General features: G+C 40.5%; 1 protein-coding gene, 1 long non-coding RNA gene and 1 other non-coding gene across 3 annotated transcripts; 1 reads left to right on the forward strand and 2 right to left on the reverse strand.

The window, feature by feature from the left end:
- The first annotated feature begins 25914 nt into the window (after positions 1-25914).
- Positions 25915-25986, forward strand: TRNAD-GUC. Its single transcript has one exon. It is a non-coding gene; the product is annotated as a tRNA-Asp (tRNA).
- A 21507-nt stretch (positions 25987-47493) lies between these two features.
- Positions 47494-47883, reverse strand: LOC110726845. The gene has a single exon (XM_021906370.1). It carries the CDS (start codon positions 47881-47883, stop codon positions 47494-47496), a length of 390 nt encoding a protein of 129 aa, XP_021762062.1.
- Positions 47884-53391: 5508 nt separating this feature from the next.
- Positions 53392-58852, reverse strand: LOC110726853. The gene is made up of 4 exons (XR_002512408.1): positions 58786-58852; positions 58643-58700; positions 58446-58544; positions 53392-53415 (listed from the first exon to the last, which is right to left on the reverse strand). It is a non-coding gene; the product is annotated as an uncharacterized LOC110726853 (long non-coding RNA).
- Positions 58853-68519: the final 9667 nt, after the last annotated feature.

A 68519-nucleotide genomic window follows, 5' to 3' on the forward strand; every position in this document is an offset into this window, starting at 1 on the left:
TCCATTATTGTTGTATTACCTTATTGAGTCTAGGTCTTTGCGAATATTTTCTTTTCTTTTTGTTTATTTTTTGTTTAAAAAAAAGGAAAAAAAAAGGGGAAATTCCAAAAATATTTGAGCTTTCTTATTTGGTTGCTATTTGTTTTGCCTCATTGAGTCATGGATCAATTTGTCCAAAATGAAATGTCATGTCCTTCTTTGCCTCAATTTGAATATGAGCCCTTTTGGGTATACTTTAATAGGTTTGAAGACTTCTCTAATTACCTTGGTTGTACTTTAAGGGAGTCTTGTGAGATAATTTATTGGGGTTTGAATGAGTACACTAGGGGGGTGGTTGAAAACAAATTTAATGGTGAATTTCGAGCCACATCTTCGGATGAGGCTTGGGATTTCTATTTGTGGTTTTCTCGGGATAGCAATGAGCAAGATAATTATGATAATTGTCGTGATTTTTCTAACTCTTGCATAAACTCTAATGATGATTCTTATGTTCCCCATGATGATCCCTTGATGCATGATGGCAACCCTTCCCTTTTGTATGCTAATTGTAATGAGATGCATCCCAATGTTGATAATGTTCATGATATTTTTCAATGTTCATCAATTATGTGCATGAATTCCAATGATGCTTCACACACCCAAAATTCTCAAATGCATAATTCTTCATCTTCCTTTCCTTTTTCATACACGATTCCTAATGAGTTCCCCTATGTGTCTAATGAGCCTTTTTGTGAGGGTAATTCAGTGGGGAGATCGAAGGAAGAAGAGTGTATGGAGATGCTTAAGGAGTTTATGAGAAAACAAGATGAAGAGAGGAATGAAAGGGAAGCTTGGATTAAAATGATGGAAAGTAAAATTTCCCAACTAGCCTCATCCCAAGAGGATGCCTTTCCTTCTTCTCCCTCCTCCCATTTGAGTGAGCCTAAGGGTAATCAAGAGAGTGAGACAACTCATTTGGAATTTGAGAATGTGATTGAGGATGATGATTTTGAAAGTGATGGAGGGAGTATGGATGGTGAGATTTTTCATGACTTCGTGAATACCAACCCCTCCACCCAATTTGAGCCTCAAAACTCTTCGCAACCCATTGACGATACAAAATTGATGCAATTAAACATTGATTTGAGGTTGCTTAGAGAAAATTTTGGTTTAGGTGATGATGAGATACCGATGTTCATTCATGGTGACTTGGGGAATGTTAACAATGATGATCATGCTCTTGTTGAGAGTGAAATATCCCAATTGGTGATTGAGAATACATCGAAAATCTTTGAGGGTATTGAAGATGAGTTGGAAGAGAAAGCTTGTGATTCAATTCTAGGTGGTGTAATTGAGGTGGTGAGTGCGATCCCAATTCAAACCCCTTCAACTTACATCCCTTTTTCAAGGAAGTTTAGCAATATTCCTTCTTTTCCCATCTCACTACCATATTTTCTCAAAAATAAACCAATTGAGGAGCCCCTTGCCTCTCTATACCACCATGGCCTTACTTTTGATTTCAATGATGAGCTTTCACATTCCAAAATGCAACTAAATGAGTTTGTTCCCTCTTTTTCTTTTTCTTATTTTAATTTTTCTTTTGATTTTTCTTTTGATTCTTTTTATTTTTCTTTTCCCCCTCCCCTCAAGCATAGAGTTTCTTTCAACTTTGTGCTTGCTTGTCATATGAGCATCACTTATGCTCTTTTTCATGAAATATTTTCCGATGCATATGACAAGCTTTTGCGTTCTTTGTCCGGTTATTTACTAATAAGGTCAATCTTGGACCTTAAACAAGACTTTCTCGGGAAGTAACCCGTGTTTATATTGCTTTTAATTTTCTTTTATATCTTTTAATTTTGTTTTCCTCTTGTTTATCTTTGTATATAGGTACTTGATGTCTATACTTTTGCGCATGACCTTTGACCGAGAACCATAAGAAGTAGAAAACCAAGGAATATTTGTAAATGGAAGTTGAAGCATCAAAGAAGAGCAATTTAATGGAAATGAGGAAAATGACTTAATTTGCGGGTTTCTACACCCACCTAACATTTTGGTTCACTCTTTCCATCTCCTCTCTTTTGTTGCTCTACCCTTTTATTTTCATATGGTTTGAAAGATAAATGTTTGTGGTTTTGTTGTTTCCTTCTTCCCTTTCTTGGTCTCTTGATTGCTTGATTTACCCCCCATACATACCAAGGTTTATTTTTGACTTTGGCTATTCTATATTTGGATGGCCATGAGTGCCTTATTGACTTGACTTTTGGTATGCATGGCTTTGTCGTTGATCATGCTCTCTTCTAGCGCAATTTGTATATACATTCTCAAGTTGTTCTCGTTTTGTGAATATTTGTTTGTATAGCGTCTTTTCCTTTGAAAACAAGGCAAGTTTGCATATGTGTTTTTGATCCGTTCTTGTTTTGGTCTTACTACTTTGAACTTGTGTCCTTGAAGGCTTTCCTTCCTAATTGGTAATGGTATGCACGGTTTGAGAGTGTTTTGGGTTGAGTTAAACATATTTTAATGCTAAGGTAGCGGTTTTAAGAACTTTGGGATACTTGTAGCCTTAATCCATGGTTGTGGTAAGACGGTGTCGCTCTCCATAGTGGATATGAACCCCTTAGGTCGGTAATTGCTATACAAATCCCGTGTGAGGTTTATTTGTTCTAGCCTTCATCAACTTTGTTGAGTGGCATATTTGGATCCTTGGTTATGCATTTTTCAATCCAGAGTTTGACTTCTATCTACCCGAGATCGTGACCGAACCCTTTAAGGGAGGAAATAGGCATTTTTCATTTTCTTATCCTTCTTTTTGTTTTGTTACAAAATTGGTTTTCTTTTAAATTTGCCCCTCTTGCTAACCCTTTGAGCCTATTTCCCTTTCTTGATTTTGAGCCACATTACAAACCAAATGACCTTTTGTTCCCCTAAACCTTTTGTTTATGTGAAGCATGTTGGTTTGAGAATTGTTTTGTGTTGATTTTGAACGCAAATGAGAAAGTTGTAGTTCTTTGGTCAAGCAAGTGAGTAAACTGTGATTCTATTCAGTGAAATAAGAGCAAATGCTTATGAAAAGCCGTCCTTACTCAAATAAGGTAAGGACCAAAAAAAAAAAAAAAAAAAAAAAAAAAAAAAACCTTCATATCCCTCGTGTTTGAGCATTGAGGACAATGCTCCGTTCAAGTGTGGGGGAGTCCTGTTTCTTAGTCTTGTTAGTGTGTGTTTATTGAATAAGTGTGGGGGAATACCACCAAATTTTTAAATTTTTCAAAATTTTTCCCACCTTACACCCCAAGCATACCCTTACAACCAATAAAAGACCTTTAGACCCTATAGAGTTTAGTCTTTATCGATGGAGGAAGATAGTTGTCAAGCTTATAGAGAGAGAGTGCATAGCCAAGACGTCGGGATAACCTTCTCATCGTTTTCATTTCTTTATCTTTTTCCGGTTCCTTCGAGGAACCATGAGAAGCCCACCTAATGGTTGACTCGAAGCTAGTGGAGAGAACGCGGCTAGCTAGTTTGGGATGAAAGGTGAATTGTACGGCTCTTAGTTCTCTATGCTTAGCTTAGTCTATGTTTCTTTCAACCCTAAACATCTTGGAACGTGCATACCCTTATTTGTTTAGAAAGTTGTGCATTCATTGGTGCTTGTTTCGTTCCAAAAAGTCCACCAAGAACGTCTTGTTTTTGTGTTTATTTTATTTGTCTATGCATTGCCTTGTTTGTGTTTCTTTATGTGTAGAGTTATGGATTAAACTCTTTGGAAACCCTTACGAGAGCACACTCGTCCTCATAGGCGACTTTGAGGTTTAAATGGCTTGTTGTTTACGCTAAAAACAACCGTGATTCCTACGAAAGTGAGTTAGTGTATATTCTTTTTCACCCCTCTCCTTTTAGTGTTATTAGATCCTTTTTCTTTCTTTTTGTTTCTGCTTCTGTTCTTGCTTGAGGACAAGCAAGAGGCAAGTGTGGGGGAGTTTGATAAGTGGCATTTATGCCACTATTTAGATCCTCTAATCGCCGTATTTTTCTACGTTTGTCCCTTGTTTGTACCCCTTTTGCTCTGTTTCTCTCTTTATTATGTTTTTGTGCTTTTCCTCGTGTTTTGTAGGCTTTTGGAGTTGATTTTGAGAGAATGAAGAGCTTGGAGAATTGGAGTTCATTTGAAGAGCTACAAAGGAAGTTAAGGAGCAAGCAAGCAAGGCCATGCGGACAACGCAGGTCGCGCTTTCAGAATGGCGCGGGCGCGCCAAGCCAAGCGCGGGCGTGCCTAACATTGGGGTTGAAAATATTCAAGGAGGCAGAATGTAGGCGCGATTTGGGCGCGGCTTAGGCGCGGGCGCGCCTAAGATAGGCGCGGGCGCTCCTAAGATGGGCGCGGGCGCTCAAGGGCCTGAACTCCGAAACTAACCTTTGTTCACTCTTTTAGCCATAACTTTTGATCTACAAATTGGATTGAGGTGATTCAAGTTGCATTGGAAACTAGACTTAAAGAGCTTTCCAACGGTAGGTTGCACGCCCATAGAAGACTCCTAGAACAGAAGTTATGGCCGTTTGAAAATGAATGTCGCTGTCAGGCCAATCCCAGTGCGCGGGCGCGCAGGCAAATATCGCGGGCGCGCACGAGCAGCTACGGGTCTTTTAAACGCTTCTTCCTCTCCTCTTTTTATAAGTTTGGATGGTGGGTTTCTTTGGGGTTTTCTCTCTCCTCTTTGAGGGGTTAAACCCTAACATCTCTCCATCAATCTTCACATAAATTAGGCTTAGATTTAGTTTTAATCTTTGTTTTTATACTTTGCAATGTAGATTAAGAGTAATTTAGGGTATTTTAGAGAGAGAAAGTGAAGAGCTTCAATGGTTGATTGAAGAAGATGAAGATGCAAAGTGACATTGTTTTGGATTCCTTTTCAATACTTCAATGAGCATTCTAAACTCTATCTCATTTATTGTTCTTTCTTAATTTCTTGCTTGATTAGAGTAGTTGTTTAGTTTAATTGCTTCTCTTTGTTCTTCTTGTTGGGTTTTGTGTTAGTTGTTCATGATTAGTGAGTAATTCCCTTTACTAAGGGATTGGTGATAGCATGTGGTGAATCTTGAATGTATTAGGCTAGACAAATGTTGGTTATATGTGATTAAATATACCTTGTAACCATGTTTTACTAATTACTCCATGTGAATGGCCAATCATGTGTTGTAATTGGGTGGATTGAACTAAGTTATGACGATAGTGTAACTTAGGGATATCCATTAGGTGATCGATTCTATGCAAAAACCTTAACTTTCACAGCTTATGACGATAGTATGAGCATGTGTTAAGTTGGGAAAGCCTTTGACCCCGATAGGTGGTTAGATGGTATTGTTGGTATTGCCTTATATGAGATATTTGGTTTGCATGTAAACTCATTTCCATTGCCTAACTTTATTGAAGATCATTGTCATGTTTGACCCTCTCCCTTGGTGTTAGTTTAACTTAATATAAATCTCATTTTTGTTTATTGTTCTATCCATCCTATCTCTTTGACCTAGCTTAATTGGTGGTGGTGTTGATAGTGTTTATGTCGTCTCCGTGGTTCGACCCTCTACTTACCACTAAACTTGTTTAGTGTAGGTGTAGGTTTATAAATATTGTTTGGTTGAGGGTAGTTAGTCCAACGACCTAATTATCCGGCACCAAAATGGCGCCGTTGCCGGGGATAATTCCCTTTACTAAGGGATTGGTGATAGCATGTGGTGAATCTTGAATGTATTAGGCTAGACAAATGTTGGTTATATGTGATTAAATATACCTTGTAACCATGTTTTACTAATTACTCCATGTGAATGGCCAATCATGTGTTGTAATTGGGTGGATTGAACTAAGTTATGACGATAGTGTAACTTAGGGATATCCATTAGGTGATCGATTCTATGCAAAAACCTTAACTTTCACAGCTTATGACGATAGTATGAGCATGTGTTAAGTTGGGAAAGCCTTTGACCCCGATAGGTGGTTAGATGGTATTGTTGGTATTGCCTTATATGAGATATTTGGTTTGCATGTAAACTCATTTCCATTGCCTAACTTTATTGAAGATCATTGTCATGTTTGACCCTCTCCCTTGGTGTTAGTTTAACTTAATATAAATCTCATTTTTGTTTATTGTTCTATCCATCCTATCTCTTTGACCTAGCTTAATTGGTGGTGGTGTTGATAGTGTTTATGTCGTCTCCGTGGTTCGACCCTCTACTTACCACTAAACTTGTTTAGTGTAGGTGTAGGTTTATAAATATTGTTTGGTTGAGGGTAGTTAGTCCAACGACCTAATTATCCGGCACCAAAATGGCGCCGTTGCCGGGGATAATTCCCTTTACTAAGGGATTGGTGATAGCATGTGGTGAATCTTGAATGTATTAGGCTAGACAAATGTTGGTTATATGTGATTAAATATACCTTGTAACCATGTTTTACTAATTACTCCATGTGAATGGCCAATCATGTGTTGTAATTGGGTGGATTGAACTAAGTTATGACGATAGTGTAACTTAGGGATATCCATTAGGTGATCGATTCTATGCAAAAACCTTAACTTTCACAGCTTATGACGATAGTATGAGCATGTGTTAAGTTGGGAAAGCCTTTGACCCCGATAGGTGGTTAGATGGTATTGTTGGTATTGCCTTATATGAGATATTTGGTTTGCATGTAAACTCATTTCCATTGCCTAACTTTATTGAAGATCATTGTCATGTTTGACCCTCTCCCTTGGTGTTAGTTTAACTTAATATAAATCTCATTTTTGTTTATTGTTCTATCCATCCTATCTCTTTGACCTAGCTTAATTGGTGGTGGTGTTGATAGTGTTTATGTCGTCTCCGTGGTTCGACCCTCTACTTACCACTAAACTTGTTTAGTGTAGGTGTAGGTTTATAAATATTGTTTGGTTGAGGGTAGTTAGTCCAACGACCTAATTATCCGGCACCACTTGGAGTATGCCATGTGTCATGACATAACAGGTCCAAGGTGGACGAATAAGCGTGTGCCACGTGGCAAGCCCTGACAGTTCCAAATGGGGGACACTTGGCAGGACCTGATTGGCCCACGTGGCGCATTCCGATTGGTGGGAGCAAAATCCCCTAATCAAATGGGATCCTCACACTCTCTTGGTTGCTCAAAATCATCATCATCATCCTCAACACACACATTAAATTGGGATTTTTCACAAACAAGCATCAAGTGTGACAATTGGCTTTCTAACTCTTCTTTTCTTCTCCTTCCCTCCTCAAGACGCTCCTCATTCTTTTTCATTATCTCTAATTGACCTCTCATAGAATTAAGAATCATTTCCTTACTAGGCCCAAGCTCATTATCAAGCTCAATGCACCTAATTTGAGATTCAAAAGTAGAAATAAGGGATTCAAAAGGTGTAGAAGATTAAGGCTCAACAAGAGAAGAAGAAGTACAACCAAGATTGGAAAAATTAACATTAAGATCATGAGCATATACATCAAAATGGGGAGTGGGGCACAATCAAACACATGAGATTCATCATTAAGGGAACGAAGCACATCACAAGAAGGCATGGTAAATAATGAAGAATATTGAAACACACCATTAGCATCAACTTGAGCATGTACCTCATCATCATGAACAAAAGAGGAAGTAAAGTTGAAATTATGTGTTCTAGGTTCACTTAAGGGATCATGTAACAAATCATGGGAATTCATGCTAATATTGGAAGTATCAACACATTGCATATCAATAATAGAATCATAATTACCCTTATTATTAACATCCCGAGAAAACCAAACATAAAAATCCCAAGTATCATCTATTGATAATGCTCTAAATTCACCATTATGCATGCATTCAATTTCATCCCTAGTTTGTTCATTCAAACCAAAATAACAAATCTCACAAGCCTCCCAAAGACTACAACAATTAAAGTCCAAATATCCCTCAAGTTTATTGAAATATTCACAAAAAGGCTCATTGTCATATTGAGGAAACGAGTTACTTGCCAATTTTTTTTTTATACAAAAACAAGCAAAAAAAGAAAAAGAAAAGTATACACAAAGACCTAGACTCAAGCAATAAAAAACAATCAAGCATTGACACCGTTCCCCGGCAACGGCGCCATTTTGAGCGCGGGGAAATTAGGTCGTTGACTAACCTCCTCACGGCCAAACAAAATTTATTATAATCCTAAACTAACCCCTAAACAAGTCTAGTGGTAAGTTCGGAGTCGAACCACAAGGAACGGTAATGTTGGATTGTTCTCGATCTAATGCTTAAGCTACGCCGAAGTCGGTTTATGGATAGTGGACACTACAACTACACTAACACACATATAAAGATCAAGATATTACAAAGTCTACTAGGGGCAAAGATCCACTTTAAACAATTAACAAGTTAATGGGAATCGATTTGATAATCAATCATGCAAAGAAAGAATTAAAATGGGAATTAATTACCATCAAGAGCAATCTCTCAAATTCCTAGCCTAGATCCCTCATTGACTAGGTGCATAGAAGAAATTTACCCAAAATGCAATCAAATATATAAATTCTAATTCACAATCCCTTGTCAAACTAGAACTAACATGCAATTAAGTTTGCTATCTTGGGAGATCAATTCAATCTAAAAACAAACAACATGCCATCATCAATTCAATCAATTTAATCACACAATTATCATCAAATTTATCTCAAATAACTCAATTAACCATAACAAAGCTTCACTCAACACCTAGTAGAAGGAAATCTACTCAAACATGATTAACAAAGCAATTAATAAAGCATAAAGAGAGAAGAGAGTAAGAAATGCTCATTGATATAAAATGGAGATCTTCAAATCATCAAATTCCTCCTTTGATTATCCAAAATCCATGAAAACCATTGTTTCTCTCACTTTCTCTCTCCAAAATTTGAGAGTTTCTCTCTCTAAAAACCTAAAACTACTGAAATTATGAAATCTCCCCTCTAAAATGAGCAAAAAATCTATTTATAGCCCTTACTAAATTGCCTAGGAAGCTCCGCAAAAAGTCGAGCAGCGCGTAGAGGAGCGGGCGTGCACCCCTCAGGAGCGGGCGCTCCAAACTTTCTACCAAACCTTCTGCCTAACTTCAAAATTGCACACCCTGTGAGGAGCGGGCGTGCGGCCTTGAGGAGCGGGCGCTCCTGGCTGAGGACTGGGCAAATTGCTCAGCTTCAAATGAGCATATCTCCCACGTTTTACATCGGAATTGAGCATATGACCTGTCGTTGGAAAGCTCTCAATATAAGCTTTCATCTCCGATTGGAATCGCCCCAAAATGTTTTGTAGATCAAAAGATATAGGCGTTTGAAGTATGATCTTTGCAAATCAAGTGCACATTTCTTCATTACTTGTTCTTTTATGCTTTATATTTCTTCAATCTTGAGTAATGAACTTATCCAAGTGTTCCTAAATATAAGAGTAAACCAATAAAGTTTAATCTAATGTCATAAGCCACCAAAATATGCAAGAAAAGCCAAAATTGAGCAATAACGACATTTCACACATAAACATGACAAATGTAGTAAAACGTTATTAAAACCAAGTAAAAAGATAGAAAAACTATGAAAAACTAACTAGAAAACTCCTAAAATAGCGACATAAATGACACTTATCAAATATAAAATTTGTAGGGCTATAAATACGTTGCATATTAGTTCTTCGGGAAATTTTCTTACATGATATTAAATCAATGTCATCAACGATTTCATTACAACTGTAAGCCTACTAAAATATAAATATCTCTTTGAAAGTTCACATCAATGTTATAAATATGCCATAATATATTTTGGACCAACATTCACACTACATACCATAATAATTATATAGAAATTAGTGCATACAATATGAGATATAGAAATCATGATAAGAAATTAGTGCATGCAATATGAGATATAGAAATCATGATAAGGTGGGCTTAGGTTCGGTTTAGGCTTAGTTTAGTATTTTGGTCATAATTTATTTGTTATAACTCGGATTTAGCCTTATAATATATCTGTGGAAATCTATTTTCAAGACCCATCCAACTGTTGAATCATTGGACTTAGATTTTTGACCAAATTAAATTAGTCTAAAAGTTTTTATAAAAGGACACGAAATGAATGATTTTAAGGGACACAAAATGAATTATTTTTTTGTTTAAAGGCGTGAATAGAGGAAAATAAGTTATGGTTTGGGAAATGGTATAGGAATTTTGTTGATTTAAGCACTCCAAGATTTATAATACATAACCTGACCAATAATGGCGGTAAAAGGTTGTTCATCATCGGGTTTGGTTTTGGGGAAACATTTTTAGTTTTCTACAGCTTCGCTACTTTGCGACTTTCTCGACAATTGGGCCACGAAGGCCGCTTTTTTACCTACTGATCAGGAAGGCCACATGTCATCTGTTGACTGATCCTGTTTGGACCTCTCTTGGGATGACACGTGTAAGTTTCTTTTTGGACCTCATGGCCTAGGTAATTGTACCCAAATCATTGGCCCCACACAGGGATGTGTCGTGGCGTGCCAGGTGGTGAACCATTTCCAACTGTTCACCTTCTAGAGCAATTTACAAGGATGCCCCTGCAGTTTACCCTTCTATAAGTAGTCTTTTACCCCCTCATCCCCCTCATCATTGACCTTCTGAAAAGTTTAGAGAGAGACATAGAAAAAATTTTAGCGAAAAAGACTCTGATAACCGTTTATATTTGGTTGAACGAAAATTGCCGTATGCTACTTCCGTTTAACACAAACAGTTAACGCTTGAGACTTCTTTGTTCCAGATATCATTTAAGGCAACCGTCTCTCCCTTTTCAGTTCTTTGTTCCTTTTTATCGTCTGAGTATATGGTTTTGATTAATTAATACACCCACAACACACATGGCACAGCCTAAGACAATATTCAGCCAATCTATTGGAATGGTTGAGTCTAAGATTGGGGGTTCCATCTCTGAGTGGTTGGATCACCTTTGTTCTTCCTTGAAACCGACCGTCTATGTGTATGTTCAGGACACTATGGGTTGGATAATGTGGACAAAACTTGACCTAGATTATAGGGAAGACGACGCATCTGGTTCACCGGCTGAGGAGGAACATGACCATCCCTTGAATGCACCCAACACTCTGATTGACGGTATCTTAGAAGAATCTGACCATAGAGATGGCAAAGAGGCCTGATTTGGGTATTTATTTACCATGCCACATGGAAATCCGAGTGTGACACGTGTCACCTTAGGGAGAGCCAAAAGTGACCTACAAGGGTTTGACATGGGGCAGGAAGATACCCCAAAGGAACTAGTTGCCTTTAAGGTCCAATTCCATAGAAAGCCATAAAATGGCGCAACCCACTTGTCTTAGGTTGAAGTGACCTAGGTAAAGGGCACAAATCCCAATTAATCTATAAATAGGGAGATTTCCCCTCATTTTCAAGGCACGTTTATTAATTACACCATTTATTAATCTTACAACAGAGAAAACACCTGATCTTGGAATACGAGAATATTTGCTTTTACTTTCCGCACTTTTTATCCCTCCAGGCACTTTTTAACTTGATCATCAAAGGCAGAACCCCAATCACCCAGAGCCTCCGTTGTTTTGCAGGTACTGTCAATCGTGAACCAGACTTAGTGATGTAAGCCTCCCAGGGACATAAAAAACGCCAAAATATTTAGGGCCATCTGTGGGGGAGGGTACCTCTAAGATGGCTTCTCAAGAGTCTGTACCGCCACCTAATAAAAAACAGCCTACGGCTAAGGTCCATTTGTACCATGATGCGGATAAGTGAGTTTGTTCTTGAGGTATATACGGCCGAAGACGGATTCCTCAAGACCAGGCGTCGTCGTTTCAAGGACAATAAGGAACGGGGCGACGACCAGGCAGGTCTAAGTAAGTCCTCCGACCAACCCTAGACGACAGGTCTAAGTAAAGACATCACTCGATACGAGTGCATGAAATTCATGGCATGTTTCAAAGGAGAGATGAAATACCTAATTACAAAGAGCATAACTGGTCCAAGCAAGAGTCAGTCGGTCAAGAAGCCTTCTCATTCTATGAAAAATAAATCGGTCAAGGATCGGGAGCCCACTTTACATCCTAAAACAAAGGAGGGGACTCGACCTTTGATTGATTTGTCAAAGTTTCACTTTCCTAAGCCGGGGAAAAGGAAGGTTGTTTCGGGGTTTTCTGATGTCCTGCGGGAGAGTTACAATTCCGAGACTGGAACCGGACGCCTGTACCTGCAAAATAACGGAGACCCCTGGGAGCTCCGCCTCCAACGGTCAAGTTAGTACTTGATTAAGGAGTAATTAATGAGGAAATTAAATTGATTGGGTCTCTCTAGGTGAGAGTGATTAATGTTGGTAATCTGCTTTGTTAGCGAGATCAGCCGGTTATTACTGTGTGTAATTAATGTGTTTTTTCGTTTTTTTTCCTTCCTTAATGAGGATTAAGGGAGGTATTTATAACCTTGGGAAACGTGCCCATCCTAGGTTTAGGTTAACCTAGGGCCGATTGGGCTTCCCTCGGAAGTTGGGCCTGGGTGGCCGGTTTCTCCATTAGGCATGGAGTATGCCATATGTCATGACATAATAGGTCCAAGGTGGATGAATAAGCGCGTGCCACGTGGCAAGCCCTGACAGTTCCAACTGGGGGACACTTGGCAAGACCTGATTGGCCCACGTGGCGCATTCCGATTGGTGGGAGAAAAATCCCTAATCATTTGCCCCTCACAGGTGGCACGTGATTGGTCACGTGTTACCTGTGACAGGTGTCGCACTGTAACAGGCGGCGAAAAGCCGAGAGATTTTCCCGCCCAAATTTTGAATTCTGAAAGTGACCCTTCGCCTTCTCACTTCGCCTATATAAAGGAGAGTTGTCTTGAGTCATTTTCACACTTTGAGAACTTTTTGAGAACATTCGGACCCCTGAACTTGCTCTGACATTTTGGACCTTTTCTGCCTACCGCCTGTTCTGACAAGCCGACTGCACAGGATTTTCAGAACTTCATCAACCGTCACTCGTTCAGGTAACTCAGTTCTCTTACTCTTAATTTTCTTTTTATTTTTTGAAATGGCACCACGGAAGCACACGACACGACCTAGGTTAGTGATCAGCCGGTCACCGGGGACGGCTGAATCTAGGACTAGGAGTGCCGCCTGCCCTTTTTTGGACCCATCTTTGCCCTTTATACAAAGTCCGACTGTATCTGTGTCTATGCAGAGCAGGATGGCCAGAATGAAAAAGACTGTTAGGATCTCAAATTCAGACGGCTCCTTCCACAGGGTGCCGCTTAGTGAAACATCTGACCAGGCGCCAGATGTGGAAGTGAAACAAGGCGGCCTGAATGCCGGCAATTCTGTGGGGGGAGTCATAGTGACCCCTTCCCATTTAACAGTTAACAATTCTGCTCCTTTTCAAAGAGAGGAGGCGGGCCCCTCCAGGAGAGGGGAGGAGTCGTCCTCTTCGGACTCATCAGAGGGCGATTCCAAGTCAAGCTCTTCTGGCCATGCTTCTTTGGACACAGAAGAGAAAAACAGCCGCCTGCAAGAGGCGAGACTTTCTCACGCAGTTGAGAAGGGGGACAATTGGGCGGAGCCGTCCGCCTCTTACCGAGAGCTAAATACCCCCTACTACTGCACGGTACCTCGGGGCCGGATCACAGCCATGCAAGAGAAAGTTGAAAGCTTTATTGCAAACCACACCATGGGCCCCGATTTTCTAGTGTTTGTGCCGGATCCAGAAGACACAGTCGTCTGGCCGGCTGGTTCCAGTTATGATAGCGCCTGCTTTGGCTGCTACGAGGCGGCAATCAAGGCAGGGCTTCGCTTCCCATTACATCCGGCTGTTCAGCGGATCATGGATGGGTATGAGTTGGGGTTATGGCAGTTAGCCCCAAACTCCTGGGTCAACGTACTCGGCTATGTGGCCGGGTGCGAACTGCACGGGGTGGAGCCGAGCTTCGAGGCTTTCGCCCATATGAACTATCTCAGCCGGACCCCTAAGACAGGCGGTACCGGCTGGTATCAATTGACAAGCCACAGGGGCTACCTCATGACGAGAGGTAAAGCAAACAAGTGGTAGGACTGGCGGAGCACCTTCCTCATCATTGAGAGTTCAGACATTGAGCTGAACAAGCGCTTCAATAGGTGGAACAGGAATCCGCCCCTTCTTGCAGGCGGCCGTAGCATGCCGCTTGTTCCCCCCAAGGCTAGGAAAGAGATCCTTGATAAAGGACTCTTTAAATTAGAGTCGAGGGTCGACTCTACTTCAGGGGTACGAGAGCAAGTACCCCTGCACTGCGTCCCGAGCTTCAAATGGCTCTACGACGAGTACTTTTTGGCCGCCTGTGGCCTCAGCAGTCGGTGCTCAAGAGGTAGTCGGCCTGTCGAATACTCTGTTGTTCCATACATTTCTTGTTATGACTTTTATTAACTTTTGCCGTTTGTTTTTGCAGCTGACGCCATGAGCAAAATCACCGCCTCCAAGACTGCGGCGGCCATGTTGCGGGCCTCCATCATGCAACAAGCTTCAACCGACTCCCCCAAGAAGGGGGCACCCTTGGTGAGCTCCGAACCTTTCACCCTCTTTTTGGAGTTGTGTTGATGCATATACTGACTTTTTTTTCTTCTTTTTTAGACGGGTGCTCCAAGAGCTTCATCTTCCCAACAGCCGGACCCCAAGGCCCGGAAGACGACTGTTGGGAGCTCTTCTGGTTCTGCCAGGAAACATGTGGCGGCTGAGAAACAGCCGGCCACTTCTTCAAAAACTCCAACTGGGCCGCCTAGAAGTAAGAAGTTGTCCTTGAAAAAACATGTCCTTTTTTACTAGGTCTAATCCGTTTCTTTATGCTTGATGCAGCCGGCCCTCAGGAGCCTGACTTGGTAGAGATGGCCAAGTCTGTGATCAGGGCAGTTCCTCCAGCTGAAAGGGAGGCGGTCAGGGGTGTCGACACCCTTGACCTAGACGGGATTGCAGGGGTCCTTGCTGAGGTATACTTAGCATATTTTTGAGTATTTGAATTTCTGGACGCCTGTTTTCTTTTTGTTTGGAAACTGACGCCTGTTCCTTTGTACTTAGGCCCTGCTCCGAGTGAACGGCCTTCGCAAGCCGCTTGATCGGAAGAACAAAGAGGTAAAGGCTGCAAAAGCTATGGCCGCCTCTGACTGTGATAAGGCAATGTTTCAAATTGCCCAAAATGAAGTTCTGACCATTGATATTCTTTATTATCAGGCGCAGGCTACCGCCGCTGTTCGGGCTCAGTTAGAGGCGGCCCAGAAGAGGAATGGCGAGCTGGAGGCGACCATCACTAATCTCAAGGCCGAGCTGAAACCTCTTCGCCTAAAAATGTACTCTTACGAAGCCTTGGAGAAATCCTTGGCCAGCGTAAAGGAACGCCTGGTGATCCAGGAGAAGAGTCTTACCCAAGAGCTCTCGGAAAAGGCCGAGCAAGAGAAGAAAGAGCTGGTCCGGGAGATGATGGAAGAGGCGTTGGGGCCGCCTCTTCCCCAATGCTGACTTTGCCTCTTGGGAAAAAACGTATCGCCAGTGTTCAGATACATATAATCAGGAGATCCTGGCGGCTGCTGAGGAAGAGGCGTTGGAGGAAGCGTTGGAGGAGGAGGAGCCGGTAGTGGCGCTTGTGCCGCTTGGGGTAAGGCATCAAAAAAGGATGCAGTTGAAGCCGAGTCCAGCAAGAAGAGTGCTGACCAGGCGGCAGCTGCTAATATTGAAGATCTGCCCCCTTCTTAAGCTTTATGTATTCTTTCCACGGCCTGCGTGCCGTTTGTTTTGTATTTACCCGGCTAGGGGGCCGGGGCTTTGAATATTTTGCCGGTCTTTGATGACCGGCTTCTTTTTAATGAATTTTTGTTTCGCTTCAAATTTGTCTAAGTATTCCATATCTAATATCCAATTGTTCACTAGACCGACTGTTTTACATGGCCGATAGTTGCAGACAAGTACAGATAGTTAGTCACGCCGCCTATGCCCCTGGACGACTGGTTGTCTGTTTCCAGGATAGACGATCAGTCGGCCATTTATAAATTTAACCAAGTAGGAAAGTGGTCTGACCAAGTAAACATGAGTGTTACCTAGTCGCCAAGGAACTGAGTAGTAGAGATAACAAGCGGCGGGTACCGGTTGATTCCCTTTATTCGCCAATGTTTTTTGGCTTTTAACTCATAATTTGTTAACCTAGCAGGAGTAGTGATTGAGAGCCCATGTTTGCTAAAAATAGGCGGACGACTCATACCTTTTAGGCTCCATACTAAGTTTGAGGGAGTGACTATAAGTTAACATAGGAGTTACTTAGTCTCTGTCACACTCTAGATTGAGTAGTAGAGGTACCAGGCGGCGGAGGCCGGCTGATCCCCTTGATTCGCCAATGTTTGTTGGCTATTAACTCAATAGGTTACCTAGTAGGAATAGGGGTTTGAGTGCCCCTGTTTGCCATAAAACAGGCGGTCTACTCAAACCTTTTAGGTTCCCTACCAAATTTGAGGGAGTGACTATGAGTTAACGTTGGAGTTACTCAGTCGCCGTCACTCTTGCTTGAGAAGTAGAGGTACCAGGCGGCAGAGGCCGGCTAGACCCCTTGATTCGCCAATGTTTGTTGGCTATTAACTCAAGAGGTACCCCCTGCATTTATCCCAAGTAATACAGGCGGTCATCTGACTCAGATGTCAACTGCTACCACTGGTTTGGTTAGTGATAGAGTTATCCTTGTCTCAAAAACGGCTACGTGGTTGCCCTTGGGGACAGTCGTATAGGTGTCGTGTAATTAGTTTATAGAACAATGTTCCACCCAAAAGGGAGCTGCTCTCTGCGACGAATTTCATCCGGAGGGATGCCGCCGGACGCCTGCTATGATGTTGGGACAGGTCGTATTAGTTTTGTAGATTTGATCAGTTGGCTTGGCGCCTGGTCTGATCATTCGGCCTGTGGCCTTGGTAAGTTCTTGGTGAACGTAGGTGCTAAGTAAAAGGAGGGTAGCCGCCTGTTAGGCACAGGGTCGGCCAGGCCCTAATCTTTTTAGCTAAGTATTAGGGGGGTGGCAATGTGTTTGGAACTAGTCGGCCATCTTCTTATGGAGAGTAGCCGACTATATGTCCAGACGACATGCCCCTATTGTGAGTAAAATACTCAATGGAGAGTAGCCGACTGTAAAGGTACAGACGGCATGCCCCACTGAAGATAGAGTGAAAAACTCAATGGAGAGTAGCCGACTATAAAGGTACAAACGGCATGCCCCTCTGAAGAGAGTAAAAATACTCAATGGAGAGTAGCCGACTGTAAAGGTACAGACGGCATGCCCCTCTGAAAATAGAGTAAAATACTCAATGGAGAGTAGCCGACTGTTTGTTAGTAGGCGTGCCCCTCTTAGTACAAAATTAAATAGTAAGTATGCAAACTATTATTAAGTAGCTCTTGACTATTTACATCATTCAAAAGAAATATTTCTTAAGATTATCTACATTCCAAGTTCGAGGCAACGGTTGTCCGTCTGGTGTTTCCAGACGGTAGGTACCGTTCCTGACTTCCTCATAGATTCGGTAGGGTCCTTCCCAGTTGGGAGTTAGTTTGCCAGACTCATTAGCCCTACCAACTGCTTCCATTTTTCTAAGTACAAAGTCCCCTACTTTGAGTGGACGCCTGTGTACTTTTTTGTTGTATGATCTAGTCATTCTCAGGCGATAGATTTCATGGCGCAAGACAGCATTGCCCCTCTTTTCAGGAAGTGAGTCTAATGCCAGGCGCATGGCTTCCCAGTTTGCCTCTTCGTCATATAGCATTACTCGAAGAGTCGGCTAGTAGTGTTCTATTGGAAGAACAGCTTCCGCACCGTAAGTTAGGAGGAATGGAGTTTCTCCAGTCGCCCCTTTTTCAGTCGTCCTAATGGCCCAGAGAACATGTGGTAGTTCATCCGCCCATAGGCCGCCTGCTCGTTCAATCTTTTTCTTGAGACCGTCTGAGATGATTTTATTAAAGGCTTCTACCTGGCCGTTTGCTTGTGGACGGCCGACAGATGCAAAGTAGTTTGCAATTCCTTGGTCACCCAACCAGCTTTTGAGAACAGGCGTCTCAAATTGGGGACCATTATCAAAAACCATAGACATGGGAACCCCGAACCGAGTGATTATATTTTTCCAAATGAATGAAATTACATCTTTCGTCTTGATTCCCTTTACAGCCTCCGCCTCTACCCATTTAGTGAAGTAGTCGACGGCAACAAGTATGTACCTCCTTCCGCCTGTAGCAGGCGTATATGGACCCAGAATGTCGATGCCCCACTTAGCAAACGGTAGTGGGCTATGAATGGTAGTGAGGTCAGTAGCCGGACAGTGAATTAGTTTGTCAAACCTTTGGCACTTGTCACATTTTTTCACCATCTCCATTGCATCTGCTTCCAATGTAGGCCAAAAGTAGCCCTGCCGCCTTGCCCTTTGAGCAAGCGTCCTACCGCCTATATGAGAAGCACAGTAACCAGAGTGAAGATCGTCTATTATCTCTCGTCCCTTTTCTAGAGTAACACACTTTAAGAAGGGTTGAAGGTACCCCTTTTTGTGAAGTTCTCCCTTTATTATTTCAAAACTGGTTGCTCGTTTTTTCAGTGCTGCCGCCTGTTGATGATCATCCGGTAGGGTACCGTTTTTCAGATATGCCCTGATTGGATCCATCCAGGTTGAGCTTATGTCTAGGATTGCAATAGGTCCTTCCTCAATGCTTCTCCTAACCATTACTTCCCAAAAAACAGTTCGAGAAGTATCACAGGAGGCAGATGATGCTAATTTCGAAAGTGCATCCGCCTGGTTGTTTTCTGATCTCGGCACTTGGATCAGATGGAAATCCTCAAGGGAGCCGACTGCTTGTCGGACTGCCTGTAAATACTTGATCATGGCCGGATGGGTTGCTTCGTATTCTCCATTGTACTGACTCACTATCAATTGTGAATCGGAACAGGCGTCTATTTTTCTTGCCCCTGCCGCCTTGCACATGCGGATCCCGGCTAGTAAAGCTTCATATTCTGCTTCATTGTTTGAAGCCTGAAAACTAAAGCGTAGAGCATACTCGTATCTGTCGCCCTCTGGCGACTGACATATGACGCCTGCTCCACAACCTTTTGAAGTAGAGCTTCCGTCCACATATACCTTCCATACTTGGTCTGGAACTTGAGAGGTAGGAGGACGAGTCATCTCTACAATAAAGTCAGCAAAGGCTTGCCCCTTCACTGCTTTTCTAGGCTCGAAAGTAACTTCGAGGCTCTGTATTTCTATGGCCCATTTGATCATTCGGCCTGACGACTCCATGATGGTAAGTGGCCGCTTGATAGGTTGGTCTGTATACACGACGACTGCATGTGCAAAAAAGTAGGGCTTCAATTTTTTAACAGCCATGAAGAGTGCAAGACCAAATTTCTCCACTAGGGGATACCTCAACTCGGCATTTTTCAGTACGTGACTGACAAAGTAGACCGGGAGCTGACAGCCGTCTCTTTCAGCAAGGAGAACACCGCTTAACGCATGATCAGAGACGGCCAGGTACATGTAGAGTACTTCTTTGGGCAAAGGGCTGACCAGCCTCGGCAAGGAATGCAAGTGAACTTTCAATTTCTGGAAGGCGGCCTCAGCATCCGGCCCCCATTCAAACCTTGCCTTTTTCTTAATTGCCTGGAAAAAGTATAGGCATTTGTCGCCTGATCGGCTTAGAAATCTTTCCAAGGCCGCCAGACAACCTGTTAACTTCTGAACCTCTCGGATGGTACGAGGTGACTGCATGTCAATGACCGCCTGCACCTTCTCAGGGTTCGCCTCTATTCCTCTCTGATTGATAAGGAATCCGAGAAATTTCCCAGACTCAACTCCAAATACACATTTCTTGGGATTGAGCATGACATGGTGCCGCCTGAGTGTGGCGAAAGTTTCTCGGAGGTCCGACAGATGATCTTTCTGAATTTTAGTCTTGACAATCATATCATCAATGTATGCCTCGACGTTTCTCCCAATTTGATCAAAGAACACAGTGTTTATCATTCGCTGGAAGGTAGCCGGGGCATTCTTAAGACCAAACGGCATGACCGTGTAACAGTATAACCCCTTATCAGTGACGAAGGTCGTCTTCTCCTGATCTTTCTTCCATAAAGGAATTTGATGGAAACCAGAATAGGCGTCCATAAAGCTCATCAAAGCATGGGCGGCTGTTGAGTCGACCAGGTTATCAATTTTAGGCAGAGGGTAACTGTCTTTGGGGCACGCCTTGTTTAAGTCTGTGTAGTCTACACACATTCGCCAGGTGCCATTCGGCTTTTTAACAAGCACCACATTTGCAACCCAGTCTGGAAAGTAACATTGCCGAATGAACCCTGCATCAAGTAATTTTTTAACTTCGACGGCTGCCGCCTGACTTCTTTCTTCGCCATGGTTCCGCTTCTTTTGCCGTACCGGCTTCTTTTTCGGATCTACGGCCAGTTTATGTACCGCCAGTTCAGGACTAATGCCTGGCATTTCATGGACTTTGAATGCAAAGATGTCCTTGTATTCTTTCAATAGTTTGTGAAAGTCGTCCCAACCTTGATTGTTCTGTCAGGACGCGAGTCATCTAACATCAGGTCTGTATGCTCACCAGCTGGCTGAGGGCGGAATTCATCTGACCGCTCCTCTGCCAATGATTGCTATTTTCTGTCTTTTCTTGCGGCCCCTGTCTGGGATGCCTTTCTCTTCTTGCCGTCTGCTTCTTGAATAGGCGCATTCTCCTTGACATTGTCAAGGTCTGTTTTTTCACCACTCGACCCAGTGGCCATAACAGTGGGCTTGATATCCGAGAGATAGCACTCTCGGGCCATCCTCTGATCTCCCCTTAGGGAGCCGACTGTTCCATTATCCCTCTCAAACTTGAGCAACATAAGAGATGGGATTATAACAGCCTTGGAATTATTCAGGGTTGGTCGACCCAGAATCATGTTGTAGGCCGAGCGTTCTTCTACTACCAGGAACCGGACTACCATGTGTCGTCCTTCCCCTTTTTCGCCCAGGCGGATGGGTAAATCTACTCGTCCCAGTGGGTGGACGACTCCTCCTCCAAACCCTACTAAAGGGTGGGAGGCCGGATGTATGCAATCAGTCTGATATTTTAGTTTCGACAGACATTTGCTACTGATGAGATCTGAGGAGCTTCCGGTATCTATGAGGATTCGGCCAACTCTCTGGTTGGCCACTTTACATTCAATAATGATAGGGTCGTCATGTGGCCCTCTTACCCCTCCTAGATCTTCTTCAGTGATTACAATCTCAGGAAATGAATATTTGGACGGCCGTTCTTGGTGAACGGAATTTACATCTAACCGCCTGAAATTGTCTTTGTTGCCCCTAATAGTGGGGCCGCCTCCTGAGAAGCCGCCTGCAATGGTGTAGACGACTGCATCATCTGTATCGGAGTTGTCAGCCAGTTGATTCTTTTTGGCCGACTGCTTTTTTGAGGAAGTGTTCCCCGTAGATTTCTTGACATAAGTGTCAAGATCACCTTGCTCAGCCAGGCGGTCCAGATACCGCATGAGACTGATGCAATCATTGGTGTGATGACCAACATCATCATGATAAGCACAGAATTTATCTTGGTTCCGGTTGTTTGCAGAACCCTCATGGGGACCGGCTTCTCAATTGAGATCTGTCCCTTGATTTCTTTTAGGATAAACTGGTTATCCATGTTAAACGCATACTTCGGGGAGTATGGTTTGAATTCTTTTTTCTTTTTCTGGGCCGGCTGTTTAGAGGAATCAGCCGCCCAGACCTCTTTTCTCTTCTCATCTTTGTTTGACGACTGTTTCTGTCGTCCTTCTCTTTTGTCGAACCTTTTCCCGTCCGACTGTTTTACCGTACAAAGATCAGTCGCCTGTATATAGGCTTCTGCTTCAATCAAGGCCTCTTGAAGTGTCGCCACCCTCTTTCGAACCAAATCAAATTTGAAGGTAGACCCGTCTTTGAGACCTCTAAAAAAGTCAGTATAGGCTACCTCATCCGGTAACCCTTGAATCTGTATTCTCATCAGGTTAAACCGCCTGATGTAAGAATGAAGCCCCTCCTTCTCGCCCTGCTGAATTGTTCCTAAATCAAGGGTCGTTTTCTTCGCAGGGATGTTCATCGCGAAGTTGGAGGTGAATAAGTAAGCAAGCGTCCTGAAGCTATTTACACAACCAGTCGGCAGGTTGCCGAACCATTGTTGTGCGATTCCTTTGAGAGTCGCTGTGAAACACTTGCACCAAGTGGGATCATCCAACCCTTGAAGGTACATCAGGTTGGTGAATGCCATCAGATGGTCTTCTGGGTTAGTAGTGCCGTCATAGGCGCCTACTAGTACATTTTTCACTTTGGCCGGCTGAGCGGCTTCAGTAATTTCCTTGGAGAAGGCCGACGGCAGTTCACCAAGTCTAAGCAACCGTAGCTGCCAGTCCATAGGTTGGACATTTTTTGCTCCAGGTCCACCAAACGGAGGTGGCTGCAAAAAATACTGTTGTTGCGGCACAAATGTTAAGTTTGGTACCGCCTGGTCGCTATGAAAGCCGGACTGACGGGAGGTGCCGCCTGACTGACTCTCATGATACGACTGAGTATGCCTCATCGAGGCATTTTGCAGACTGTCTTGAAAGTTTGAAGTAGAGGCCGACTCTGACAATCGGTAACTCTTCTTCTGCTCTAGCAGTAGCCGAGCGTCTGTGAATGTTTGCTTCGACCCGTCCGCCTGAATATGACGAACAGGTTTCCTATTTCCTGTAGGAAAACGGAATTTTGTGAAATCAAGGGCAGGTGGCTCCCACTTCCTAGATTTAGGATGAGGAGTCGCCTCTCGCCCTTGAACTGGCTTCCTCTTCAGTGAAGTGGAGGGTTTCTTAGCTGACTGCTCCTTGACTGGAGCAGGCGGCTTCTTGTTGATCAACTCTTGAATCTCCCCCTTGAAGTTCCTCATGAAGGTCATGAGTTCGTTCCTTGTGATAGGAGCAGACCCATCAGTCGGCTGTTGCCGAACAGGCGGTGCGCCTGCTGGCTCACTTCCAGTTTGAAGATGTTCCCGTTCCCTCCTTTCGGTATGACGGGTACGTCGGGCCCTTAGGGTCCCGTCTGAAGCTGTATGAGTTTCAACTTCAAATTCACCCACCGTATCATGGTCCAACTGAACTTGAGGGTCATCTAGGGGACGCCTTTCTTCAGGAGTCGGTACAGACTTGGATGCCATCTCAGAAGTACTCTCCCCACAGACGGCGCCAAATTTTTCGGGGTTTTCTGATGTCCTGCGGGAGAGTTACAATTCCGAGACTGGAACCGGACGCCTGTACCTCCAAAATAACGGAGACCCCTGGGAGCTCCGCCTCCAACGGTCAAGTTAGTACTTGATTAAGGAGTAATTAAAGAGGAAATTAAAGTGATTGGGTCTCTCTAGGTGAGAGTGATTAATGTTGGTAATCTGCTTTGTTAGCGAGATCAGCCGGTTATTACTGTGTGTAATTAATGTGTTTTTTCGTTTTTTTCCTTCCTTAATGAGGATTAAGGGAGGTATTTATAACCATGGGAAACGTGCCCATCCTAGGTTTAGGTTAACCTAGGGCCGATTGGGCTTCCCTCGGAAGTTGGGCCTGGGTGGCCGGTTTCTCCATTAGGCATGGAGTATGCCACATGTCATGACATAATAGGTCCAAGGTGGACGAATAAGCGCGTGCCACGTGGCAAGCCCTGACAGTTCCAACTGGGGGACACTTGGCAGGACCTGATTGGCCCACGTGGCGCATTCCGATTGGTGGGAGCAAAATCCCCTAATCAAAGGCCATTCGGCACACTTTGTCATGGTAGCAAAAAGACTTACTTGATGCTCGATTATTCATTGTGCAAAAGAAGAACCAACATCTTTCTGATTCGGCATCCACATCGAGTTTCCAAGATAGCTTCAAGAATATCTCAATGAGGTATTCGGAATCTGTGCATGATAGCCAGTCATGGGACTCGTCCGTCAATACAGGTCCTCAAGTGATTAGCTCGGCCTACTATGTGCCCCAGCAGCCGCACGGGCCGTATACCCAGCCTTATCAACATCATGCCCTCTTTAGGGTTAGGAAGCATATAACGTCCATCCTTTGGACTGGCTGCTTTACTGGCTATAATCGTATCAACTAATAAAAATTAATTCCTTAAACCACTTACTAAAATAGATAGGGAAGTAGGGTCGAATCCACAGGCAAACAATGTTCTTTTATTCCTAATAGATTATTATAATCTAAATTATTGGAAACAAGTAAAAATTGTGAGAATTATACTAGGACAATAATTACACTAATGGAATTACCAAAAATAAAATGCCTCGGGTCATAGGTTCACAAATAATTAATACTCTGGGATAAAACATAACAATCAAACTACTAATGAGTGGCATATATGCCACCATTCACCCCTTTAACTAATGATTCTCCCTCATTTGTCACTTGTTTGCGCCTTCTCTAGTCGTTTATACCTTTATTTTGATTACTTTAGTTATTTTCATGTTTTTCCTCTTCTTTTATATTTTCTTTTGTTCTCTATCTTTTTTTCGTTGGTTTTGAAGGTTTTTGGCACTTTTGGATGAAGTTAAAAGAGCAAGTTTGGCTACAGAAGAGGAGGAGATGCTCAAGAGAGAAGGAGCGCAACTTTACAAGAATCGCGGGCGCGGGTGTTAAGGCCGCGGGCACAGAGGAGATGCATTGGAGCTCAATCTTTGAACCTGTCAACGGCTGGCTGCACCCCTAGAGAGGGCTCTCCCCAATTTGCCGTGAGCACGACATTTTGAAGGTCTGATCTTCCCTGCTCTTTAGCCACGAGCTCTCCCTAACTTAGAGAACCCTCTCCACCAACAACCGAGGGCGCGGCAAGCCTGGCCACAGGCACGACTTCATGGGCTTTGCATTTCTGTACCTAGATTAGAGAAGGCGTGACCTTTCTCGAGAGGGCTCTCCTTTATTTTCTATTTCCGGAATTTTGATGCACTATAAATAGACTTTATCTTGAATTTATGTGGGATGTTATTTCCAAATTATAATTAGAATTTTGTAGTGAGAGGAACTCTAGTATTTTAGAGAGTGAAAGTTAATTAATCTTCTATTTTCATCATTGTAATCAAGATTTTTTCAAGTTCCTCAATTCAATGCAAACATTTTATGATTTTGTCATTAATCAACCTTCATAGTAGTAATCTATTTACTCTTTTTCTTTTGTTTGGTTTAATTGCTTTTAATAGTGTTTAATTCTATCTATTTCCTAGATTTTACTTGTTTGGTTTATTTTCCCTATAAATTTGAATTATGTTTAGCTTTGTTAAGATTGAATTCATGCTTAGTGTAGTTGTGATGGCTATTTTCTCTTCTCTAGCTTAAATTTTTATCTAGGGAAGGGGGTGAAGATTATAATTGATTGGATTTAGCCTTTAGTGATGATTTTATGCTTAAATTGCTTGGAGTTATTAATGTGCACCTTAAATTCAGTATTTGAGTTCTAAATTAGATGCATGGGAACGATCAAGTTTAGGTTTGATCTATTTCATCAATTTGCATGAGTAATTGCATGAGAATGAATTATTTGAGAAGAATTTGTATTCCTTGGCATGAATACATGTTGAGTATCATTGTTTTCTTAGTTGACCATGACTAGAAACCCCTCTCCCTAGTGTTTTGATAATATTTCTCTCAAATCTTGTTTTTCATCCTTATTTTAGTATTTCTAGTTCAAAATTTCTTAATTTGCTTGCTTGAATCTTGTTAGTAGTTAATTTGATCATTGAAATTTACAAAAACAATCAAAATACTCCTTGTTACTTGCGATAGATTCTTAATTCCACTTTGATTGATCAATATTTTGTTTCCTTGTGGTTTGACCCTAGCTTGCCACTATTTAATGTGAAATTTATATAGTTAGGTTAGGAATATAATTTTTTTAGTCGTTGTAGTATAGTGGTAAGTATTCCCGCCTGTCACGTGGGTGACCCGGGTTCGATCCCCAGCAACGGCGCCAAAATTTGATCGCGGGTAAGAGAAGGTCGTTGGGACTACTAACCCTAACCAAATTAGAAATTTATAATACCTAAACTTACACTATACTAGTTAATAGCAAGTAAAGGGTCGAACCCAAAAGGACTAAGTGTATCAATTTGTTCAAATTAGACTAGTAAGAAAGGTTGTGAGATATAGAGAGATTACTATTAAGAGCAAATAACTAAAGCTAGGGAAAGTGGAATCCAATCACATTAATGCATTAAACAACATCAAACAAATAGATGAAATTGACCTCGATTAGGAACATCAACACATTTAATTCACTCTCACACAATTAAGCATGTTAATTATCCTACTAAACTAATTCACTCTCGTGCAACTAGCCTAGCAAAGGTATGGAAGAATTTAGGGCTCTCAACCAACTCACTCTCGCACAATTGATTGAAAGCACAATTTAAAGCATAGAATCGATTAGCTAGAAAGATTATAATCCATAAAAGTATCATCCATACACAATAATAAAGAAACAATTTCATACTAATCACAATCAATCATTCAATTCATTAATATAACCTTCATCCAATTCCCTAGAACAAGACCTAAGCTAACATAATTAAGAAAGGCATGAAAAACAAGGTAAAATAAGAATAAAAACAAGATTAAACAAACAAAAACCAAAAACTAAGAATTAAGAAAAGAAATAAAGATGAGAGAAAGTTAGAAAATGCTCATTGAATAGATGAGAAGAAGTTCCACAAAGTTGCTTCTTCAAACTCTCAAAAACTCCATGGAAATCCAAGATTTCTCTCTCTACACTACTCCTAAAACTAACTCTAAGAGAGAGAAAATAAAATTAGGCTAAACTAATATAATCTATCTCAAATAAAATGTCGATTGAAAGTTTTTTAGAAAATAACCCCAAAAGGGGTATTTATAATACAAGGCTTAAAATAAAATAAAAGAAAATAAAATGAAAATAAAACTAAATAATAATTAAAATAACAAAAACTAAAATAAATAAAAAGGAAATAAAAAAGAAAACAAAACAAAAAAAAAAACCCCAAAATTCCCACCTAAACCCACGATTCATCAAACCCCCCTAATTCTCCCTTTCTCGTGGCTGCTCTGAACTTTCATCCTCCATTCACGCATCATCATCACCGTTCATACTCCATCATCATCAGCAATTACCACTCGCAGCCGTCCGATTTTCATTAAAAATCACGTGAAAAGCTTGTGATCGACCCACAATTGCGTGCCCGCACAGAAGTCGCACAGTAAGTCGCGCAAAGCTACTGCCTCAACTCGATTTTGGATTCCATTTTGTGCGCTTTCTGACTAAGCTGCGCGGCCGTGAGTAGCTGCTCTGTGAGTTTAGGTGTTGGGTGAATTGCGTCTGTAATTGGTGAATAATTGGGTTGGAGATTGGTGGTCGATTGTGGGTGAAGGGGTGGTGGTTGTTACGGGGGGTGATTGGTGGTGATTTGGGTGGTTGTTGTGCGCTGAGTTGAGGTGGTGTGAGGTGGGTGGTGGCTGCTGTTGGTGAGTAATTGGGTTGCTGGTGGAAAGTAGGGAGTAGGGGAATTACTTGGTGGTTGTTTGGTGTGTGGAAGAGGTGAGTTGTGTGGCCGATGGTGAAGGTTGATAGAAGATGGTTTGGTATTGTTGTTGTTGCGTGAGGTGTTGATATGAGAAGGAGGAGCAGGGTCTGCTGGTGCGAATTGGTGATGGTGGATATTGATGGCGGTTTTGGCGGTGGCTGCTACTCTGAGTTGCGGGTGCAGGTGGTTGTTTTTGTTGTTGTTGCGGAGGTGAAAGGTGGGTTTGCGCGGCTGCCAATTTAGGGTGCTGAAGGAGGCATGGCTGGTGCGGGGTTTGGGTGGTGGTGATTGGAGGCGACAGTGGTGGCACAGCAAGTGAATTGGAGTTGAGGTGCTGGATTTGAGTGGCTGAAGGTGGTGCGCCAAGGGGTTGTTCAGGTGTGCAGATTTGGGGTTATTGGTGGGCTGCTGTGGTTCTTTGTGGTGGCAATTGAAAAGCCTTGACTTGGACCTTGAACTCGAGCCTACACACAAACAAACCCGAGGGTAAAAGTGTGAAACCTAGACGAATAAAATAAAATAAATAAAAAGCAGATAAATAAAATAAAATAGAAAAAGAGAAGTAATACTAAACTAATAAAAATAAATAAAAGTAAAATAAAAATAAGAGAAATAAAACTAAAACTAATAAAGACATAAAACTATACAAGTAAATAAAATAAACTTAAAACTAATTAAACTATGAAAGTAACAAAAAGGAACGAAATAAAATAAATCAAAAGCAAATAAAATATGAAAATAAACTAGAAACTAGAAGAAAAATAAATAAAAAGAGAGAAACTAGGAATTAATAAAACTAAGTTAATCTAAATTAAACTAAAAACTATAAAATACTCAAATAAAAAGATAAAAGATGAGAATAAGCAAAATAATAGAAATAAAGGATAAAATGAGCTTAATTATTGAAATAAGCCGGAAAAGCGACTCAATAAACACCCTAAAAGTGACATAAAAGTCACTTATCAGCGCCGTTGCCGGGGAAACGACTAGTTTTGCACTTTTATTGTGACATTATTGGATTTGTTGCTTTTGCTTTTGTTCATTTACTCTCTTTCTAGTCATTTATAATTGTTTTCTTAGTTTTGGTGGATGTTAAGGAGGTCTCAAGGACCACCCACTCATTTCATTGACAACAAGATCGACCGTACTTTGGGATAAGTCCGTAGGCTTTTTTATGAAGAGGCGCGAGGTCTTGGTGTATTGTTGAGTGTGAAATTGATTCTTGGTCTTCAAGTTCTCAAATTGAGGCAATGGAGACACAAATTAGTGATTTAGTGCAACATAAGATGCCAAAGAAGCAACAAGATCTCGGGAGCTTTACTTTGCAAGATACGATTGGGAATTTGGAAGTAAAGGGTTCCTTGGCCGATCTTGGGGATAGTGTGAGTTTTATCCTATTGTCCGTTGTTTGACAACTCAAAAATGAAATATCCCTACAAGGAAGACAATTAAACTTGCCGACTGATTGACGCGAGGTAAACCTAGGTCGATGGGGTTTCCCGGCCAAAACAATATTTATAAAGCTAAACCAACCCGAGGTGTAGGGTAAGTCTAGGTCGAATCCCAAGGGAAGGAGGGAGAGCTAAGGTCGATGCTAAGCTTTTCAGAAAGCTAGAGAGTGGGTTGGTCTACACTAAATTGAATCAATTCAACTGAACAATTACAAGAAAAGTATAAAGGGTGCTAGGGGATCGGGATTCACATGAACTCTTGATATAAATTCTTTTGGGAAGGAAATTGATCAATCCTACAACGCGAAGGATAGCAAAAATTGCAATTAAAATCACTCAATAGGCTATTTCTTGGGTCAAGCTAGATGTCTCTACAAATGACTTCAATATGAAAATCACAAATTAAGCTGAATAAATAATAATAGATTCCAAATCAAACCACTACCACAAAAATTAGATTACAGATCACAAAATATAAAACAGTTACCAAAGGTAGGCGTTCTCAAGAAGAATATGGAACGTATTTGCGCATGAGGCATTTTATGAGTTATTAAATATAGAACGGTTAGAATAGTTAACCGTTCTCTATTTTTTTTACTCAAATAATAAAAAACAAATAATTATTCATTTTAGATGATACAAAACGGTCATCTTGACAACTGTTTTGTATTTCTTCTTTATTCTATATTTTTTTAAAAAAAATTTGGAGGGATACTTATGTGGAACATTGGGATATTTAGCATTACCCTAATTATTCACTATCACTATTCAACAGAGTATTAACTGCTTACCGCTTAAGAAAAACGATGAAAAGTGAAACCTCCTATTGCTCACTTCACCAATTACTGCTTTGCCACCGTACCGCACCACCGTTGCCCCATCTCCCCATCGTCGTTCCACCGCCACACTGTTGAACGTCTACTTCACTGCACAACACCGCTCCACTACACCACCACTGCACTTTCATGGTGATTCGTTCAAATTTTTCTTGATTCGGATGAGTTTGTCAATCTCGTTGTGTAAATCAATTGAATTTTTCAATTCAGTTGTAGTGAATTCATAGTTTTCATCCATTACAGTATTTTCGATCGAATTTTAGGTGCATTAAAAAAAAATTCACAATTTTTGTTATGGGAAATAATTCAATCGATTTGTATAAACGCAAATAATTCAATAAAATTGCAGTTTTTTCAATCAAATTGCACTTTATTTATTCGAATTACAAGAAATTTCAGTACTAATTAAAATTATTTTCGCCAAATTATCCTTAACTAGGTCAAACATAGAACCCTAATTAGAAAAAGAAAGAGGGGTAGGGGAAATTGATTACCACTAGATTATTATGCATTATTAATTTCAAATACTTTGCAAATTATTTTACATAGTTGATTTGCTTTGCTTTTCTTTCATAAAAGGGTTGGTTATGAGATGTGGTGATTGAAATTCAATGATGATTAAATCTAATTCTAGTGATGTATTAGAGTAGTCATGGTGTTTGTGGATTTTGGGTAGCAAATTGTAAAGAGAGAAGAGCAGGAAATCAGACTTTTATGGAAGTGAATTTATAATAATGATAAGGTGGCAGAATTGATTAAAGGAAAAATTCTTGTTGGTTTATTTTGAAGAGTTGATATATTAGTGCCCCTCCTCCCCAGACACTAGTAATATTTGTTGATTATAACTGCATCCTACTTTTAAAACTATACGTCAACTAATCCATCTCTTAACAGTTAACAGGCACTTTTGCTAAGTCATCCAAAGAAAGACATGGTGACATTGCAGAATACCAACCATTTATAAAGTATGTATCTTGTTTCATACTCTTTTTTGTATCTAGCTTGTTCTTTCATATAAGTTGAATTTCTCTTCTTGAAATAATTTATTTAGAACGTTATGCTCCATTGGAATAGATGATAAGTAATTATTTGTGCAGTGAGTATTATTTTGCTACAAAATACTAATTGCTTTTCTTAATATGAGTAGAGAAATTTGTAGAAAGGCACTTCGGCATCTTGCTGCTGAGTTTCTTAGTGCACAGATGCAGAATGGAGAGCATTGACCTGTGAGTATCTTATCCTGAATTCTTGATCCATCCAATGGCCTGTCCTAGTTTATAAATTTATCTTTGACAGTTGAACTAGGGTGTCAAGCTGTCAAGGATTCAACCAATTTGAAGATGTTGATCTTGATACTATCCTCTTGTTGATATGGAGAGATGTGCATCACAAATTCATTTATTGTTTGTTGGCAATGTTTTAGATGCTCACTATTTACACTAAGTCACAAATTCACAATCGTTATATGTATCATAAGCCTTGCTTTCATCACCCTATTTTAATTGATGTAAACTTATATTCACTGATTATATATTATGTTTTCACTTATTATAACTCTGATTTAATCTGATGCTACTGAAAAAACCATACTTTTACTGAGAAGGACTGATGTATTTTACATTGTTTTGCAGTATATTGACAAAGCTCCTCGTACATTTTTTCAACAAATGATCGACAAGCTTAGGGGAAGATGGATTTCATATGTTATCGAATGCTATCAACCAAATGACGACGTTGATGATTTATGTGGATTGTAGATCTATGGTATTGGTATATCGAAACTAGGTTATAATTTTTATTTATTTTTATCAACATTAATAAGAAAGGTGTTTTGATCAATATACATATCTTGTATTTGTATAAAACAAATTTGTGCATATGCAGAAGAACGGTCTTAAAGTGTTCTATAAAGCCTATTACAACAGTTCTCTTTGCCCTTTTTTGTACTAGTGATTGTTCGTGTCATTGAAACCTAAGATGTAATCTCGCACGATAGTTGATGTTGGTCACTCCTCAAGTTATCAAACATATGCACAAATTTCCCTAACCAATTTAATCACAATGATCGATTATTAATAAAATTCTCCCAATTAATCATGAAATATCACACGTTCATGCTTTATACCCTACCCCTAACAAGAAAACTACTCACTACTCATTGAAAATTCAAACAAGAAAGCTAAATCAATCACAAATTTCATCATCATCAAAGTAATACAAATTTATCAAAATCTGATTAACCAAACAACAAGTAATTCAACTCAAATTCAAAAATCAAAAATATAATTACATTAAAGGTAAAGAATTCTTACAAACCTTGATCAAAGTTAAAGAAGTAGAAGACTTGAAATAGCATTCATCAACATCGTCAAGTTTCTCTTTCTAAAAATCCAAGAACAATCATCAAAATCTAGAGTTCCTCCCTCTAAATTTTTTTAAAAAATTCTTATCTAATCTAATTTCTAATTCATTCTCCCTCTAAAAATTAGAAAAACTATAAATAGTAAAACTAACTAAAGGGAAGTTAGTTAGATGTTCCAAAAATGGCCTCAAAGAGCGCGACCCTTCAAAAGCATGCGCGACCGCTACAAAAAGGGTACAGAAAAGGGAGAAGGAAGGGGCGCGGCCGCTCCAGGAACACGCGCGGCCGCGCAATATTCCAGGGCGGCCGCTCCACTCTTTTGCGCACCCGCACAGCTGGAGAAGGGGAAATCCCTTGGTGAGGCCGAGCTTGTCCTCATGAGCTCCGGATGATCCATGATGCAATAGGTAGTTAGTTAAGCACTTCTTGGTGGGTTCGACACCACTCTTTCATGCCCACACGGCATGAAGGCGGAAATTAAATGATCAAGCTGTTGAACTCCTTTGCTCATGGGCTTCAAATGGAGAAAAGAGACCTCTCTCTTGAATTGAAAACTTCGAGGAGGGAACATTTAAGATTCTCGAACATCACCAACTTCCTATAAACAAAAATAATCAAACAAGTAAAGAAGAAAATGCAAAATATACTAGAAAATCAAGAAAATAAGAAAACTTCTAAGGAAATAGCAAAGCAAAGAAAATATAAGTAAAACTAAAGAAAATAGAGTAAAAAGAGATATAAAAACCATGTTAAATCATCCTAAAAGAAGCCAAATGAGTGCCATAAATGACACTCATCAAACTCTCCCAAGCTAAACTTTTGCTCGTCCTCGAGCAAAAACAAAGCAAGCAAGAAAAAGGATGAAAGACTTATTCAAAAATGAAAAAGAAAGACATGAGATGAGAATATACACTAAGACTCACTTTCGTAGGAATCACGGTTGTTTTTAGTTACAACAAGCCCTTTAAACCCCTAGATCGCTCTAGAGGACAAGTAATGTGTAAAGGTTTCCTAAAAGGTTTACCCATAACTCTTTGAAGTAAAGTAAGGCAAAATCATTAAAAGAAAAGAAGGTAAATCAAATATTCAAACAAATAATCTTGACAAGGAATTTTGCAAACGATCAAATGCAAGTGAATAAGCACTTTTCTATATGATAGGGGTATGCTTGCTCCAATCTACGATTGATTGAAACATAATGTATGCTAAGCGTAGAGAACAAATGAGGCGCAATCAACTTTAATCCTAACCAATATAACCGCGTTCTCCCAATGGCTATAAATATTCCCTTAGTAAGCATCTCTATGGTTCCTTGAAAAAACTGGAAAAGAATAAAGATTGAGGGTTCTCGACATCTCGGCTATTACATACCTCTCTATAAACTTGCCTTACATCTCCCTCCACCGACTAGTGTCTCAACCACAAAGGTCAAAAGGTCTTGGAAAGGGTTGTAATGTAAAGGCGTGAAGGGTGAGGGTAGGCTACAATTTGAAATTTTGTGGTATACCTAAATTGTGAAGTTAAGATTGGCTAAATCTCAACACCAAAACCAAGTAATCACCAAAACCAAACAAAAACACAACACCCCTAAGCTTATTCAAAGCGTAGGAATAACAAACGTATTTACAAAAAGCGTAAGACGCTTCCCCCAAGCCAAGACAAAGCATTGGCCTCAATGCTTAAATAGGGAGAAACATTTACATCAAAATGTTTTTGAACTTTTTCATTATACACTTTATCAATTTTTGCCATAGCGTTTTGAATTTGCTTTGCTTTTTCTCATTTTTTTTCAATCTTTCATTTTACACTTTATTGATTATCCTCGCCTCCTTTAACTATGGACGACTTTTTCATTTATTCACTTGCCATTATTCACAAGATATACCAAACACAAGCTTGCTTACAAATAAAAACAAATATCCAAACTCATATACCAAAATCTCCAAGAACATGATCATTTGCACCACAAAAACAAAAAATGGAATAAATAGAAACCAAAAGCTCCAAGTTCTAAAGATGTGGCTTGAAAAGAAGGAAAAAGGCTTAAATGGTTAGCAAGAAAGCAAATGAAAACCAAAAGATCGTTGGAGATGAAAGGAAAACTCTAGATAAAGTACATAATAGCCAAGGATCCATGTGCTGCTCAAGCAAAATATGAAGAAGGCTTGAAAAAGAATGAAACCTCACGCGGTTGTAGCAAAAACTTACTAAAGTCATCAAATCCACCATAGGAAGCAACTCTGTTTTACCACAAACCAATAGAATCCTGCTTTAAGGCCCCAAAAGGTCTAAATCTCTACCTGAGCATACCCTATTCTAGAGTCAACCATGGATACTCTCAAAGCATGCACACCGATAAGACATAGGAAAGCATACATTCAAATCCAAAATCTCGGATGGTAGTATGTCCAAATACAAGAGCTAAACTAAGAAAATAAAGCCTAAAAATATTTTTTATTATTTTGTATTTTGTATTTTTTATTATTTTTTATTTTTATATTATTTTATTTTTCTTCAAAAGAAAATCTAAAAGCAAAATCATAAGAAAGCAAAATGCAAAAAGAAATGAAAAAGAAAAGAGATAAAGGAATCAAAACGAAAAAGTAAAACAAAAAGGAATAGAAAAAGGGAAAAAAGAAACAAAGAAGAAAGATAGAAAAGAAAAGGAGAAATAGGAAGTATCAAGGAAGTAAGCTAACACATATAACCCAATCGACAAACAAGTGAACATTCGACCACAACGCAAATGTTCCCAAACACACTAAGGTGTTAAATTGCAAAGAACCTCGAAATGTTCAACTTCTTCTAGTCTACACCTATACTAAGCATCCAAGAAAAAAAAGAAATAAAAGGAAAAAGAATGGAAGGATCTAATCGGGCATCCAAGCTATGCTATAATAAATAAGGTGAAAGAACAACCACCTTCATGGAGCTCAAATAATTGTAGCAGAAGCTACGAGGCAAAGTGAGAAAGAAAATAGACTATATACAAAGAAAAATGTTAGTAACTTCAAGACAAAAGAGAAGAAAGATATAAAAAACATCTATGAACTCAAATGGGAAACAGTGATACAAGATAACAGCAGAAACATCAGAAACAGGATCAGGAAGAAATATAAGGAAGCATAATCAGGAACTGAAGCAGAGAAATCTTCATAAAAACATCATCATCGTTAGAGAAGCAAGAGATAAACAACGACCAATACCAACAAGCAAAAGACACCCAGAGTGAACTACAAAAGCGAATGAGGTAACGATGAAGCACACAAACAACATAAATCACCCCAAGCTTGAAATGAACTACCCCCCAAACTCTAATCCTAAAAATACATAGGAAAAAAGAGAATAACATATGAAGCACTTAAGAAAGAGGGGTAGCCACGATAGTCTCACTCCGCACTATGGTAAGGGGTAGAGTGAGAACTCCCCTCGCCGGTCTCTAAACCATGACCTGAGCAAGCATTTCACTCACCTCCACGTAGGCCTTTCCCGTTAACCACCCCTCCCTCCTAGCACAATCAACCGTAAAGAAATGAGACCAATCATCCAAGACCGGATCGCTCGACCTACCCCACCTACAAAAAGTCTCAAAGTTCGGAAAAGGCATAGGGTTTGCGGGATCATAAGTATAATCACATCCATCTGACCGGTTATAATCGTAAGTGGCTGGGGTGGTGCCCATGATAGCAATAGGATGGATATGAGGATCCTCTCAATAGAGGTAACATGGTCTAGGTCCGACGGTAAGGCGAAGGGTTCCCATTGAGGGATAGGTACTTCTTGGACCGGGAGGTATGGATGGTTTAAGTAAGGGTAAATCTCCCCATCCTCACAAGGAAGTCATACACTTGATTGGCATGAATATCATATCCAAGAGAAAAATCCCGCCGCAAAGTCATGGGATACAAAACATTAGCAATAGAATCTAGCTTAGCATGCAAACTAGATAATTCAAGCATAGTATAAGAAGAAGAAGGAGGGATAGGTATACCTCCCCGTTCAATAGGGGGCAACTCCGGAGGGAGGGTGTGGAGGGGAACAAAAGAAGTAGCTCAGAGATTAAATCGGGGAGATCTCTTGAGAGCGGGGTCAATGTGATGCTTGCTAGGGTATCAAGGGAGATTGGCGGAGCATGTAGCTAAGGCATCGGGGTGAGGAATGGGGCACCAATCTGTTACCCCTTCCAAATGAACAAGTTGTCCTTAGTAGTACGCTCCAAGAATTTCTTATTGATTAGAGCATAAATGTTGAGGAGATCCAACGGGGACTTTTCTCTTCGATCCCCAAAAGGCTCAAGGGACAATATTAATTGCTCGTATTTCTTGTTGAGAAAGAAGGCTAAAATGGTGATTAAACCACCCATTTGGATGCTTCCATAGAGGAAAACACCATCCCGAATGTTGATGAACCGATTTATCAACTGAGTCCCAAAATTGATAACTTGAATTTCATCATCCGGATGAGCCGCTAACCATAACCAACTCAATTCTTCTCACAAAATAACACCAAGAGATTCTTATGAGAAAAAGGCATATGTGAGCAATCCATTAAAATATCTCAAGACCAGATGAACTATCGAAGCCGCTTTTGAGTATTGAGGCTGATAAGAATCCTCAACAGAGATCTCCCGCCACCATTTTGCTTTATTATAGCAATGCTTATCTTGCAACTCATCAAAAGCCGGATAAATAAAATCATTATCATGCGAAGGAAAAGGAAGCTTGAAAACCTCTTTGAAGAAGGATAGAGGAATGGAATGGTCATTGTTGAACAATTGGAATGTCAAAGTAGTAATGGTCTCACCATCCACCTCTTTCTCATGCAATTCAAGAGAAGAAAAAAATTCAAAGGAAAGGAAAGCGTAAGTTGGAGCATTCAAGCTAATAAATTCCTCCAACCCAAGATTTCTAACTAATCTCCTACGTCTTCATCAATTCTATGAAGTGAGGTCATCGAACAATCATAGAAACTAGTGGAAAGAAGATTTCGAGAGGAGAGACGAACAAAATTATCCCAATGCTTCTCCTTTGAGAACTCAATGCCGTAGGTTTCGGTCACGTTCGGTGGTGGAGGCATCACCATGCGTGAGTTAGAACATCGGACTTACTTGGGATGACGAAGTGGAGCCATCTACAAACAATCCAATGAAATATATCAAAAATAGGAAAGAGATAGGTCGTACAATAAGTTGCATAAACCAAAGCAATGAATCCACCACAAGTATTGAGCTAGAGTGAAAAACAAGTTGCATAAAATGATGCAAGCACAATCAAAGCATAATGTGAGCAAGGATTCACAAGGAGTAAGCAACATCATCATACAAAAAGGCCATTCAACATTAATCAACGCTATGACCTCATTAAAGAAGGTGAAGACTAACAATGAAGATAGCAAAATAGTAGTAATATCAAGTAAAAATATAGCATCACAAGCTCACAAATTCACCAGTAATCATCATTAATGTAAAATATGGGATTAAATGATCGGAAAAATTGAACCACCATTAAAGAGTACTCCACGACATTCAAAATCAATTACACAAAAACAAGGCGTGAATTTAACATGAATTTCAAATAGAATAGACAATTCATACCTTGAATGAAGTTTTATTTCAAATGAAATATAGAACTAAGCAAAAATTTAGCCAATTAATCCTAAACTTGCAAATTTAAAAAAAAAACCCAATCAACAATACCCAAATTCTCAATTTTTGAGAGAGAAAATAAATTTAAAGCATAAAAATGAGAAGTTTGAAGTAATTATAAACAAAGAAAGATTAAAAATGATGATTATATGCTGAAATATAGCTACCAAATTAGAGAATGCTTGAACACTACTAAGAAAGAAAATGAAGTAAATAGAGATAGGAGAGAGAAAAAGAGAGAACGGAGTGCACTTAAGGGGAGCGCTGGCGCAGGATTCCCGCGAGCGTGGCTGCGCACTTCTGGGTTGCCTCGAGCTTGATCAAAATATGGTGCGCACAACGGTGTACACAAAATCCATGATGATGATCGACACTAACTTGGGAAGGAACTAAACCCAATTTCAGCGGGTTCAACATCCATAAATCATGTGCCCACCAACTCAACAAAAGCTCTAATTTCCCAATCCTTCCAACAAGTGTAAGGAGACTTTAATTTTAAAAATTTTCTACCAACATTGCTTGGAAATCATCCACCATCTTTTCAAAGCTACCTAAGTGGAAAATAAAAAAAAAAAAAAAAAAAAAAAAAAAAAAAAAAAAAAAAAAAGAGGTTAGTATAAAAGTGACAAGAAGAAAAACAAAATCAAAGAGGGAAATGGAAAAAAGTTAGAAATTCGGGTTGCCTCCCGAGAAGCGCTTACTTAACGTTATTAGCTTGACGTTCCCCATCCCTTAAGGTGGATCATAGAGGGTCATGTTATGAAATACTCCAACAAAAGCTCCATCATAGTAACGCTTGAGTCTATGGCCATTGACTTTGAAAGAGGGTGATGAACCCATTGAAGAGATTTCCACAACTCCATTAGGAAAAACTTCTTGCACTGTGAAAGGACCACTCCATTTAGACATTAGCTTTAAGGGGAACAATTTCATCTTTGAATTGTAGAGGAGCACCTTGTCACCAAACAAAAATCTTTTTTCTCTATAAGCTTGTCATGAACTTCCTTAAAACAAGCTTTGTAATTGCTATCACAATCATATGCATTAAGGCGAAGCTCCTCCAATTCATTAAGATCTAACCAATGACGAGTGGAAAATTAGGTCGTTATCTAATCTTCCCTCGTTCAAACTAAACTTATAAACACTTAACAAACCTAAATACAAGTATAGAGGCAAGTCAAGGGTCAAACCCAAAGAAACGGTAAGTTCAAGCACTTTCAATTATGCGCCTAATATAGGTCGAAATCGAAGGTAAGATGTTACACTAACAACTAACAAAACAAGTAACCAAGGAAATAAAACACTAGGAACGGGGATCAACAAGTAACCATGTCAATTGCAGCAACTTGGGAAGATCATGCCAATTAAAGGTTGTAAAGACTAATGATAAGAGCAATCAATTGGAATCAAAGAGCTGTCTCCTAATTGTTAAGCTAGAGTTCACTATGAATAACAAACTAAGAGAATCACAATAAAAACCAATCGAAAATTGCAATTCCTAAATCAATTGTTCAAGTCATTAGCAATTACAATGAAATCTAGCATAATTCTTAAGGCCTAATCGAATTACTCACATGAAAACCTTCATTAATCACTTTAATCTCAACAATCAATAACACAATTCCCAAATTAATCACAAAAAATCAATCATACAAGTTTCACCCAATTCCTAACCAACAACTACTAAAAAATCATCATTTATCAACAATCAACTAAACAAATCAAGAACCAACAATATATCAAGAGCAATTACACTAATAAATAATCAAATATTAAAATTAAACCAAATAAACATGAAATTAAACAAAGCAATAAGGTGAGATAGAGTTAAGAATTCTCATTTATAATGGAGAAGATCTTCAACACAATTGTCACCCTTGTATTTTCAATCTCTCAATCACCATTGAAATCCTTCACTTTCTCTGTATAAAACTACTCCTAATCTAGAGAGAGGAACTCCTAATCTACCCTAATCCTCCTTACAGGAGAGAGAAACTATTACAAAACTAAGAGTTATATGTATGAAGAATAAAGAAGGCCGCACAAAATATACAAAATGAGAAAATAAATGAAATCGCAAGTAAAACCTAGAAACACTCACCTGCGGGGCTAGACACGCACCCTCAGGGTGCCCGCGGCTTACCCTCTACAAGTTCCTTGTCAAAAACGGCATTAGAAGCTGCTACAACCCCGCGCCCGCGGCATTCGGGCCCGCGTTTGTGGCCAGCTCGCGGCTGTGCTGTTGTACTGCCGGGTGCGCGGCCAAGCTATTGGGAGCGTGGATGCTCGTGCTGCTAGGATCTTAGGTTCGCTTCCTTGACGCTAAGGATCGCCACCTAGGAACTCGTTCTTGCGGAGCTTGCTTGGATTGGTTTGACTTTCGTGCTTGGCTCTCCTAACTTGGTCCGTTAAATCACTTGAATGCACTTGAGTTCCCTCCTTGATTATTAAATCCCGAGAAACTTGACATACCTACAAAACAAGTCAAATAAACTTAGAAGCGAGAGAAATAGCCGATAAATGAATAAAATAATAACAAAACCATTAAAAGCACGCATTTCTCTAAACTTACATGCAAACACGCAAATCTAACATTATTCCCTAATAACACGACATAAACGACTGAAAACGAGCGTAAAAATATGAAGAAAACCTAGCCTAAGAGTGCCATAAATGACACACATCAAATTCCCATAAGCTAAACTTTTTCTCGACCTCGAGCAAAACAAAATCCAACCAAAGGGAAAATGATGACATTATTCATGCAAAAAAAGAAACTAGAAAACAAGAGAGGATGAGAATATTCACTAACTCACTTTCGTTGGAATCACGGTCAATTTTAGCAACAATTAAACAATTAAAGCACTAATAGGGATAAGATAGGTTGTTAAGCTACCACCCTAACCAAATTAATCATTTATAAAGCCTAAACCTACACTAAACTAGTTAGTGGCAAGTAAAGGGTCGAACCACTAGGGAAGCACGCTAATTCAACATCAAATATCACTAATACAAGAGTTAAAAGGGGATTATTTTGTTGGTTTTGTTGAGTAGAACATTAAAACTACAAGTAAGCAAGAAAATTATGATTAAAATCAATAGAAAATGACTCTAGGGGTTCGGGGGTTTCAAACATGATTAGAAAGAGGGGAACAATGATAGTTATCATGATGAACATGCCAAAGAACACAAGATTCTACCTAAACAATTCATTCTCATGCAATAGTCTGGGCAAATCAATGAAAGAAGTCTTTGCTAATTAGGATCATTCTCATGCATCCTATTAGACACAAGTAAATCAAGATAATAAAGAAGCACAATACATGAAACTCCATTTTAACAACTCATTCTCATGCAATCATTAAAATAGAGGTGATCTTAATCTAGTTCAAATCATTTTCATGCATTTAAACTAGAAGGCAATTAAATAAAGTGCAACAATAATCTCATGCCATTAAAAATCATGTCTTTCATCAATTTAAGGCATGTAATCAATCCAACTATTATCATTCATCCATTATCAATGCATATCTTCCACCCCCTTCCCCTAGCTAAGAGTTTAGCCTAGAGAAGGGAGATTAAACATAATATCAAAACTAGAAATAAACACAAGAAACTCAAAACAAAACACGATTGAAATATATGAAATCAATAATAACTAGATAAACTAATAAGATAGACAAAAATAAGTAACAATAAAACAAATAAATAATATTAAAGGAAAGGAGAAAAGATTACTAAAGAAAGGATTAAAGAAAGATGAAAACTTGGATACTTGCTTGATTAATGGAAGATTACAGCTTGAGCAAAGTTGAATACAATAAAGGAAGCTTGAATAACAATCTATTTTCTCTCTCTAGATTAGGCTAATGTTCTATGGAATTAGTACTAAGTCTTTTCTATTAGAAAGAGTCTCATATATATATATGTGGCTCCCCCCAAAAGAAATAGACTTGGACAACAAGGAGCAAATAAATCGGAAACCCAGCCCTGCGCGCCCGCACAGATGAGCTGCGCCCCCGCACAGAGTGTGTGTGCGCCCTCTCAGCGTAGTGCGCGGCCGCAACTTTGAGGGTACGGGAAAATGAGCGCGCCCGCACATTAGTCCTGCGCGCCACACATCAGGTGTATCCGCTCGCACACAAGTCGCGCATAAGGTCGCGCAAACTCTGTGGTTAGGTTCTGTTTCTTCATTCTGGCTGTGCGGGTTCTGACAGGGCTGCGCGCCCGCACAGCCTCACATGTGCGCCGGCACTGAAGCCGCACAGTACCCTGCGCACAACAGTTAGCTTGGCTTCTTGATATCCTCTTTCTTTCCGCACATAATACCTACAAAACCAAAGCATGGAAATCAAAATAAAAACAAAGCAAGAAGACTAAGAGAAGGGAAGATAAGGGAGAAAAGGAAAGAGGAAGCAAAACTAAGTAAAAATGCTTAGAAAAAGGGCCAAAAAAGCGCAAATTAGGGGAGAATCCTTAGAGAAAAAGGATAAAAGAGTGGCATAAATGCCACTCATCAAAATCCCCCACACTTGCCTCTTGATTGTCCTCAAGCAAGGAAAACCGGAACAAAAAGACAAACACAACAAACATAACATGACAAGGTTTTCGCTAAACCAATCAAACCTTAAGGTAAGGGAATGTTCAATTTGGACTCATTTGCAAATAAATGCACCAAAGAATACTTATCTTTCTCAATTCAAGGAGGTAAAACATGTTCCAAGATGCTCAAGGTTGAAAAAGACAAACCTAAGCTAAGCGTAGAGAACTAATGATTTCATTCTCCACCCTAGCCCCAACCAAGACGGTCCGCGTTCTCTCCACTAGCTTCAATTCATCCCCTAGCTAGCTCCTCATGGTTCCTCGAGGGAACCGGAAAAAGAAAATTTTATGTGGAGCCATAAGGTCATCCCGACATCTCAACTATGCATACTCTCTCCATAGGGTTGAAATCTATCTCCCTCCACCGTTCCTTGACCACGCCCTTCTAGAATCCAAGGGTCTTAAGTAGGGTTGTAATGTCATGGCTAGGGGTTATGGTTGGGAAACAATTTGAAAATTTTGGTGGCAATTCCTAAGTGAAGCGTAAGAGTGGCCATCTCTTAAGAACATCCTAAGAATTGAACCTATTCTTCCAACTTACAACCTTTCAAAACAAACCCACCACATTACTTCAATCTTTTTCAATTTTTTTTTTTTGCTTGGTTTTCATGAGTTTCAAGTCCTTTCAACTTTCTTGCCAAGCCTTGTTGCGTACTCTTTTCATGAATAGCCTTTCAAAACCTTATTTGAATCAAATTACACAACTTTCTTGCTCAATTTCAACATTATCAAACTCGAACGTCACAAGCCAATGCTTCACTAACTAAAAGGGTTGGTAGAACATAGGCCGATAGGTTTGTAATATGGCTAAGTCAAGAAAGGGTAAATAAGGCTCAAATTGGTTAGCAAGAGGGTGAATGTAAAAATGAAAACCAAATTTGTAATAAAACACAAAGAAAACAAAGAAAAATGAGAAGAAATGCCCTCTTCCTCCTCTAGAGTTATATGGTCACAATCTTGGGAGCTAGATGCCAACACAAAGATAAAGACATGCATAGTTAAGGATCCTAAGTGCCGCTTACAAGAATGATGAAGGCTAGAACAAATGACGCTCACACGGGATAAGAAATAAAGCAAATACTAACCAAGGAAATCCTATCCACCATAGAGAGCAACACCATCTTACCACTTTCCCGTGAACTAGGGGTTCAAATGTCCTCAAAAAGTCTAAACCGGGCTACCTTAGCTTACAATGTGTCTAACTCAACCCAAAGCATTATCAAACCGTGCAAACCCTCATCAATTAGGAAGATAAGCATCCAAAGACACATCGAGGCAAACCAATCCAAAAGAGTGAGCAAATTACACATCAAAAATCATTTCAAATTGTCATAACTATGCTTGTAACACAAAAAGGGGAAAACAAAACAAAAGAAAGAGGAAGAAATAAAAAAAGTTCACATACGAGGCATATAATTCAATTAAATCCCAATCGTCATACAAGTTATCGTTCGATAACAACATCAACGATCCCAGGTTCCATAGAACCAAAAGCAAACATCCTCGAACCATTCAACTTCTTCCTAAGCTAAACCTAAGCTAAACACCCAAGGAAAAAGAAAACAAAAGAGAGGAAAGGTCTCACCAAATGCCGCTTAAAATGAAGACAAGATAAATTATGCACTCTCACCGACGGGGGCTCGAATTGCCCTTTGACTTCCTTTATCTCCATTTCCAAGCTTCAAAAGTAAGCCAAAATGAAATAAACAACTGAGATGAAACAAAAATAAATTAAAAATTTAAAAATCAAAGAAAGAAACTAAGAATTTAAACAAATTGAAGAAATAGAAATAAAATAAAATAAACTAAAAGAAATTTGGATTAAGGGAAGTTTGGACTGTCGGGAATTTGGATTTTTCCTCATGGGAGCACCATCGCCTACACAAACACTTGAAAATTCATTAGCAAATACTTATCAAAATCACCCAGGGACATAATCATCACAATAAAGCAGATAAATCAACATCAGAACATGATAAAGCCAACCGAACCATAAGAGCTCTACCACCTACAATGAAATCACCCCCACACTAGCATGAAGACAAGCCTTCCCCCACACTATAAAAAAAACATCCCTTTGCCTCTTACACACCCCCACACTAAAAAAATGCACCGTCCGCGGTGCGCCAAATTAAAAACATTGGGAGGGGGCAAAGGGGAGAAATAAAGAACAAGGGGGGCTAGTGGCCACTAGGGCCGGCTTCGTCATCATCTCCATCATCCTTGGTGTCGTAATAGAAACCGTCCGGAGGGATGCCGTGTGGGTCCCAACCACCGGAGTAACCCGGAGGCCAACCAAAGTGACCTCGAAAGAGGTCTTGTTGCCATTGAGGCAACGGGTCGAAAGGGGCGGGAAGCTGAAGAGGGGAAGGGTGGGTAGGGTCGAAATATGGATAGTTGGGGTCACCCCGAAAATCGCTCCCCCCGGGGGCACGATAATCGTACCCGGTTTCCGTCTGGTAGTTTACCCGGGGAACACCGTGGGAGGAGGGCCCTTGCCAATAGGGCCAAGTAGGTTTTGATCCTTGCCACCTAGGGACCGGCCCTTGTTGGGGTGGCCAATAGGGGTAGTTTACCGTGGGGGTGACCTCACCCCTATCAACGGTCGCACCATAAAGAGCTTGGGTTTGCATAAACATACCCTATTAGTTCTCCATTATGCTTTGCATGCCAAGTTACATGCTCATCATTTGTTGTTCAAGGCTACTCATGCCTTAATGATGTTGCTGTTGCTGATGATGTTGTTGTTGTTATTGTTGTTGTTGTTGTTGCTGCTGTTGCTGTTGTTGATGTCGCTGTTGTTGCTGTTGTTGTTGTTGTTGTTGTCCGACTTCCATATTCCTTAAGCCACCCAGAGAAGTGGGTATCACACCATTATCTCGCGGAATCTTCCATACATTCCTTGCATTTCGCTCCAGGGATGTACGGCTGGGGTATGGCAAGATACAATGGTGCTCTCGGTTAATTATCCATGCATGAAAATTGTTGGCATCTGAAGTTCCTTGGAGGAACCCCGACCTTCTCATCTTCTGTATGTCAATGAATAGATCTTTGTCGGCCCCAACTTGAGTGCACGAGGGGAAGAAGCGTTCATAGTTGAGCTTCTTGGCAATCCTTGTAATCATCCCACCGAGGGCAATTTCTCCTGTCTTGTGGCCCGACTTGATTTCCTTGCAGCACAAGACAAACCAGTACCCCATATTGAGCCTCCCTTTTAATTCCTCCGTAGTGGCAACCCACAAAGTAAATAGCTCCTCATGTGAGAGCTTGCTCAAGTCCTTCTTGCTAAACACCGCAAACCCGAGAATGCGGTGTATAATACGGAGCATAGGGTGGATAATATGGTTGGCCACCGAATACCTGGTGTTGAACTCTTCAAAGTCGGTAATTGTTTACCACAATCTAAATGCATCATACTCAGGGAATAGGCTCAACGAAGGGGCAAGGAGGTCCGCCTCGGGGTTCAAATCCAACAATACATTAAGATCACTCAGAGTCATAGAGTGCCGGTTGTTGAACAGTTAAAAGGAAATTTGGAAGTCGTTCCCAAGAGGCTCTTTTTCAAAAGAGGCCAAGAATTCGAAGGTGGGTTCCTTATAAGTTCGGTATTGATGTTTGATGAACTCACTCATCCCCAAGTTATCAAGGAGCAACTTTATATCGTCGTTAATCCCTAAAGCTCTCATGAAGCGTTGATCACAGTGTCGGGAGGGATTGAACTTTCGTCCCGTGAAGGTCGTTGAAGAACGTAGCATGGACCTTGTTCGAAAATCTCAATCTAGGGGGAAAATTAGGTCCTTGAGCTTGAGTTTGTTAGGTACTCGGTTCTTCAACCGTTAACTGGGCTCCTTTCTGCTCTTTCTTTTGCTCAATATGTTCAACCAATACAAAAAACCCAACCAAAAGGAGAACTACCTCCGAACTTAACCAACAACTGGAAAACAACAACAACAACCCAAGTCTCTACAATCTGCAAAAGGGTTAGTGTTAACAACTAACCTTACAAATATAACGCCCAAGACAACAAGAATCAACAACAAAGCAGTCAATCAAAACACATCATGATAGTAAGCAATTCTCATGAAATTAGTTGCATTATCAACAATACAAACACCAAATTTCTCAACTTAATTTCATGAAAATGGCTTCCAAAACAATAGTATTAACAACAATGTCCCCCAAAATCACTAAATTTCACACTAATAACCAATAAATCCCTCACAAAGAAAACCAAAATCATATGCAATTCACTCAAGCTAATTCATGTCTAATAACTAAAAATTTTGCATAAATAAGTGAAACTAAGTAATAAAATAGCAAAATTTAGAGTTATACCACTTTGTAGAAGCTTGAACACCACTAAGAGCCTCCAAGAACACCACCTTTAATGAAGCTTTCAAACCATGAAAATGGGGGATTTTTGGGTATTTTGGAGAGAGAAAGTGGGTGAATTTAAGAGTAGAGTGAAAGTTTTTGATGGATTTGAAAGAAAATCAATGGAATTTGTGAAAAATGGGTGAAATTTGAAGGTTAGGGTTTGGGTTTGTGAGAAGAGAGCATGAAAATTGGGTTTCGAAAATATGAGAATGAAATTGGGAAGAAGAGGGTTAAAACCCGATTTTCCTGCTCTGCGCGCCCGCACAGTTGAGCTGCGCGCCCGCACAGAAGTCGCGCACAACAAGTCGCGCAAACTTTCTGCCTCGAGCTTTAATTTGTGAATAAATCTGTGCGGGCTCTGACAGTGCCTGCGCGCCCGCACAGATGGCGCGCACAGGGTCGCACAGAGTAATTTCGATTTATCCTCACATCTTCAAAATAGAAAATCCTTGTTCCTTCATCATCCAAACACCTATTAACCAAAAAGGTGAAAAAAAATAATCAAATTCAAATTCAAATTCAAATTCAAAAAGGAGAAAGTGAAATCGGAATATTCTAAAAAAAAAGTTTAGAAAGGAGTTAGAAACTCGAGTTGCCTCCCGAGAAGCGCTTCTTTATGAGGTCGCTAGCTTGACCACGAGAAAAATTATTCAAGTGGGAGGCATGGGATCCAAAGGATCAAGCAATATACATTCGATGATACCAACTTCTTCCTTGCAAAAGTAATGCTTTAAACGATGACCATTAACCATAAACTTGTTACCATCCGCATCTAACTCAAAGGAGCCATAAGGATTAGTCTTTGAAATCACAAAAGGACCCGACCACTTTGACTTATGTTTACCCGGAAACAAACGAAGCCTTGAGTCGAAAAGTAAAACCTTGTCTCCAACCTTAAAGTTCTTGTTTCTAATATGTTGGTCATGCCACTTTTTGGTCTTCTCTTTATATAACCTTGAGCTCTCATAAGCATCATCTATAAGCTCTTCAAGTTCATTGAGCTTAAGCAATCTCTTCTCACCGACCAACGATAAATCCATATTGAGCTCTTTGATGGCCCACCAAGCCTTCTATTCCAACTCAACCGGAAAGTGACAAGCCTTTCCATAGACCAACCTATAGGGGGTCGTGCCGATTGGAGTCTTGTACGCCGTCCTTAGAGCCCATAGCGTGTCATCAAGTTTGAGAGACCAATCTTTCCTTGATTTGTTCACCATCCTTTCAAGAAGATTTTTGATTTCACGATTCGAGACCTCCACTTGTCCTTGAGTTTGAGGGTGGTAAGGTAATCCAACCTTGTGATGAACGCCATATCTCTTGAGGAGAGCTTCAAATTTCTTTTTGGCGAAATGGGAGCCTCCATCACTAATTAGCACCCTCGGAACTCTAAACCTAGGAAAGATGATCTTCTTTAGGAGCTTAAGCACAACCTTGTGATCATTGGTAGGTGAGGATATGGCTTCAATCCATTTTGTCACATAATCGACCGCTACCAAGATATATAGATTCCCACAAGAAGAAACGAAAGGCCCCATAAAATCCACCCCCAAACATCGAAGGGTTCAACTTCTAAAACACTTTGTTGGGGAATTTCGTCCCTCTTGGTAATGCCTCCGCTCCTTTGACATCTATCACATCGCGCAACGAATTGGTGGGCGTCTCTATGCATTGTCGGCCACCACAATAAGGATTGAGAGATTTTTTCCGCTGTTTTGTCAACACCACCATGTCCTCCCACATGGTATTGAGTGGCAATGCTCCCTTCCGATAAAGGCCATCTCCACATTGCTTGAATAGGTATGGGTCATTTCAAAAGTATCATCTCAACTCCTTGAAAAACTTTTTCTTTTGTTGAGAAGTGTACTCTGGGGAATGACACCACACGCAAGATAGTTGGCTATATCCGCGTACCAAGGGGTAGAAGTTGACACCAAAGCCATGAGACCCTCGAATCCTATCTCATCATTAATCCGTACATCCTCCTTGTTTCCAAATGGTAGCCTAGAAAAATGATCCACTACATAGTTCTCCGCTCCCTTCTTGTCCCTCATTTCCATGTGAAAATCTTGGAGAGAAAGAACCCAACGGATCAAGCGAGGATTTGCTTCTTTCTTGGTCATGAGATACCGTACCGCGATGTGATCGTGTACACGATAACTTTTGAGCATATGAGATAGGACCGAAACTTATCGAATGCAAACACTACCGCTAACATCTATTTCTCCGTTGTTGTGTAATTCCTTTGAGCCTCATCTAGTGTCCGAATTGCGTAGTAGATGACACATGATTTTCCTTGTTTCTTTTGACCAAGAACGGCACCTACTGCAAAGTCACTAGCATCGCACATTAGCTCAAAAGGCAAGCTCCAATCCGGAGCTTGCAGAACGGGAGATGAAATGAGAGCTTCCTTAAGCTTACGAAACGCCTCAAGGAAAGCCTTATTAAAGTAAAAAATAACCTCTTTTTTAAGTAATTCGGTCAAGGGTTTGGCGATTGAAGAAAAATCTTTGATAAACCTCCGGTAAAAACCGGCATGCCCAAGAAAAGCCCGTACCCCCTTGATGGAAGTAGGAGGGGGCAACTTTTCAATCACCGAAACCTTGGCTGGATCTACTTCAATGCCATTTTTTAAAACCTTATGGCCGAGGACAATGCCCTCCTCAACCATAAAATGGCACTTTTCCGAATTTAAAACCAAACTCGTCTCTTGACACCTTTTCAAAACTTTTTCAAGGTTAAAAAGACAAGTGTCAAAAGACGAGCCACCAACACTAAAATCATCCATGAAAACCTCAATTTCGTTTTCAAGCATCTCAGAGAAAATGGAAGTCATGCATCTTTGAAAAGTATAGGGAGCATTGCATAATCCGAATGGAATTCTTCGGTATGCAAATGTCCCATATGGACATGTGAAAGTAGTTTTCTCTTGATCACTTGGATGGATAGGGATTTGGAAAAATCTGGAATACCCATCCAAGAAACAAAAGAAAGCATGGTTAGAAAGCCTTTCAAGCATTTGGTCCATGAAAGGGAGAGGGAAATGATCTTTCTTGGTGTTTTAGTTCAATCTCCTATAATCAATGCACATTCTCCACCCGGTCACCGTCCGGTTGGAGATTTCCTCTCCCTTTTTATCCTTGATTATGGTCATTCCACCCTTCTTTGGAACCACATGAACCGGGCTAACCCATTTGCTATCAGAGATAGCATAGATGATGCCCGCCTCACGTAGTTTCAAAATTTCTTTCTTCACAACCTCTTGAAGGTGGGGGTTCAACCTTCTTTGAGGTTTAATGGAGGTGGAAGGATCATCTTCAAGATGAATACGATGCATGCATAAAGAAGGGTTAATAACTTTAATATCATCAATGCTATACCCTATCACATCCCTATATTTCCTTAAAACATCAAGAAGTTTTTCCAAATTAAGACCATCTAGGGTAGCATTGATAATAATAGGGTTATTTCCCTCCATATCAAGAAAATCATATTTCAAAGAAGGGGGATGGGGTTTGAGTTCTACCTTGGGAGGAGTCTTAGAACTCTCCTCCAATTTCTCCTCCTTGGACTCAAGCTCGACCTCAACTTGTTGTTCAACTTCCTCCTTTGAGGATTCTCCATTGCCATGACAAATTCTTTAGCCTCTCGAGAGTGAAACTCTTCTTTTGCATGTAAGGGCTTCAATCATTGGATCTTGAGGCCTCATCACGACCCTCCCCAAGAGATCTAGCTCCTCATTCACAACATCAACTTTATAGCATTTTTCAACCAAGGGGGTCTTGAGCAACTTTGAAAATTCAAAGACAATTTTTTCATTGGCCACTTCACAAGAGATGGTGTTGTTCTTGCAATTGATGACCGCCCCCAAAGTTTTAAGAGCTTCACGTCCCCAAATCAAAGGAGTGTTTACATATTCCTCCATATCCATCACTACAAAGTCACAAGGCACATAGATGTGTCCCACCTAAATTGGAACATCCTCAAGCTCTCCACAAGGTAATTTCACCGATCGATCGGCCAATTGAATTGTCTTCCTTGTAGGGATCATCTCTATATTGAGTTTTTGAGCAATGGATAGAGGGATTAAACTAACACTTGTTTCAAGTTCGGCTAAGGCGCCCCTAGCTTCCATGTTCCCAATTTTTACCGGCAAAGTGAAACTTCCCAGGTCTTTTTCATTCTTGGGCATCTTATGTTGGACAAGAGCACTCACTTGATGTGGAAGGGTGATAAGCTCATCATTGAGCTTCCTCTTGTTGGTGAGAATATCTTTGAGGAACTTGGAATAAGATGGCATTTGTGTCACAACTTCAAGAAAAGGGAGGTTGATATGCAAATTCTTCATGACACTAAGAAATTTTGTGAACTTGTCATTCAACTTCCTCTCCGCAAGCCAACCGGGAAAAGGAACCGGTCCATCAAGATTCCTAGCCTCACTAGGAATTGAAGTTGTCTTCTCATTGTCAGTCTTCTTCTTCTCCGAACCTCCTTCTTTCTCATCACCTTTTTCTTTCTCACCTCCCTTTTTTTCATTCACACTCTCCTCTCCTCCCTTCTTTTCCTCACTATCCCCTTCATTTGGTCCTTCATAGGAAGTTCCCGACCTCAATGTGATCGCCTTGCATGTATCGGGTTTTTGATTGTGAGATGGGGTTAGGTTGTGGTTGTCCGGGTAGAGTGGAAGGTGAATTAAAAGGAGTTCTCTCAGCTATTTGAGCTAGTTGTGAATCAACCATCCTGTTGTGAGCTCTTATCTCTTGCATTTGTTTCCCAAAAGATTGCATTTGCACATGCATGGCTTGGAGGAGTTGAGTTTGAGTTAGCTCCGCTTGAGGTGCTTGGGTTTGATTGTTGTATTGGTTGTTCCTTGGATAGCTTCCTCTTGGGTTTTGGGGTTGAGATGGAGGTGGATTTTGATATTGAGGATTGGAGTTATAGGAAGATTGAGCTTTTTGGTTCCATTGTTGAGGTTGAGGTACAAACCCGGGTGGTGGTTGTCTCCAAGATACTCCACCGCCGCTTCCTATAAATCGCTCTTGCCTTGTGTTGTATGCCACTACATGTTCGGGGCTTAAACCTCCACAATAGGTTGTATCATGGTTCGTTCCTCCACAATTTTGACAAGAGAAAGAGTTAACTTGAGAAGAGCTTGCTCCACCACTTGAACTTGCATTCACACTCGTGTTCAATTTGGAAAGCCCTTTTGTTAGTTGAGCAATTTGATGTTGTAATTGATCAACTTTCTCCTATTCATAAATACCACCTCTCTTTGGAGCATTTCTTCTTCGGCCCCCCCAAGAGTAATTCTTTGCTACCTCTTCTATTGTGGCTTCAACTTGATTTTGAGGGATCTTGATTAATTGACCACCCGCCCTCGCATCCAAATTGGCTCTTGACATGGGCTCCAATCCGTCGTAGAAGAACCGCATGAGCAACCCTTGATTGTATTTATGGTGGGGACATGCTTGCACCAACTCTTTGAATCTCTCCTATGCTTCACCAACACTTTCATCGGCTTCTTGCTCAAATGATGCAATTTTCCTTCTCATTTCGGCGGTCTTCTCTTCGGAGATAAAGCGCTTCAAGAACGCCTTTCCAACCTCCCTTCATGTTGTGAGAGAGTTAGGCTTTACTTGCTTTAGCCATTTCTTTGCTCGTCCGGTGAGAGATTGCCGGAAAAGGTGCATACGAATGTAGTCTTGACTCACTTCATTGGTTTGCATCATTGCGCACAATTCAAGGAATCGGTCCAAATGTTTAATAGGGTCCTCACTTGCACTTCCGGAAAATTGCTCCGATTGGACCATTCGAGTATATTGTGGATGGATTGAGAAGTTGGTTTCCGTGACGGGTAGAAAAATCCCTCCCGTGAGCTCATAATCCTCCGGATTTCTGAACACACGAAACAAGACATCATTCTCTTGTCCTGCCATTGATTCGCGTGGTGAACTTGAAGAGTAAGTATCACTCTCACTATCAACTATCACTAGGCGAAAATACGTAATGGCCACCGGTTGAAAACCCCCCATTGCCATCGGTTTTGAAACGGTGGTCATTTGGGGGTGGCAATACAGCAACGCATGGCCACCGGTTCAAAACCGGTGGAAAAAGTCCTCATGGCCACCGGTTAACCGGTGGTAATACTAATTTTGGAGGGGAAGGCTGACTATTGCCACCGGTTTGAACCGGTAAACCGGTGGCAATAATAGGGATCTAATTTATTTATTTTTTTTCCTGCAACTGATCCTGCTATAATATTCTACCATATTATTGCTATAAATTCTGCCATAATATAATTATTATTAATAATCATAACAAGAATTAAAAATATATATTTAGACTTTTATAATTAAAAACCAAATGCAATATAACAAATAAAGTGTGATATATACATAAATACAGACAATACTAATAACTAGTCAATATTGTAGTCTAAAAGTTAATAATTAACAAAGTATAAATTCAAAATGATGCAACATTTACAAATTGAAGGTGATAAAAGATGCCAACATGTCTCGAACTTCATTAAGGTCCTTGCTTGTTAACGCATCTCCCTTTTGCACCTTGCAAAACTTGGAATATATATAAATAAATTATGTTAGAATAAATTAAATTAATTAGTTAAGTTAAACATGTGAGTAATAAATATGTAAAAAATTAAATACTTAGGTCAAAACGGTTAAAAAGAAGGCCTAAAAGACTTCTACTTGCCCATTTTCTACATTTTTAAACAAATGACCAAGTTCTTTCTCACAACACAAAAATTATACTTAGTTATAGGTGGCTAAGCCTTGAAATCACAGAAAAAGGGCATTTTACTAAGTTTAAGGCCGCATTTTCATCCAAAATAGCCTAAATAAGGCCTATTTAACTTCTACTTGCCCATTTTATACATTTTTAACAAATGATCAAGTTCTTTCTCATAACATGTCAATTATACTTAGTATAGGTGGCTAAGCCTTGAAATCACAGAAAAAGAGCATTTTACTAAGTTTAAGGTCGCATTTTTATCCAAAATAGCCTAAATAAGGCCTATTTGACTTCTACTTGCCCATTTTCTACATTTTTAAACAAATGACCAAGTTCTTTCTCATAACATGTCAATTATACTTATTTATAGATGGCTAAGCCTTGAAATCACATAAAAAGAGCATTTTACTAAGTTTAAGGTCACATTTTCATCCAAAATAGCCTAAATAAGGCCTAAATGACATCTACTTGCCCATTTTCTACATTTTTAAACAAATGACAAAGTTCTTTCTCATAACATTTCAATTATACTTATTTATAGGTGGCTAAGCCTTGAAATCACAGAAAAAGAGCATTTTACTAAGATTAAGGTCGCATTTTCATCCAAAATAGCCTAAATAAGGCCTATTTGACTTCTACTTGCCCATTTTCTACATTTTTTAACAAATGACGAAGTTCTTTCTCATAACATTTCAGTTATACTTAGTTATAGGTGGATAAGCCTTGAAATCACAGAAAAAGAGCATTTTACTAAGTTTAAGGTCGCATTTTCATCCAAAATAGCCTAAATAAGGACTAAATGACTTCTACTTGGCCATTTTCTACATTTTTAAACAAATGACCAAGTTCTTTCTCATAACATATCAATTATACTTAGTTATAGGTGGCTAAGCCTTGAAATCACATAAAAAGAGCATTTTACAAAGTTTAAGGTCGTTTTTTCATCCAAAATAGCCTAAAAAACTTCTACTTGCCCATTTTTTACATTTTTAAACAAATGACCAAGTTCTTTCTCATAACATGTCAAGTATACTTGGTTATAGTTGGCTAAGCCTTCAAATCACAGAAAAGCGACATTTTACTAAGTTTAATGTCGCATTTTCATCCAAAATAGCCTAAATAAGGCCTAAATGACTTCTACTTGCCCATTTTCTACATTTTTAAACAAATGACCAAGTTCTTTCTCATAACATGTCAATTATAATTAGTTATAGGTGACTAAGCCTTAAAATCACAGAAAAAGGGCATTTTACTAAGTTTAAGGTTGCATTTTCATCCAAAATAGCCTAAATAAGGCCTAAATGACTTCTACTTGCCCATTTTCTACATTTTTGAACAAATGACCAAGTTATTTATCATAACATGTCAATTATACTTAGTTATAGGTGGATAAGCCTTGAAATCACATAAAAAGAACAATTTACTAAGTTTAAGGTCGCATTTTCATCCAAAATAGCTTAAATAAGGCCTAAATGACTTCTACTTGCCCATTTTCTACATTTTTAAACAAATGACCAAGTTCTTTCTCATAAAATATTAATTATACTTAGTTATAGGTGACTAAGCCTTGAAATCACATAAAAAGGGCATTTTACTAAGTTTAAGGTCGCATTTTCATCCAAAATAGCCTAAATAAGGCCTAAATGACTTCTACTTGCCCGTTTTCTACATTTTTAAACAAATGACCAAGTTCTTTTTCATAAAATATCAATTATACTTAGTTATAGGTGGCTAAGCCTTGAAATCACAGAAAAAGAGTACTTTTTTTAAGTTTAAGGTCGCATTGTCATCCAAAATAGCCTAAATAAGGCCTATTTGACTTCTACTTGTCCTTTTTTTACATTTTGAAACAAATGACGAAGTTATTTCTCATAACATGTCAAGTATACTTGGTTATAGATGGATAAGCCTTCAAATCACAGAAAAATGACATTTTACTAAGTTTAATGTTGCATTTTCATCCAAAATAGCCTAAATAAGGCCTAAATGACTTCTACTTGCCCATTTTCTACATTTTTAAACAAATGACCAAGTTCTTTCTCATAACATGTCAATTATAATTAGTTATAGGTGACTAAGCCTTAAAATCACAGAAAAAGGGCATTTTACTAAGTTTAAGGTTGCATTTTCATCCAAAATAGCCTAAATAAGGCCTAAATGACTTCTACTTGCCCATTTTCTACATTTTTAAACAAATGACAAAGTTATTTATCATAACATGTCAATTATACTTAGTTATAGGTGGATAAGCCTTGAAATCACACAAAAAGAGCATTTTACTAAGTTTAAGGTCGCATTTTCATCCAAAATAGCCTAAATAAGGCCTAAATGACTTCTACTTGCCCATTTTCTACATTTTTAAACCAATGACCAAGTTCTTTCTCATAAAATATCAATTATACTTAGTTATAGGTGGCTAAGCCTTGAAATCACATAAAAAGGGCATTTTACTAAGTTTAAGGTCGCATTTTCATCCAAAATAGCCTAAATAAGGCCTAAATGACTTTTACTTGCCCATTTTCTACATTTTTAAACAAATGACCAAGTTCTTTTTCATAACATATCAATTATACTTAGTTATAGGTGGCTAAGCCTTGAAATCACATAAAAAGAGCATTTTACAAAGTTTAAGGTCGTTTTTTCATCCAAAATAGCCTAAAAAACTTCTATTTGCCCATTTTTTACATTTTTAAACAAATGACCAAGTTCTTTCTCATAACATGTCAAGTATACTTGGTTATAGTTGGCTAAGCCTTCAAATCACAGAAAAGCGACATTTTACTAAGTTTAATGTCGCATTTTCATCCAAAATAGCCTAAATAAGGCCTAAATGACTTCTACTTGCCCATTTTCTACATTTTTAAACAAATGACCAAGTTCTTTCTCATAACATGTCAATTATAATTAGTTTTAGGTGACTAAGCCTTAAAATCACAGAAAAAGGGCATTTTACTAAGTTTAAGGTTGCATTTTCATCCAAAATAGCCTAAATAAGGCCTAAATGACTTCTACTTGCCCATTTTCTACATTTTTGAACAAATGACCAAGTTATTTATCATAACATGTCAATTATACTTAGTTATAGGTGGATAAGCCTTGAAATCACATAAAAAGAACAATTTACTAAGTTTAAGGTCGCATTTTCATCCAAAATAGCTTAAATAAGGCCTAAATGACTTCTACTTGCCCATTTTCTACATTTTTAAACAAATGACCAAGTTCTTTCTCATAACATATTAATTATACTTAGTTATAGGTGACTAAGCCTTGAAATCACATAAAAAGGGCATTTTACTAAGTTTAAGGTCGCATTTTCATCCAAAATAGCCTAAATAAGGCCTAAATGACTTCTACTTGCCCGTTTTCTACATTTTTAAACAAATGACCAAGTTCTTTTTCATAAAATATCAATTATACTTAGTTATAGGTGGCTAAGCCTTGAAATCACAGAAAAAGAGTACTTTTTTTAAGTTTAAGGTCGCATTGTCATCCAAAATAGCCTAAATAAGGCCTATTTGACTTCTACTTGTCCTTTTTTTACATTTTGAAACAAATGACGAAGTTATTTCTCATAACATGTCAAGTATACTTGGTTATAGATGGATAAGCCTTCAAATCACAGAAAAATGACATTTTACTAAGTTTAATGTTGCATTTTCATCCAAAATAGCCTAAATAAGGCCTAAATGACTTCTACTTGCCCATTTTCTACATTTTTAAACAAATGACCAAGTTCTTTCTCATAACATGTCAATTATAATTAGTTATCGGTGACTAAGCCTTAAAATCACAGAAAAAGGGCATTTTACTAAGTTTAAGGTTGCATTTTCATCCAAAATAGCCTAAATAAGGCCTAAATGACTTCTACTTGCCCATTTTCTACATTTTTAAACAAATGACAAAGTTATTTATCATAACATGTCAATTATACTTAGTTATAGGTGGATAAGACTTGAAATCACACAAAAAGAGCATTTTACTAAGTTTAAGGTCGCATTTTCATCCAAAATAGCCTAAATAAGGCCTAAATGACTTCTACTTGCCCATTTTCTACATTTTTAAACCAATGACCAAGTTCTTTCTCATAAAATATCAATTATACTTAGTTATAGGTGGCTAAGCCTTGAAATCACATAAAAAGGGCATTTTACTAAGTTTAAGGTCGCATTTTCATCCAAAATAGCCTAAATAAGGCCTAAATGACTTTTACTTGCCCATTTTCTACATTTTTAAACAAATGATCAAGTTCTTTTTCATAACATGTCATTTATACTTAGTTATAGGTGGCTAAGCCTTGAAATCACAGAAAAAGAGTATTTTACTAAATTTAAGGTCGTATTTTCATCCAAAATAGCCTAAATAAGGCCTATTTGACTTCTACTTGCCCTTTTTTTTACATTTTTAAACAAATGACGAAGTTATTTCTCATAACATGTCAAGTATACTTGGTTATAGATGGATAAGCCTTCAAATCACAGAAAAATGACATTTTACTAAGTTTAATGTTGCATTTTCATCCAAAATAGCCTAAATAAGGCCTAAATGACTTCTACTTGCCCATTTTCTACATTTTTAAACAAATGACCAAGTTCTTTCTCATAACATGTCAATTATAATTAGTTATAGGTGACTAAGCCTTAAAATCACAGAAAAAGGGCATTTTACTAAGTTTAAGGTTGCATTTTCATCCAAAATAGCCTAAAGAATGCATATTTGACTTCTACTTGCCCATTTTCTACATTTTTAAACAAATGACCAAGTTCTTTCTCATAACATGTCAATTATACTTAGTATAGGTGGCTAAGCCTTTAAATCACAGAAAAAGAGCATTTTACTAATTTTAAGGTTGTACCTCATCAAGATGTATGGTGTTGGTACAATGAGTCGCTATGTCAAGCATGAATCTCATCACGTATAATCCACAATCAACTCCATTATCTTGTTGTGGGCACTAGCATAGGAACAAATCTAATGAATCAAACGTCACATAAAATCCACTATTGTTTTAGCAATGTTTATTAAGATAATCACAATATGATGTGGCATTACCATAGGTGATTTCCATGTAGGACCCCGTGGAGCACGACCATGTATCTTCTTCATAATACTATAGGAAAGTAAATTCAAATTTGATTAGTTTGACTACTAAATGAGTTAGGTTAAGATAATTAACACTAGGTATCTATATTTACTTTTGTAGTACAGACATCACGAGGTACTTCTTTGTTGATCGAGCTGAATCAAGGTGAAAGATTGTGTTATTAGCAGGACAAATTACCATGAGGAACCAATGAAACCTACATATATTCACAATACACAAACAAATCAATAATTATGGTACAACAAATAATTCAAATGTAGAAAGAATTGAATTACACATGGTTAAACGTTCTCCTCATAACATGGGGCGAATATGAACTTGTCTCCCGCACGCATTGATTCCCTAATACTATGATTAACATAATACATCACCTCGGGGGAGTTGTGTAAGATTCTAGTCTCGGATGTCTCTTCGGGGCATAACCACCCAACTTTACTAGGGGAATCAGTGTCACTTAAGTGCTCCCATAGTGATCTACGTGCATGTACAATGAAAAATTAATTGACATATATATGAAGGATAAAAAACACTAATATGAATAACATAATTAATTTAAGTGGCATGTGCCCGTACCTCATGAATATTTGAATGAGAGAAATGTTAAGCATTGAACCTCTTAAAAATTCCTTCACATCTTGTTTGTTTAACCATGCACTGGCATCCTCATCATAATGGAACATTGCCTTAGGAAGTGCAATTTCAATGGGATCGTCACTAGGCAAATGACTAAAACGATTATGTAGAAAAGTTAAATCCTTAGTGAGCGATTGAAGGACATTGTCTCCAACAAGTGGAGTAGGTTGCATGGCTGAACCTTTCGAAGAATTCTTTTTCGACACTTGTTCACTCTTCGACCCTTGTTCACTCATCTTCTTTGTAGGTTGATCAACGCTTTTAGGCTTCTCCACCTTCCTTTTCTTTGATGGTTGACTTTTTTTCGAAATCTGATCAAAACAAAGATAATTAGAGTTCAAAAATTTTTGGCCGGGGTTTAAGCGAGTAAGTACGCATGCAGATTTGTTATTTTGCACAACATCAAAATAAATATTACCTCGTTGATCAACCTCACCTAAGCACGTGGCCATTGCACATAGTCGGGGGGAACGGCAAGGGTAAGTTCATTTGCTTCGCCCAAGCATTGAATTCACCTATTAACTCATTGCGAACTTGTTCCTTGATGGATGCCACCTTGGCATCCAATTCTTCCGGTGAGTTAACACTTGCTCGAGATCTTCCCATTTTTGTGTATTCTGAACCCATCACCTTCTCCCATCCTAGCAACTTCCCTCCCATACCTACTACCCGGCCTGGATGGTAGGGCTTTCCCAAAGCCAAGGTGAAGGGGTCTTTCTCTATAGTCGGGACCAGCTTGCCTTCAACAACTTCTGTAGTGTACTCAAGCTGTAGCATTAGAAGAAATGTTAACATGAATACATATAATGCTTTTGTATGGTAAAGTTATGCTAAAGTTTCAAATAGCTTACTAGTTTATCAGCCACTTTTTTTTCCGGCTCCTTGATGACCCATTTTCCGGTGTCCTTATCAAAGGAATGTAGAGAACAAATGAAATCGCCAGCACGACTAACCAACGTAGTGATCGTGGAGTTGGAGGGTTCTTCGGATGACCCTTGAGTCAAAGTGGGGTATATACCCTCCTTCTGCCAAGTTTGCCTCCATTCACCAAATGTCTTGGCCCCCGTACGATGGCGGTACTCCTTCTTCAATTAATTTGCCTTGTTTTGCTCCCGAATTTCCTACATAAATAGTAATGTTAGCATCATTACTGCAAAAAGAGTCAATATATTATACAATTCTCATTAGATTTAGTAGTTCTTACAATTGCTTTGGGTCGAGTTTTTTGAATAACAAAGTATTTCCACTCGTCCTCCGTCACGCTTGACCATTTTTTCCACGGTGGGTCTTGTTCCTCAACATCTTCCTCATTTCCACCTTCACCATCATTTCCCTTGGAAGCTTTCTTCTTGTGTTTCTTTTTCTTATAGATCCATCCAATGGTCAAGTGGGTCTTGAAGCCTCTAAATCTCTCCGCTAGTAAAGAATCAAACACCCTTCTTGTTTCGGGGTTTTCTGATGTCCTGCGGGAGAGTTACAATTCCGAGACTGGAACCGGACGCCTGTACCTGCAAAATAACGGAGACTCCTGAGAGCTCCGCCTCCAACGGTCAAGTTAGTACCTGATTAAGGAGTAATCAATACAGAAATTAAAGTAATGAGATCTCTCTAGGTGAGAGTGCTTAGTGTTGGTAATCTGCGTCGTTAGCGAGATTAGCCGGTTGTTAATAACTTTGTTCTTCTCTGCTTGATTTCTTGATTATTCGATCCCTGTGATTAATGAGGATTAATCGAGTATTTATAGCCTTGAGAAGCGTGCAACTCTCTAGGTTTAAGGTAAACCTAGGGCTGATCGGGCCTCCAGACTGAATTGGGCCTTGATGGCCGGTTTTCCCATTTGGCATGGGTGGACACGTGGCGTGTCTAAAGTGGTCCGTAGAGGACGTATCTGTGATTGACACGTGGCAGGCTCCTGTTGTCCTTCGTGAAGGACACGTGGCGGAACCTGGTTGGTCCACTTGTCAGACGGTGATTGGTGGATAAAAATCCCCTAATCATTTGCCCCTCACAGGTGGCACGTGACTGGTCACGTGTCGCCTGTGACAGGTGTCGCACGGTGACAGGCGACGGCCTGTTACAGGTGTCATCTTGCAAACGGCCGAGAGATTTTCCCGCCCACATTTTGAATTTGGAAGCGACCCTTCGCCTTCTCACTTTGCCTATAAAAGGAAGTGCTGACTTCGGTCATTTTCACATTTGAGAACTTTCCGAGACTATTCGGACCCCAGAACTTGCTCTGACATTTCGGACTTTTTCTGCCTACCGCCTGTTCTGACAAGCCGACTGACCCGAACTTCCAGGACTTCATCAACCGTCACTCGTTCAGGTAACTCAGTTCTCTTACTCTTAATTTTCTTTTTATTTTTTGAAATGGCACCATGGAAGCACACGACACGACCTAAGTTAGTGATCAGCCGGTCACCGGGGACGGCTGAATCTAGGACTAGGAGTGCCGCCTGCCCTTTTCTGGACCCATCTTTGCCCTTTATACAAAGTCCGACTGTATCTGTGTCTATGCAGAACGTGATGGCCAGAACAAAAAAGACTGCTATGATATCAAACTCAGACGGCTCCTCCCAAAGGGTGCTCCTTAGTGAAACATCTGACCAGGCGCCAGATGTAGAATTGAAACGAGGCGACTGTCAAGCCGACAGTTCTGAGAGAGGGGCCAAGGTGTTCCCTTCCCATCTTACCGTTGACATGTCTAATTTTCCTTCTGCTCCTTCTAAGGGAGAGGAGGCGGGCCCCTCTAGGAAAGGGGAGGAGTCGTCCTCCTCGGACTCGTCAGAGGACGAGTCTGAGTCCAGCTCTTCTGGCCACAGTTCTCCTGGCTCAGAAGAAAAACATAGCCGCCTACAAGAGGCGAGACGTTCTCATGCAGTTGAGAAGGGGGACAATTGGGCGGAGCCGTCCGCCTCTTACAGAGAGGAAAACGCCCCCTACTACTGCAGGGTACCCCGGGGCCGGATCGCAACCATGCAAGACAACGTGGCGAGCTTTATTGCTAACCACAAAATGGGCCCGGAATTTTTACTGTTTGTGCCGGATCCAGAAGATACTGTCGTCTGGCCGGCTGGTACCAGCTATGGTGACGGCTGCTTTGGCTGCTATGTGGCAGCCATCAAAGCTGGACTGCGCTTCCCATTACATCCGGCTGTTCAGCGGATTTTAGATGGGTATGATCTGGGGTTATGGCAGTTAGCCCCCAACTCTTGGGTAAACGTACTCGGCTATGTGGCCGGGTGCGAAATGTACGGGGTGGAGCCAAGCTTTGAGGCTTTCGCCCACATGAACTATCTCAGCCGGACCCCTAAGTCGGGAGGTACCGGCTGGTACCAACTAACAAGCCATAGGGGTTACCTCATGACAAAAGGTAAGGCGAACAAATGGAAGGATTGGCGGAACACCTTCCTTATTATCGAGGGTTCAGACACGGAGCTGAACAAACGCTTTAACAAGTGGAATAGGGATCCGCCTCTTCTCGCAGGCGGCCGCAGCATGCCGCCTGTTCCCCCAAAGGCTAAAAAAGAGATCCTAGACAAAGGACTCTTCAAAGTAGAGACCAGGGTGAACTCTACTTCAGGGGTACGAGAGCAAGTACCCCTAAACTGCGTCCCGAGCTTCAAGTGGCTCTATGACGAGTACTTTTTGGCCGCCTGTGGCCTCAGCAGTCGGTGCTCTAGAGGTAGCCGGCCTGACAAATACTCTGTTTTTTCACGCCTTGTTTACTTGGGATTTTTACTAACTTTGCTGTTTATTTCTTGCAGCTGACGCCATGAGTAAAATAACAGCATCCAAGACTGCAGCGGCCATATTGCGGGCCTCGCTCATGAAGCAGTCGTATGCCGACTCCCCCAACAAAGAGGCACCCTTGGTAAACTTCGAAAACTCTTCCTCTTTTAGTTGTCTTATGCATATACTAACTCTTTTTGTTTTCAGTCTGGTACTCCAAGGGCTTCTTCCTCGCAACAGCCGGACCCCAAGGCCCGGAGGACGACTGTTGCAAGCTCTCCTGGGTCTTCCAGGAAAACAGTGGCGGCTGAGAAGCAGCCGGCCACTTCTTCTAAAACTCCGGCGGGGCCGCCTAGAAGTATGGACAATTACTTGTAAAAACTTTTACACTTGCTTCCTTCTTGACTAGGTCTAACTTGTTTTTTTCTTTCGCTTAATGCAGCCGGCCCCCAGGGACTTGACTTGGTTGAGGTAGCCAAGTCTATGGTTAAAGTAGTTCCTCCATCTGACAGGGAGGCGGTCAGGGGTGCCGGTACCCTTGACCTTGATGGAATTTTAGGGGTCCTTGCTGAGGTATACTTAGTATATTTTTGAGCTTTTGAGTTCCAGGACGCCTGTTAACTTTTTTGATTGGAAACTGACGCCTGTTTTTCTTTGTACTTAGGCCCTGCTCCGAGTCAACAGCCTTCGCAAGCCGATTGATCGGAAAAAACAAAGAGGTAAAGGCCGCAAAGGCTATGGCCGCCTCCAGCTGTGATAAGGCAATGTTTCAAATTGCCCAAAATGAAGTACTGACCATTGATCTTCTTTATTATCAGGCGCAGGCTACCGCCGCTGTTCGGGCTCAGTTAGAGGCGGCCCAAAAGAAGGTTGACGAGCTGGAGGGGACCGTCACCAACCTTAAGGCCGAGCTGAAACCTCTTCGCCAAAAAATGCACTCTTACGAAGCCATGGAGAAATCTTTGGCCAACGTAAAAGAACGCCTGGTGAACCAAGAGAAGAGTCTTACCCAAGAGCTCTCGGATAAGGCCGAGCAAGAGAAACAAGAGCTCGTCCGGGAGATGGTGGAAGACTCCGCTCAAATCCAACGCATGACCTGGGAACGACTGTTCCCCAGTGCCGACTTTGTCTCATGGGAAAGAACGTACCGCCAGTGTTCGGAAATATATAATCAACAGATCCTGGCGGCTGCTGAAGAAGAGGCGTTGGACGGTGCGTTGGAGGAGGAGGAGCCGGTTGTGGCGCTTGTGCCACTTGGGGGTAAGGCATCAAAAGAGGGTACAGCTAAGGCCGAGTCCAGCAAGAAGAGTGCTGACCAGGCGGCCGCTGCTGATACTGAACTGCCCCCTTCTTAAGCTTTAAGTATTTTTTCTTTTCACGGCCTGCGTGCCGTTTGCTTTGTAATTACCCGGCCAGGGGGCCGGGGTTTTGAATATTCTGCTGGTCTTTTATGGCCAGCTCATTTTTAATCAAATTTTTGTTTTGGTTCAAATTTGTCTAAGTATTTTTAATTTGTTCACTAGACCGACTGTTGTGTATGGCCGAACGTACAAATAGTGAGTATGCCGCCTATGCCCCTGGACGACTGGTTGTCTGTTTCCAGGATAGATGATCAGTCGGCCATTTATTCAATCGGTATTCGAACTCTTTATTCAATTTGTCTGACCAAGTAAACAGAATTACCTAGTCGCCAAGGAATTAAGTAGAAAAACAAGCGGCGGGTACCGGTTGTTTCCCTTTATTTCCAATGTTGGCTTTTAACTCGTAATTTGTTAACCTAGCAAGAGTATTGGTTGAGAGCCTTTGTTTATTAAAAACAAGTGGACGACTCATACCTTTTAGGCTCCATACTAAGTTTGAGTGACTATTAAGTTAACATAGGAGTTACTTAGTATTCGTCACAATCTTGATTGAGTAGTAGAGGTACCAGGCGGCGTAGGCCGGCTAGACCCCTTGATTCGCCAATGTTTGTTAGCTATTAACTCAATAAGTTATCCAGTAGGAATAGGGGTTCGAGTGCCCTTGTTTGTTTAAAACAGGCGGACGACTCAAACTTTTTAGATTCCATACCAAATTTGAAGGAGTGACTATGAGTTAACTTTGGAGTTACTCTGTCGCCGTCACTTTTGTTTGAGAAGTAGAGGTACCAGGCGGCGTAGGCCGGCTAGACCCCTTGATTCGCCAATGTTTGTTGGCTATTAACTCAATAGGTACCCCCTGCATCTATCCCAAGTAATACAGGCGGTCATCTGACTCAGATGTCAACTGCTACCACTGGTTTGGTTAGTGATAGAGTTATCCTTGTCTCAAAAACGGCTACGTGGTTGCCCTTGGGGACAGTCGTATAGGTGCCGTGTAATTAGTTTATAGAACAATGTTCCACCCAAAAGGGAGCTGCTCTCTGCGACGAATTTCATCCGAAGGGATGCCGTCGGACGCCTGCTATGATGTTGGGACAGGTCGAATTAGTTTTGTAGATTTGATCAGTTGGCTTGGCGCCTGGTCTGATCATTCGGCCGGTGGCCTTGGTAAGTTCTTGGTGAACGTAGGTGCTAAGTAAAAGAAGGGTAGCCGCCTGTTAGGCACAGGGTCGGCCAGGCCCTAATCTTTTTAGCTAAGTATTGTGAGTAAAATACTCGATGGAGAGTAGCCGACTGTAAAGGAAACAGACGGCATGCCCCTCTGAAGAGGGAGTAAAAAACTCAATGGAGAGTAGCCGACTGTAAAGGTACAGACGGCATGCCCCTCTGAAGATAGAGTGAAACTCCATGGAGAGTAGCCGACTGTAAAGGTACAGACGGCATGCCCCTCGTAATACAAAATTGAATAGTAAGTGCAAACTTTATTAAGTAGCTCTTTACTTTACATCATTCAGAAGAAATACTTTTTAAGGTTATCTACATTCCAAGTTCGGGGCAACGGTTGTCCGTCTGGTGTTTCCAGACGGTAGGTACCGTCCCTGACTTCCTCATAGATTCGGTAGGGTCCTTCCCAGTTGGGAGTTAGTTTGCCAGACTCATTAGCCCTACCGACTGCTTCCATTTTTCTAAGTACAAAGTCCCTTACTTTGAGTGGACGCCTGTGTACTTTTTTGTTGTACGATCTAGTCATTCTCAGGCGATAGATCTCATGGCGCAAGACAGCATTGCCCCTCTTTTCAGGAAGTGAGTCTAATGCCAGGCGCATGGCTTCCCAGTTTGCCTCTTCGTCGTATAGCATTACTCGAAGAGTCGGCTCGTAGTGTTCTATTGGAAGAACAGCTTCTGCACCATAAGTTAGGAGGAATGGAGTTTCTCCAGTCGCCTGCTCGTTCAATCTTTTTCTTGAGACCGTCTGAGATGATTTTATTAAAGGCTTCTACCTGGCCGTTTGCTTGTGGACGGCCGACAGATGCAAAGTAGTGTGCAATTCCTTGGTCTCCCAACCAGCTTTTGAGAACAGGCGTCTCAAATTGGGGACCATTATCAAAAACCATAGACATGGGAACCCCGAACCGAGTGATGACGTTTTTCCAAATGAATGAAATTACATCTTTCGTCTTGATTCCCTTTACAGCCTCCGCCTCTACCCATTTAGTGAAGTAGTCAACGGCAACAAGTATATACCTTCTGCCGCCTGTAGCAGGCGTATATGGACCCAGAATGTCCATGCCCCACTTAGCAAACGGTAGTGGGCTGTGTATGGTAGTGAGGTCAGTAGCCGGACGGTGAATTAATTTGCCAAACCTTTGGCACTTGTCACATTTTTTCACCATCTCCATTGCATCTGCTTCCAAAGTAGGCCAAAAGTAGCCCTGCCGCCTTGCCCTTTGAGCAAGCATCCTACCACCTATATGGGAAGCACAGAAACCAGAGTGAAGATCATCTAGTATCTCTCGTCCCTTTTCAGGAGTAACACACTTTAAGAAGGGTTGAAGGTACCCCCTCTTGTGAAGTTCTCCCTGTATCATTTCAAAACAGGAGGCTCGTTTTTTCAGTGCTGCCGCCTGTTGAGGATCATCCGGCAGTGTACCGTTTGTCAGATATGCCCTGATTGAATCCATCCAGGTTGAGCTTCTGTCTAGGATTCCAATAGGGTTTTCCTCAATGCTTCTCTTCTCCATTACTTCCCAAAAAACAGTTCGAGGAGTATCGGAGGAGGCGGATGATGCTAATTTCGAAAGTGCATCTGCCTGGTTGTTTTCTGATCTCGGCACTTGGATCAGATGGAAATCCTCAAGGGAGCCGACTGCTTGTCGGACCGCCTGTAAATACTTGATCATGGCCGGATGTGTTGCTTCGTATTCGCCATTGTACTGACTCACTATCAATTGTGAATCAGAACAGGCGTCTATTTTTCTTGCCCCTGCCGCCTTACACATGCGGATCCCGGCTAGCAAAGCTTCATATTCTGCCTCATTGTTTGAAGCCTGAAAACTGAAGCGTAGAGCATACTCGAACCTGTCGCCCTCTGGAGATTGACATACGACGCCTGCTCCACAACCATTTGAAGTAGAGCTTCCGTCCACATATACCTTCCAGACTTGGTCTGGAACTTGAGAGTCAGGAGGACGAGTCATCTCTACAATAAAGTCAGCAAAGGCTTGCCCCTTCACTGCTTTTCTAGGCTCGAAAGTAACTTCGAGACTCTGCATTTCTATGGCCCATTTGATCATTCGTCCGGACGACTCCATGGTGGTAAGGGGCCGCTTGATTGGTTGGTCGGTATACACGACGACTGCATGTGCCAGAAAGTAAGGCTTCAATTTTTTAACAGCCATGAAGAGTGCAAGACCAAATTTTCTCCACTAGGGGATACCTCAACTCGGCATTTTTCAGTACGTGACTGACAAAGTAGACCGGGAGTTGACAGCCGTCCCTTTCAGCAAGGAGCACAGCGCTTAACGCATGATCAGAGACGGCCAGGTACATGTAGAGATTTTCTTTGGGCAAAGGGCTGACCAGCCTTGGCAAGGAATGCAAGTGAACCTTTAATTTCTGGAAGGCGGCCTCAGCATCCGGCCCCCATTCAAACCTTGCCTTTTTCTTAATTTCCTGGAAAAAGTATAGGCATTTGTCGCCTGATCGGCTTAGGAATCTTCCAAGGCCGCCAGACAACCTGTTAACTTCTGAACCTCTCGGACGGTACGAGGCGACTGCATGTCAATGACCGCCTGTACCTTCTCAGGGTTCGCCTCTATTCCTCTCTGGTTGATAAGGAATCCGAGAAATTTCCCAGACTCAACTCCAAATACACATTTCTTGGGATTGAGCATGACATGGTGCCGCCTGAGTGTGGCGAAAGTTTCTCGGAGGTCCGTCAGATGATCTTTCTGAAGTTTAGTCTTGACAATCATATCATCAATATATGCCTCGACGTTTCTCCCAATCTGATCAAAGAACCACTGTGTTTAATCATTCGTTGGAAGGTAGCCGGGGCATTCTTAAGACCAAACGGCATGACCGTGTAACAGTACAATCC

The sequence above is a fragment of the Chenopodium quinoa genome, unplaced genomic scaffold (assembly GCF_001683475.1).
Source record: "Chenopodium quinoa cultivar QQ74 unplaced genomic scaffold, ASM168347v1, whole genome shotgun sequence".
Classification (NCBI taxonomy): Eukaryota; Viridiplantae; Streptophyta; class Magnoliopsida; order Caryophyllales; family Amaranthaceae; genus Chenopodium; species Chenopodium quinoa.

What these genes read in the sequence shown, in the direction of transcription:
- LOC110726845 (XM_021906370.1), bottom strand. Translation starts at nt 47,883, where the DNA reads ATGGATTTATCGTTGGTCGGTGAGAAGAGATTGCTTAAGCTCAATGAA.